Here is a 60948-nt window from a genome sequence, read left to right as displayed (position 1 = left end):
CTACTTGTTCAGATTACTAGATTTTAAACGAAAATTAGTAAAAATTATTTGTTCCTTAACTAGTGAACATATTTTAACATTTGTTCCCTAAAAAAAAAATCTTAACATTTGTTATTCTGTTTTGTTGTAATAATGTTCAATTATGCAATTATAAATGTTCATTTATATATATATTTGTGTTTATGGAATTATAAGTTGTACATGTGACTTTTAATGATTATCAATGTTTTGTAATTTCATAAATAATATTCAGTTATGTAACTATATAGATGATCATTTATATTTTTACATATAGTAATTTAACTGTAAGTGATCAAATGCATTATTGTAATTGACCAAAAATGCTACTATATGTGTTCATCTGTTACATGTTTATTTATTGCAGTGGAAAAGAGGATGCTATTATTTTTCAAGAAGCAAATCAGTTTGATTTTTGGGGGAAACAATTTCCTTCCGAAGATGATGCTTATGAAATGTATAATGAGTATACTTTTATGAAAGGTTTTTGAATTAGAGTTTGGAGGAGTAAGAGGCGAAGGGATGACTCATTTTCTATGAAAAGTTTATTTGTTTTGATGAGGATTATAAAGATAATAAATGTAGAAATATTAGGTCCTATGAGAGACTTGATACAAGAACTGAATGTTTAGCTTTTGTACAGTTTTCTATTGATCGTTCAAGTGTGATTATGAACATGTATATTCTAATATAGTTAGTGAATGATGGTTCAAAGTCAACAATTGTAAATGCTCAACCACAAATGCAAGTTCTTATGAATATTTAGTTTTTTATTTATGAACATGTTGTTTCCCTAATATGAACATTATATAAGTCGTCAAAAAATATGAATATATATATATATGTTGTTTCCCTAATATGAACATTATATAAGTCGTCAAATAGAAATTGTATGTCCCCAAAAATTAAAATATTGAATATATAAATATACAACACAATTCCACACATGCATATTATTATACACAATGAATTCTCGATCCAAAATCGAAAACTTCAAGCTCGTGTTATTGGTCCGTGTAGTGCGAATCCATGCTTTCTTGCTTTCCTTATTTTTGTCGTCTTCCTTTTTTTTCATTGATATTGTGTGGTGTAGCTCACTATATCCACGATTCTTTGTTGAACTAATAGACAAAAATAAATGAATTTTTCGTTAGATTTGAGCAAGAATAAGTGTTGAAATGAACCAATTTTCATATGAATATGAATAGTATAACAATTGAAATGATCAATACGGAAATGAACATATATTAATATATAAATGAACATATATTAGTGTATAAATGATCATCCATTAATATGAAAATGAACAACTATTAATAAATAATGAACATTTTTGCATAATTCAATATGAAAATAAACATCTATTAATATATAAATGAACATGCATTGGTTTAAAAATGCCTATGAAAGATATCAATCAATGAACATGAAATATATACGTGAATAACTCTTGAAGCTATCAATATGTGATTTACCATACATCCATATGAAAAAGACATTTATTGAAACTCAAAATTGAACCGAGCATGAAATATTTGAAGAGGATGACCAAAATATAAATATTTATCAATATTCTAATAATCGTATACTAATATATGTGAAAAATCATATACTTTTATGTGATTGAACATACATCTGTCAAAATACAAATGAACACTCATCAAAATAATTTTCCACTCCAAACTATGAAAAAGAATGAATATTAATACAATGACTACGTAGTAATATGTAAATGAACAATTATATTAATCATTTATTAACATGTGAATGACTGTATACTAATATATAAATGAACATTTATCAAAATGAAAATGAACATTCATTAAAAAAAAAACCCACTACGAACTAATTTAATTAGTGCTTACTTTTCTCCAGATTCTTTGATATTCTTCTCTGAAACTGTTTCCTTTGTACTGCAAAAAAAAAAAAAAAAAAAAAAAAAAAAAAAGACTTCATACCCAAAAATCAAAATGTATTTATTCAGCTTGCTAATATTTAAATGAAAATTAGTAAAAATTATTAAAAAGCAATAGTTAATACTCTTTTTTCCATGTTTTACACTTTGATGTTATTCCTGTAACACTATTGCAACAAAAATTTATTAAAACTAGTGTTTATACTCTTTTTCGAACTAAATATGAACAAAATCAATTGCTCCTTTGAATTTCGACCTTGATTTGGTAGTAATTGAACAATTTTTTTGATAATTTGTCACAAATTCGTAGAAATATTCGGATTTAAAAATGCGAAAAATGGGTGTAGAGAGAGAAAATGCAGAAAATGGGTAAGGAGAGAGAAAGTGAAATGAGAATGATGGTTTGATTTTTTTTTTTTTTTTTTTTTTGTATATATATGGTGGGGAGGGGGACAGTGCGTTTATGTAGTGAAAGTGAGTATTTGAGGAAAGGGGTGTAGGGTAAGATGCCTAGACTAGAGTCTAGCCATAAATAATTACTTTTATAAATTAAACTATTCCTAGTCTCCCCACCAAATTGACTACATTCACCCGCCATATTCCCACTCACTTTTGTTTCTCTCCATCATACTCAACTCACGTCCACACTTATGGCCGTGACCGATCTATTTGCCGGCGAGATCGCCACCGAACTCCTTAAACAACTCCTCGCAATCGCCCGTAAATCCACCCTTTGTAGAGCTAGTGCAGAGGAGCTCCGCAACCACATCAATAGCCTCCTTCCCATCATCCAAGAAATCAAGTACTCTGGCGTCGAGTTGACTCAGCCTCGACAGAGTCAGCTCGATCAATTCTCTGTGTTGCTTCAGCAAGGCTTGGAGCTCTCGAACAAGGTCCTAAATTCGAACCGATGGAATGTGTACAAGAATTTGCAGCTAGCTAGGAAGATGGAGAAGCTTGAGAAGAAGGTGTCAAGGTTTTTGCACGGTCCTATGCAGGCTCATATTCTTGCTGATGTTCATCATCTTAGGTTCGACTCGGCCGAGCGGTTTGATCGGATTGATGGGTCGACTAGACAGATTGAGAGGCAACTTGGGTCGTTGAGGATTGGAGCCGTTGGTGGTGGGTGGGTGGAGGAGGAGATTAAGAGAGTGGAGGGATTAGAAGGGGGGTTTGAGGGTAGTTTGGGGAATTTAGGGGTGAGTTTGGAAGTGGGTGTTAGGAAAGTTAGGGAGATTTTATTGGAAAAAAGTGATGGTGTTTTTGGGATTTGTGGGATTGGTGGGAGTGGTAAAACTACCCTGGTTAAAGAACTTTGTAAGGATGATCAACTTAAATGTAAGTTATTTAATCGCCAAGTGTCGTTGCCTCGTGATCTGTGTACTTTTAATATTCAAGTATATGATATGAATCATTCCAACAAATATGATAGAATGATATTGATTTTTTTCATCCAAAATAGTGCTAGCTGCTATGTATTATGGAGTACTCTTTTTTTTTTTTTTTTTTTTTTGCTTAGGAAATTTCTGGTAAATTTGTTACTAGTATTGAATTCAAAGAAGAGAAAGTGTGTTAGTCAAAATTATGGAGGTTATAACTTTCTAATTTCAGTAAATAAGTAGACTTTGGCTAAATTTAGTTTGTATTTTGGTGTTATTGCCTCTGACTTTGTCTGAATCAACCCTTGCAGCTTACTTTAATGACCGGATATTGAACTTGACAGTATCTCAATCTCCTAATGTGGAGGAAATGAGATTAAGGGTATGGCAATTTTTGTCAGAAACGGAGTATATGGATACCAGTTCTGACGCTTCTCAATGGAACCTCCAATCTGAATCAATATTTGGAGCTCGTGCTCTCGTGGTTTTGGATGATGTTTGGTCACTGTCAGTGCTGGAACAGCTTATTTTTCGAGTGCCTGGGTGCAAAACCCTTGTGGTTTCCAGGTCGAAGTTTCCAACTGTTGCTAACCAGACCTATGAGGTTGAGCTGTTGAACCATACTGAAGCTATGGCTTTGTTTTGTCACTCTGCTTTTGGGAAGAGTTATGTTCCTGTCAGTGCTGATGAACGATTGGTCGAGCAGGTATTGCTTCAGTAGTTGTCTAGAAGCTTTGTGATTTGTTAGTCTTCAATTCTGCTGCTCTTTACATTAGGCTGAATTTGGTTTGTTTATAGCTTGTCAGTGAATGTAAGGGGCTGCCTTTGGCTCTAAAAGTCATTGGAGCTTCATTGCGAGGGCAACCACAAATGTTCTGGATAAGTGCAAAGAACAGGCTTTCGCGAGGTGAGCCAATTGGTGAATCTCATGAGGTTAATTTGCTAAAGCGGATGGAAACAAGTATATCTTACTTGCCAGAAAAGGTTAGGGAATGTTTCTTGGACTTGGCTTGCTTCCCTGAGGACAAGAAGATTCCCCTAGATGTTTTGATTAACATGTGGGTCGAGATTCATGACATTGATGAAGAGGAGGCTTTTGCTATTCTTATTGAGTTGTCGGAGAAGAATCTTCTTACCATAGTGAAAGATGCAAGGTAGTTTTCAAGCCAGGAAATCATTTTGAAAGAGTTATGTAATCTTATGTTCTATACGATCATTTGCATAGAGTTTGACTGGTCACATTCAATGTGTTCAATTGACAGGGCTGGAGATCTGTATAGTAGTTATTATACCATCTTTGTAATGCAACATGATGTATTGAGAGACCTAGCTTTGCATTTAAGCAATACTGGGAAAATAAATCAGCGAAAACGGATGCTTATGCCACGAAGAGAAGCAAGTCTTCCAAAAGAATGGGAGAGGAATGCAGATCAGCCATTCAATGCCCAGATTGTTTCGCTCCATACAGGTATAACCAACAATTCTCGTTGCAGCATTTGCTTGCATAAGTGGCAGATTTCACCATCCTAATATGCTTACAATTGTTTTGATGGTTTACTTTATGCTCTTAACACTTCTGTGATTATCCTATATATTTCAATCTACAGAAGAAATGAAAGAAATGGATTGGTTTGCCATGGATTTCCCTAAAGTTGAAGTGCTTGTACTGAACTTCAACTCAAGCGAGTATTTTCTTCCACCCTTCATAAACAACATGCCAAGGCTAAGGGCATTGATCTTAATCAACAGCAGCACATTACATGCAGTCCTTCTCAACCTATCAGTATTTGCTAATATGCCGAATTTGAGGAGCCTTTGGCTCGAAAAGATTTCAGTTCCTCAGTTGCCCAAGAGTACCATACCATTGGTGAAATTGCGGAAGATGTCACTAGTCTTATCCAAAATTGACAATAGTTTTGACCAATCCGTCATAGATATGCCAAGGTTATTCCCACGTCTCTCAGAACTCACTATAGATCATTGTATAGACCTGGTGAAGCTGCCTGTGAGCATATGCTGGCTTCTCTCACTAGTGACTCTGAGCATCACTAATTGTCACAGCCTAAAAGAGCTACCTTCTGATTTAGGTATGTTGGATTCACTACAAATCCTGAGAGTCTATGCTTGCCCAAATCTGAAAACTCTGCCTCCTGGGATATGCCAGCTTGTTTGGTTAAAGTACCTTGACATCTCTCAATGTGTCAATCTGGTATGTCTCCCAGAAAACTTTGGTAGACTGATGAGTCTGGAGAAGGTTGACATGCGCGAGTGTTCCTATATAAAGAAGCTCCCAAAGTCTGCAGTATCTTTGCAGTCATTGCGGCATGTTATATGTGATGAAGAGATTTCATGGAGGTGGAAGGAGTTGGAAATGGCTCATCCAGGACTCAGGGTTCAAGTTGTCAAGGAATGTTTTGATCTAGATTGGTTAACAGACTGAAACTATTGGTTCAGTCGAGGTATGTTTTGATCTAGATTAGCTAACAGACTGAGTTGTATACAACTATTTTGTGTTCAATCGAGGAATGTTTTGATCTAGATTGGTTAACAAACTAAGTTGTATACAACTATTTGTTCAATCAAGGGATGTTTTGACCTAGATTGGTTAGCAGACTGAGTTGTATACAACTTTTTTTTCAGTCAAGGTATGTTTTGATCTACCTCACACGGGAAAGGATCATATGCTGTGTTCGGCACAACACACTATGGAGAGATGAATGAATGAAGAACAGTTATAGGATGGAAGGGATGGTATGTGATCCCCTCATCATGTTGTGCTCGATAGTGCACAGGGTGGTAGAGGATCCAATCCCGCCTTATGCCGGGCAGTAAAGTGACATTATTTTTGTACATAGTGATTATATCTAATCTTAGTCTAATATGATGTATAAAGTGGTATGATTGGTAGCTATTTAGATTAGGATGTATAAACTTCTACTAAAAATCAATGCAAGTGTAGATTACTCTATGAAAATGTTCTATATTCAAAGACGAGTTACTGCTACTCCCTCTGCTTTGAAAAGAAGGCAGTAGTCTTCTATTAACATTCAGGTAAATAATTTGAAAATCTGAATTGGTTGCGGAAATAGACTACTTTGTATATGATAATGTTGAATACAGAACTAACAATGAACTATGAATTACGTTTATATTGCCATTTTTTTTTTAATTTATTAAACTTTATCTTTTAACACTTGTCAATGTAAAATTCTATCAGTCATATGTAAAGAATTTATGTTTATAAAATCAAAATGTAAATTACTTGAATAAACAAAAGTAATAAGAAGTATGAATTAAACCAACTGCATTACTCCATACTTCGTAACTAAGATGGTTGATTGAGAAGTTGTTATATACACCCGGGTATACGGTACACCCACTACACTCAAAGATATTTGTTTGCTCATTTAATGATAAAATGAGTCATATTCATCGAAATGAGCATATAATATTCTTAGATGCACCGTACACCCGGGTATATATCACTATTTCTATGATTGATTAATACAATTAATGATACAAATACTACTGTACTGTAAGAGATAAGGCAATGTGTCCTAATCAGAACGTAGAGTATGAATTGAATTTGGTCTTCCCAAATACGTATAACGCGTTGAAAATATTAAATGAATAATTAGAGGCTGCTAAAAACTTCCAAAAAGACATTTTAAAGAGTTGGAAGCTTCTTAGAAAATTGTGCACATAAAGAAGCATTAAGTTCACATCAAGTCTCTTTGTCCAAAAAAATAATCACATCAAGTCTTTTCGCATGTCGATTAATAAAGCAAAGTGATTGCACAACGTATCATACGTGGTGCAACTATTTCTAGCCCTCATTCTCAGTGGACTGCGGGCCCAGCCAACATATCATATCATTCATGCTTATTTAAAAAAAAAAAAAAAAAAAAAAAAAAAAAAAAAAAAAATGATTTATCTAAAATATCTCAACTCTGGGCCATATGGAGATGAGTCCTACCTTTGTTTTCAAAATAGCTTCTTGTTTTACTTTGGTACTATTTGCTTATACTTCTTCCGTTCCAATTTTTAGTTTCTGTTTGTGTTTTTTAATGATAATTTAAGAAATTAGAGGAATGGATGAAGTAAATTTTAAAAAGTGAAAAAATCCAATTATAGATAAAAGTTTAAGAGGATAAGTGGAAAAAATATATATATACTTCCTCTGTTTCTTTTTAGTTGACACGTTTTTTTAGTCACGTTTGCTAATGCACAAATCCAAACGTTAATATTTTTGGTTACCGATAAGCAAAAATTATAAAAAGTTGATATTTCAAAAATATATACCGTGACAAATCTAACAAGACCCCACATGACTATATTTTATATTACATATAAATCACAAAATACGGCCAAAAGGGAGTGCGTGAATAGTGTTAAAATCAAAACGTGTCAACTAAAAAAAACGGAGGTAGTATATGACAAGTGAAAATTTCAAGAGTAATTTAAGAAATACAATGAATAAAGTTACAAAAATAATAACATTTTAGGTCTCCAAAATAGAAAAACATAAAGTATAATGTGGGACAAAGGAAATATCTATATTTGACCAAGAATGGTGCTTTAACTATTCATATTAGTTTATTACTACCTCATTTTCATATTATTTGACAAATATTTAAAAAACAAGTATAGATTCACAATCTTTTGCCTCATCCAAATTTAATTAATTTTTATAGTTTAACTTTTTATACAAAGTATGATGTTACTATTAATCTCCAAATCATTTTGGGACTAACGCTGTGTTGTTTATATATGATATTACTATTAGTGGATAATGATATTTTTTTTAAGAATAAATAATGGATAATGATATATACAACCCTTAAACTTACAAAATAAATATTAAGTACTCCCTCTGATTTTTTTGTAAAAGCTAGAGTTCCTATTTTAAAAATAAAAATATATTCTCAATCTTTTTTTCTCATCTAAATTTCATGTTGTCTTTATAAGTTTTACTTTTTATATCAAGTATTATATATTTTTTTTAATCCTCAAATCATTTTAAGACTAAGATTGTGCTGCTGTTGTTGTAAAATATTACTATTAATGAACAATGATTATTTTTTTTAAGTAGAAGAATAAGAAGTTATGGATGACACATATAACCCTTAAAATTAACAAATAAATATTTAGTAATTTCACTTTCTTAATGCAAAATACTACCTAATGATATTTTTTTTAAAAGTATTTTTTTTTAAAAATAGAAGAATAAGAAGTTATGGATGATACATATAATCCTTTAAAATTAACAAATAAATATTTAGTAATTTCACTTTCTTAGTGCAAAATACTACCTCCATTTCTTTATGTACTACTTGCTTACTATATACGGAGTATATGCAAAAATTGTTAAAAGAATGTGAGTGACTGAGCGGGTGTAAGATAAATTATTGTCAAAAAATGTAAAAAGATAGGTTTATGTAAGTAAAAGGTAAATAGTCTTAAAAAAATAAAATAAAAAATAAAAAATAAAATAAAATAAAATAAAGGTGAATAAATAGGAGACCATATGAAAAGGTATAATCATTGTGGGGTTGAAGGAATAAGATGGTACAAGAGGTAATGAGGTATGCCATAATTTAGAATAAAGTAATGCTAAGTTAAACATAAAAGATATAAAGATTGATCTAAAATAAAAAGTGAGTAGAACAAAAAAGAAAAAACGAAAATAGTACTAACCCAAGAATACATGACAAATACACATCCATTGGTATACAAAATGTTTAATTTTATTTATTATTTCCATTTTTAGGTCCTAAGTAATTTTCTAGTTTAATCCATGGACCTCTTCTTCTCAGTGTTCTTTATGCTAAAAGAATTAAATTAGCAAATGTGCCCTATTTGTTCAATTGTCATACAACATATTTACTAATTAAAAAAATTTGAAAAATGAAAACAAAAACCGATAACAAATATGCCTTTCTTCTACATTTCATGCTTAACAAATGTGCCCTAAATTTTTCCCCACAAAAAAAAAAAAAAAAAAAAAAAAAAAAAAAAAAAAAAAAAAAAAACAATTACATTATACTAAAGACGAAACTTAGAAAACACTTGGCAAAATATTATAAAAAGTTTTCCCTCTAAAACCACTTACTAAAAAAAACTTATTGTAATTAAATTATGACTTTTAGTTTGTATAAAATCTAAAATAAATGTCCTTAAATATCAAATTGCCCATTATAACTATTATATGTTTAATTAATTTCTTTCACAATATTTCATACTTTTTACTACTAAGTCTATTTATAATATTTATATCCATTATTTTTGGTAAAATTTATTGTCATTAGAATTATTTAACAACCGTGCATTGCACGGGATTTAATCTAGTTAAGGATAAAATACAACATATTCATATTTAACATATTTACTAATTAAATTGTTGCCCTAAATTTTCATAGCAACATTTTCTCGAATGCCTGCACCATATTGGTATCCTAAGCGCATCATAAGCATCGGAATTAAGGATCATAATACAGTATCAGGATAAAATCACAAGCGTTCATCAAGGAGAGAAAAACTACGCTACATTAAATAAACACGAAGTACATTGCAATCGTTTACAGTTTACACAAACAAAATCACAACTGTTCTTCTAGGAGAGGAAAACTGTGCTAAGCTAATCGAAATTAGCAGTCGTTTACAAGAGAAAGGAATAGGCGCCTGTGGATCAAACATCAATACCTACCAGTAAAAGTTATTTTGATAGATTCTTATATGTTGCAATGAATATCATTACTATATCACATACACAAAGAAGTTAAAAGCTAAAGATACAAAAGATGAAACCCAAACCTTAATTTACAAGGCAAGATTTGATGTTATTACTTGATGAATCTTGTGGGCATGAACTCGTTTATTCTGAGAGGAAGACTATAGAATTCTTCGTTTCTCACCTCACCCTTTCTGTTTTGGAAGGGAATCCACCATGGGACACCTCTATCAAGGGCAGTATCCCTTGGTTCTAGTGTGATATCAAGCAACGTCCCAACAATCATGGCCACCGTTGCAGGTGATGAGAAAATTGCATTCAGTATGTCATTAAACTGCAAACATAAAAAATATTCATCAAAAAAAAAAAAAATCTCCATTTATCAATAACAAGAGTCCACACAATTGCTCTTTTGATCAACCTGCTGTTTTCCATATGATAATCAGATTTTACCAAGTCTTTTAATTTTTATTTAATTTTATTATATCAATAAACATAGCTCATAAATTATACAATCCATATATATAGAGGTAAAACTGTTGCTCCAAAAATTTCACAGAACAGAATTTTTATACAAGTTACTAATCATTGTGGTAATAGCTTCAATTTGCATATTTTCTACTCTCTATCTCCGTCAATCAGCCAATCACATTTTAATAAATACAACGAATCTTTGAGTCATAGAACACAAACATATGCAAACATCACTTGATTTAGATAACTTACCCATGAACCACCAGTGTTAACAGGTCCATGATTTGCCGACATGGTGTAACTCATAAAGTAATAAGGTATCGATATACCAAGGAAAAGGCTCAGCCCCAAAACATACATATTCCTCATGGAATTATTGTTTGTAAATTGAATGAAGGAAATCCCATTGGCAGCTGCAAGGGAGTGATTAAATTAGAATACATTGATAAGAACTAGTAGGTTGTTAAGTACCATAAAGGGCCTTAACCAACAAATGTGCAAAGTTCAAAAATAGGTAAATGAAATAAAAGATACTAACCAACTATTCCATATAAAATGCAATAAATGGCAGCAAAAATTGGTAGAGGGATTGATGCAAAGAAAGCGCCAAACTTTCCTGAAAAAGAAATTTGGGAGAGAAAATTAGATAACAAATATGTGTATTTTATTTCATTAAAGCTTTGATTGTAGCTGGTACGCCACAACTGCTCACCAAATATGGAGAAAAAGATCATGAAAGCTGTGGATACTTGGACAACTCTCCTACTTCCTACATGAGTCAGTCCAAGAAGTCCGACATTTTCCCTGCAATAAAAGTTGAGTTAGATGTAAGACATGTAGCAGCTTGGTGAAGGTGCTGAAAAACCTATAACTACCACAGGTAACAGAAACAACCCTGCATAGATTCATGTACTGTGGGCAGGATTTTGAGAGGTCTAGATATTTGTAACAATAACCTTAACAGCAGAGAAAGACGGGGTAATTTTTACTTCCACTGAAGCTTAAGAGTGTAAAATAATTGTCCTACCATCGACAAAAGTGAAACTTAATAAACTATCTAGCACGGGAAGAAGTTTCTCAGAAAGGAGATTAAATTACACCCGTTCTTTTTCACAGAACACTTTCTGCTATTAGAAGGCCAAAATACTGAGTTTTATACAGAAATCAATTGGGTTATACAATAACACAACGAAACATTTTTAAACTGAGTGCTAGCAGAAAAGTTATACACTATAATAGCACTATAACTTTGCAAACTAGATTCAGCTTGCCAGCAGAAAAATGGCATGTGAATACTGGATATACAGGACACTTACACAGAAGCAGTTGTACCAACGACAGTTCCAAATAGCCCATCAAGTAGCATGCTAATTCCCTGCATACCAAAAGAATAGAAAATCTTAATTAGTACATATTAATCCATACTGAATAGCCAAAATAAAGATATTATCTCAGCCTCAACCTGCCACCCTATACTTCTGCTCAGCACATGAGCCGGAGGAGGAGTAGCACCAGATAAGCGGGCAGCTGCATAAAATGTTCCAGTTGTCTGCACCAGAAAATGAATCATTCATGAAGATGGATCAAATAAATATGCCAGCATCCTTCTGCCGAATGCAGCTCATTACTACATATTTAGATCAGCTTTCAGCTACAGAATCTGATATCATAATACTCACATCGTGAAAACACAAGCAAAGTTATAAAATTTTATGTGGATATGTTCAAACCTCTGCTGACGCAACAAGTGCAGCACCCATCATCCCAAATACACTGCCTGCACTGAATATAGGGGTACCCCACTGGAAAGGGTATGGAATTTTTATCCTAGATATTACCCACGAATATCAGCAGATGATCAATTAAAGGATCTAAATATTTACAAGAACTAATTGTAGTTACCAATGGGAAAATAATTCTAAGAGCAATATATATAGCTGCCTAAACTTCAGTGGACATACCATGGGGCAGACGATACTAGGAAGTTGCGATCTGTGCGGCAACTCATCTTTGTCTGGTCCTTGACTCTATTATAGACACCACCAGCAGTTAAGATGGCCGCAAAAGCCCAAATTATTCCCATGCAAATAAGCAACGCATATCTTTCTAAAATTGAGTGCGCTCTTGAGTGGATACGTTTTGCATACTGAAAAAGCAAAGCACAAAAAGCTTATGTTTTTAGCATAGGTCATTTTGTACCCTTTTAATGATGAAAGAGAGTGATATCAGTCAATCTGAAAATTGCCTGTTGAACGAGAACTAGCAAAATTAGCATTGGTAAGCCCAGCTCCACACAGTTTGCAAGCTGTAACGAAGCATAAGATCTCATCAGCAACGTTTGAAACCTTAAAACTCAAATAAATGTTCCTCTAACCCAAAAAGAGGACAGTACCTGTGGAAAACCCCTTGCAAACAGACCAAGCCCAACCACTGAAACCACAGGCACGATGACTACTGGACTAAAGAGCCTGCCAATGATATATTATGAAAAACAAAGAGATGATTAAAAAATTATTTTGGCTAAAGATCTAATTAAAATTACACATCGGTGACATAAGAGCATCAGACTAGTAAATTGAAATACGGAAGAATTTTCACAGGAAGACAATTTCCAACCTCGTTAAGTTTCCCCATGCTTTGCTAAATCCAAGAATAATGCTGACAAAAGATGATACTATCAATGATCCTTGAACAGTCCTTATATTGTGGATAAACCTCTGCACCAAAAATCAATCTTCAAGGTCTCAGCATGTCTATAAATTTTCTAAAATTTTTTAGACATGTACACAAAATGTAGATTACCAATGGCTCAAGTATAAATAGGCATGATGGCCAACTCAGATCCAAAATAAGTATTGGCAAAATGGCAAATATGCAAAATCATTATTGCATATACTACGTATATGTTATATATTGAGCACATTCATGATATTTAACATTGCATCACTTTGCAGTCTTTTGTCTACTAATAATGGTTATCTTCATTGCAAGCGTAATTTGAAGTTCAGTTTTGCTAAAGCTATGCGCGTAAGTTAATGTCTTTCCCATACTAGTCCAAGTGCTCTATTTTATAGTAACTACCAATATATCCAACATTCCAATCAAATCCAGCAGATATATTCTCAGATATATTTAGCAATTACAACAACAGCAACAAAGCCTTAGTCCCAAAATAATTTGGGGTCGACTAACATGATATGTCATAAGGAACTGTACGATATTAAGAAAGGGGGCATAACAAGATAATCATTTGAAATAGTTTGAAATTAAAGGTGAGTAAAGTGAGCAAAAGAAAGAGCATCCAAGAAAAATTAAGAGAGTTTTAAAAGAGAACCAAGAATAAATTCAAGAAAGTTTAAAGGAAACGTTAAGAGTAAAAAAATAAAATAAAATAACGGTTTGAGAAAACCCTGCATTTTTAATCATTGTATAATTGTATTGTTGACTTATAGAAGCAGGAATTAAAATCTTGAACATTAACTGAAATACAGAGATTAATAACCTCTTACCTGGTGTTCACTAGCAAAATATCCAGAATTATTGCTATGTATGATAGTCATAACGGGTATAAGATACACATACGATGGACCCATCACCACAGGGAGTCTAGACCCGATCAAGGTTTGAATAAGAGTATTGATTCCCGACATAAAGAGCAAAGATTGGATTACACGGGCTTTATCCCCCTAATATAAAGAAAAGACAAGGATTAAAGTTCATGCAACAACTGAAAGTTTAGCACAATACAATACCAACAAATACTTTAAACTAAAACTAGGAAGGTGAACAGAACTTACACGGTTACCGCCCATAGCAGGCACAATGGAGTTGGTGATCAAGATAGTTGTTCCAAGCATGACAATGTAGTGTTGAAAACCCAGTATGCAAGTTTGGTCTGCAAATATTGAGCATGTTTTTAGCAAAAAAGCAAGTAGAAGGAGGGTGGAGTTTGCATGTGAAAGATACTATTTTCATTTCATTCCTCTAAAGCTTTTAATCATAGTCATTCACAAATAATTATCTTACTCATAACAAAGAATTATGAGAGATCACACCGAGTTACATGGATTACTAACATAATAGCCATGTTCATTGTCCACAACTGAACTTTTCACCAGACTCTACTAAGCAAGGTTATACCGAATTTTTTTACTATAACTATGACCAAAAGAGAGCCTATAACCCAGCCACTATGTCCACACTCCAGAAGGAAATTATTCACCTAGGCTCTACCAAGCAAGGTTATATGTAGTATTTATCTTCTACAGCTATATAGGCCAAAAATAGAACCTATATTCCCGGACAATGTAACCAATCTAAAACATAGACCTTCACAAGCATGTCCCACAGTTTCATCCCTGGTAGAGAGTATGCCCAGCCCCCTTGATCCCCTGCCAGACTGCCACAGTAAATGGGCAGCAAAAAACCATTAAGTAACCTGTGAGTTGACCTTGGATTTAACAATGTTAAATCAACAAATAGGAATAATACACGAGTATATCCAATTATTCGTTGAGACAAAGCAATGACAGCATCTCTATCATTTGACATTAATGATAATCCTTCATAGCGCTTGCCAAGGTGGAATTCTCACTTTCGAACCGAAACTCTCTTCCTCTCCTCCTCGCGCTCTCCACCCAAGTTTGTGAGTAATGGTTCTCTATCTTATAGTATTACATTAGGTGGCTGACATATTCTAAATCGAACAAAGTCGGGGAGATAAAATGCGTCACTGTATTTAGCAAAGTATGTCAAAAAAAAGCCTAGTATTAGAAATCATGTCTTCTCCATTTTATTTCTTCAACTTCCTATCTATAGACTATTGACACCTATGAGAGGAACATATTAATTAAAACTTCAAAACTCACTTATTTTCCCAATTTGACCTTTCATTCAATTTCCACCTACATTACTCCAATTCTTTCCCATCTCAGATATAGATACACAACACTTGACATTTTTATTTTGGACCAAAACCTTCATAAAATGGTCATGCCTGACATTAAAGACACATGACACTACTAGTTGAAGTCCAAATAACACGGACTTCAACTCTTGATCAGTGAAATGAAACTTGTATCCGATACGATTACCATGGGCACACTTTCAATCATGTATTCATGTCCCCCTAACTTCAAGTTAAGATATCTCTATATCAGTTCGTCAAGCCGAGTTAAGATATCTCCATATCAGTTTGTCAAGCCTACCACTAGATACATGCTTGGTCTACCAAAAAATCAAATAAGATATTGAAAAAAGGCGATTTATGTCCAACCCTCGTCTAACAAACAGCTTAAATAATAAACATTATGCTATGTTCGGATGGAGAGAAAGGAAGAGAAGAGAAATGGAGGGAAGCATCCTCCCTTGTTTGGATATCTAATGTAAGGAGGAAATTGAAGGGATCCATTTTCCTTTCACTTTTGATAAATCAAATCCCTCCATTAGTGGAGAGATTTGGAAGGAAAATGAAAGGTCTCCTTCTCCCTCCCCCCACCTTCCTTTCCCTTCCCTCTTCTATCTTTCCCTCCCTTTCCCTTCACTATTGTTATCCAAACATAGTGTTAGTCTACAACCATTAAAAGGAAAAAGCTCACAGAAAGAAACTTTATTCATTCCCTTCAAGAAAAATTCTAATTTTTTTTTTTTTTCAAAAACATATAATTAAGTAACAAATCCAATTTCAATATACTCATTAATTAATACAGATACTAAAAAGATCACAAACTTCACTTCCAAAAAGTATCACCTGATCAACTACCCTCAGCATATACTACTATAGAATCCCAGGAAAAAAAAGTTGGAATCGTATCACCAAAAAGCCGAATCAAATTAGATTCAAACCAATACAAATAAATAATAATAAATGAAAATTCAAAACCTTTTCACTTCAATACTAATTCAAAAAGTTAGTCAACTTAGTTTCTCAATACAAACACAATACAACAAACAAAAACAACCCATTAAAATTAATAATAACCGATTAAAATCAGCAATTAACGGCTCGTTGGGTATCACAGTCAGCTTTATAAGCATCAACTTTGATTAACATAAAATCATGAGAAAAAATTACACAAACTTATATTATATAGTCATGTTGATTTGGAAAACTGACAACAAAAAAAGCGGAAACTATTTTTACTGTTGCCAGAGTTTTGTTTCTAGTTTTCAAATTGGAAACAGAAAAACGATAACGAACAATCCCTTAATGAATATGCAATGACGGGAGCGAAAGGGAGAGACTAACGCCAAGAGGGGTTGGAGTGGATGCAATAGTGAAGATTAGTGAGTTGTTCTTGAGGCTGAAAGATGGGACCCCTCGCAGCACCCATCGGAAGATGTGACCCTGGCTGCGGTGGTGGTGGGGCCATCGGCTGCGACGGCGGAGGTGGGTGGTTGTTTTGGCTATGGTTGTGATGGTCATGGTTGTGAGTTTCGCCCATTATTTTGATGATTTTGGTTGAATCACCGACAATGAAAGCCAAGAAAGAGAGAGTAGTTTGCTGAGTATGTAGTTAACTCAGTTTATTCAAATGGAGTTGAGTTTTGTTTTGTTTTGTTTTGTTTTGTTTGTATTAAGGAGTTACTTAAGTATTTAATTAAGGAGTTTAATGTGGGGTTTGAATTGATTAATTAGAGAGAGAAAATGAAGGGAGGATAGAGAGAGAGAGAGGGGGATGATAAATGAAGCATGGGTAGTGTGACAGTGTGAGATAGGGAGAAGAGAGAGGAGAGTTCCCGGCTGTACGAAGTTCGAGAAGTTGGAACTTGGAAGTACTGTTGGAGTTATTATAAAAATATCTTGAATTTAATAAAAAAAAAAAAGGTTTATAATAATAGAGTAATATCTTTTGCCTTTTTCCGTAGCTTAAGACGTCGGTAAATCTTGCTTTTGCCATGATTGTACGACTACTTCATTTCACTATAACTGCTTAAAAAGCATTTCACACAATCACATTATTAGGAGGAGGAAGTCAAGAACAAATTTAATGATCAAGAGTTGGAAAAATAAAGTTTTTAGAATAATTACAAATTTACAATAGTTTTAAGTAATGATTATTACTATATATCTTTGAATGTGGACCAGAACCATGATATTTAGTATGGAATGTAAGATTAGCAAGTTTTATAACAAAAAATTTGTTAAATTGGAAGTGTTTTTTTTTTATAGAATTTTAACAAAATAACATCATTTTTTAAAAATAATAACAAGAAACATTTTTAAAAGCTTGAAAAGAAAATAATTCTGGCTATGCAAAAAAAAATAAAAAAAAATAAATAGTAATCATATCAGCTTAAAACCAAAATTAAGGAAGAGAACACATGCTTTGAAACAAAATTCAACAACTTTCACTCATTATTGAAACTAGGTTAAAATACCGTGCATTGCACACTTGTTAAATATTCTTGACAATAATTTTCATTAATATTTAATTATACAAAAATAAAGTCAAAGTAGTATATTGGCATGTGTACAATGTTGACTGTGTCATGTATTCTAGGACAGAGGAAGTAATAGAGAAACAATAAAATTAATTTCAGTTCATTATAACCAATTTAACTTCAGCAAAAATAATTTTAATTTAGTAAAAATAATTTTAGTTCAGCAAAAATTAGGTGAAGTGAATAAGGCCTAAAAATAAAAGGAAAAATCAAGAATCACATAACAAGAATTTCATTGCACTATCTAGGCTCGAATTTCTTTTAACACAAACTATTGGGTGCGTCCACCCGCACCCAACGGGTCGTACGGCTATGATTGCGGTAGTAGCATGGTAGCGGCAACGACATTTGTTTTCTTCTTCTTCACAGATTTATGATGCTTTGTTTTGGGTTTCTTCAATTTATCATGATTCTTAACAAATAGATCAATCAAAGAAGTTGGAAACCCAATTTCAACAAGGGACCCACCTCGTTTGGAGCCTGTTTGGAGGTCGGCAACAAGCCTAGAAATTCGATTCCCTTTCTGTTTCTTCCATAAAGATGGCGTGATTGATCAATGGGTGGTGGTGCTGCGATTTGGGAGGCTGCGTGGCTGGTGTTTAGGGGTCATGGGTTGGTGGTGGTTGGTTTATGGTGGTGTGAGGATAGGTGTAACACCCCCAAATCTCCCTCTACGGAAATACTAGTATAATACGTATAATTATACCGTAGAGATAGACTTAGGCGTATTACCGCCGCGTGATTACGCAAGGCTACTCAACTTACTAACAAAACAATACTTTGCAGCGGAAACTTCAAAACTCTCCTTTATTAATAATAACTATGCCAATGTTATGAGTACTCAAAAATAGATACAAAAACCATGATTCCTAACTTAGTGAAACCAAATCCCGGGACTCCAATGCATCAATTTATTCACTCCACCTGAAATAACACTGCTTACCATTACGGTAACAGGGCGAACCAAAACAAATAAGAAATACGGGTTAGCAAAATATGCTAATTACGGTAAGTGCAAGATAATTAAACACAATTTATTTGCAAACATGCTTTTGAAATCAATTCCAATAATTAATCCAATAATTCCAAACTCGTGATTCAAAACCAATTCTCAATATTCAAATCCCAATAATCAATAAAACCAATTCTAATTATTTTAAAACCAATTAAACCAATTTAACCAATTCCTCTCCCAAGTGTGCACACCCCGCAAGCTAGTCTCTTTATGTTACAAGGCTATTCTTAAGGAAAGACCCGGTCATACAAAGTCCAAGGCCTTATCAAAATACCAAATCCGCATAGTGGGACTACTAACATGCTTATAAAGCATAAATAATAAAATTAATTCAATGATTAAATAAATCCTCTTTAAGTCCAATAATTCCAACTTTTAATAATAATAATTCAAACTCCCTTTTTTTTTTTTATAAATCCAACATGCTTTCAAAACCAATCCGTTTTAAACATGAATAATAAATTAATCAAAACATGTTATAAAAATCAATACTCCAATCTAATTATTAAAACCAATCTTTTAAACATACTTTTATTTCATAAACCATAATTCAAGTCAATTTAATTCAATCACCATAAAATCATTCAAACATGCTCATTCAAATCAATCTTTTTTTTTTCAAGGTATCTAACCACGTAACGTACCTTAATCCTCGCTTAGCCAAAAACACTTCAAAAGAACTCTCAAGTAGCTTGATCGAACACACCCTACAAATAAATATAACCTTAATTAATATAAGGTTAACAAATAATGAAATTAAAAACCCCCCAACTATATGTACATGAACCTTTTAAATTAATTTTCATAAACATCATTAAAAATCTAATTTTATATAATTAAAACTACTCATAATAATTTTTATAAATCCCCCATAATAATAATAATAATAATAATAATAATAATAATAATAATAATAATAATAATAATAATAATAATAATAATAACTGAATAAGAGAAGAGAAGAAGAAAAGATAAGAAGAAAAGATAAGAAACCAAGGAAAAGAGAAGAATTGGATTTTCGTTGGAAAGAATAGGCAGAACTTGCAGAGGCTATAACTCCTTCGATATAACTCCGAATTGGGTGATTCTTGAGCCTAACCTCAAGGATTTTTTGAGAGGAACAATCTTCTGTGAAACAGCAATACCCCAAAAACTGACCAAAAGTGCCCGAAAATTGGCTTCAAAGATAAACAGCAATACCAAATATTCACCAAATAATTTAACTAATAAAATCATATTTTCTCTTAGGAAAATCCGAAATTTATTAGCCAAATAAATGGGATTTTCGGACTTATTAAAATAATAAAATAATAAAATATAGCTTTTGCCTTAATTAAAATATCCAAAATATATAAATAATCCGGTTTTTAAAATAGGATAAATGGATAATAAAATCTTATCCAAAATAATAATTTGTTTTTAAAATACTTTTGGCGCCAAAATTCAAATATCGTTTTGGCTCCAAGATTTAAATAGTAAGTTAAATTACTAAAATACCCTTTTTAGAAAATAATAATTAATTAATTAATTAGGAAAATACGTATAAAAATACGGGGTATTACAGTCTACCCCCCCCCTAAAATAAGTTTCGACCCGAAACTTAGTCAAAAGAAACGAAAATCATTTTGAAATTATTGGTTCATGCACATCCTAACTTGACTCAAGACTCCAACTAAACTCAAATAAGACTCGAAATCACTCAAAAAATGACTCAAAAAGTAGACCCGCGAAACTCTATCGCCCTCTACCCCCTTTAAAAGGAGTTACGCTCCCGTAACTCGACCACTAACCTTAGGTAAACAACTCTGGGTATCGTTTCCTCATATCAGCCTCAGCTTCCCATGTAGCCTCCTCAGTTTTCTGATTTGACCACAACACTTTCACAATGCTCACATCCTTGTTCCTTGTGCTCCTTACCTTAGAGTCAAGAATCTTTACTGGTCTTTCCTCATAAGTCAAATTTCATCCATCTCAATGGTTTCTGGTTGCAACACATGTGTCACGTCCGGAATATACTTTCGAATTTGGCTCACATGGAACACATTGTGAACCCTTTCTAGCTCGTTAGGCAGATCCAACTTATAAGCCACTTTTCCCACTTTCTGGATGATCTCATAAGGCCCTATGTACTTTGGGCTCAATTTTCCCTTCTTTCCGAACCTCATCACCCCTTTTATGGGTGAAATTTTCAACAAAACCTTCTCTCCAACTTCATATTCTTCCTCCCTCCTTTTTAAATCAGCATAGCTTTTCTGTCGATCCTGGGTTGGTTTAATCTTTTCCTGGATCAACTTGACCTGCTTCACCATATCTTCAATCATTTCTGGCCCAAGAACCATAGTCTCACTTGTATCATTCCAACAAACTGGGCTTCTACACTTCCGACCATACAATGCTTCAACGGTGCCATTCCAATGCTTGCATGGTAACTGTTGTTGTAAGACAACTCTATCAAATCCAGGTGGTCTTTCCAAGACCCTTGATACTCCATCACACAAGCTCTCAACATGTCCTCCAATGTCTGAATCGTTCTTTTCGTTTGACCATCTGTCGCTGGGTGAAACGCTGTGCTCATTAGCAACTTAGTTCCCATCGCCTTTTGCAAACTTTTCTAAAAGTTAGACAAAAATCTTCACTCTATCCGAAATGATATCCGTGGGTACCCCATGGTACTTCACCACAAACTTCACGTATGCTCTTCCCAACTGATCCATAGTCCAAGTACTCTTCATGGGTATGAACGCTGCTGACTTTGTCAACCTGTCCACTATTACCCAAATAGTGTCATTCCCTGCCTTGGTCTTTGGCTAAGCTTCCACAAAATCCATAGAAATTGAATCCCATTTCCACTTGGGTACCTCCAAAGATTGGACCTTTCCTTGAGGCCTGCGATGCTCAATCTTCACCTTCTGACATGTCAAACACTTAGCCACAAATTCAGCCACTTCTCTCTTCATATTGGGCCACCAAAAAGTTTTCTTTATGTCCTTATACAACTTATCCCCTCTAGGATGCATTGAATAAGGAGAATTATGAGCCTCCTCCATCAATCTTTGTTTCAGATCACCACGATTCTGCGGTACACACCATCTCCCCTTAAATCGAATACTCCCCTTATCACAAATGGTGAAATCCAACACTTCTCCTTCATCAATCTTCTTCTTTATTGCTTTTAGCTTCTCATATTCCAATTGACTTTCCCTTATCTCATCATAAATGGATGGTTGAATCACCAAGGCATTCAACATCCTAGCCACTTCACCATGTTCCATCACCTCCAAGTTCAATTTTTGAAATTCCACACACAACTGATCTGGTACTACCATCACATTCACCGTATGTTCTGACTTCCTGCTCAAAGCATCTGCCACCACATTAGCCTTTCCCTCATGATACTGAATATCCAATGTATAATCACTCATATACTCCAACCATCGTCTCTGCCTCCCATTCAAGTGCGTCTGGGTGAAAATGTACTTCAAAATCTTATGATCTGTGAAAATCCTACAAGTCACCCCATACAAGTAATGTCTCCAAATTTTCAAGGCAAACACTATTGCAGCTAACTCCAAATCGTGGGTTGGGTAATTCCATTCGTGAACCTTCAACTGCCTCGAGGCATACGCAATCACCCTTCGATTTTGCATCAACACGCATCCCAATCCCAACTTTGACGCATCACTATACACGTCATACAGATCACTTCCATCCGACAAAGCCAGCACAGGTGCTGTGGTTAACCTTTCTTTCAGGATCTTAAACGCCTCCTCACACTCTGGAGTCCATAAGAATTTATGCTCCTTTTTCATCAAACTTGTCATGGGCTTCGCGATCCTCGAAAAATCCTTCACAAACCTTCTGTAATAGCCTGCTAAACCCAGAAAACTCCTTACATCCGACACATTCTTTGGGGTTGGCCAATCACTCACAACTCGAATCTTGCTTGGGTCCACTGAAACTCCGTCCTTGGAAATCACATGGCCCAAAAATGCTACTTCCTCTAACCAAAACTCACACTTAGACAACTTGGCATACAACTGATGCTCCTTTAAACATAGTAACACTTGTCTCAAATGCTCCTTGTGTTCTTCTTCATCCTTTGAATAGATCAAAATATCATCAATAAACACTACCACAAACTTGTCCAAGTATGGCCTGAAAATCCTATGCATCAAATCCATGAACACTGCAGGTGCATTGGTCAAACCAAATGGCATAACTGTGAACTCATAGTGACCATAACGGGTCTTGAAAGCACTCTTTGCAATATCTTGCTCCGCAATTCTCAACTGGTGATAACCCGATCTCAAATCTATCTTTGAAAATACCCCTACTCCTTTCAGCTGGTCAAACAAATCATCGATCCTTGGTAATGGATACTTATTCTTCACTGTCACCTTGTTAAACTCTCGATAATCTATACACAACCTCATACTCCCATCTTTCTTCTTTACAAACAATACTGGAGCTCCCCAGGGTGATGAACTGGGCTTAATATAACCTTTCTCCAACAAATCATCCAACTAGGTCTTTAACTCTCTCAACTTAGCTGGAGCCATCCTATATGGAGCCTTAAAGATAGGTCCAGTTCCAAACACTAGGTCAATAGTGAACTCAACATCCTTTACTGGCGGCATACTCGGAATCTCGTTTGGAAATACATCTGGAAACTCATCTACCACAGGAATACTCTTCTCACCTTTCTTTTCCTCACTTCCAACCTCTTGAACACTACACAAGAACAAAGGACAACCCTTCTTAACCAGCTTCTGTAATTGCATTGCAGACACAATTATCGACCCTGAGCTTTTCCCTTCCTTTTTGTATACCACTTTGGTCTTATTTGGGCTAGTTAAGGTGACCTTTTCAGCCGCACAATCGATCCTTGCCTCAAACTTTCCCAACCAATCCATACCCAGAATTACATCGAAGTCATTCAAATCGAACTCGATCAAATCAGCTAGAAATTCTACCCCAGAGATGGAAATAGGCACTCTCAAAAACAATCTTGAACAACTCCTCACTTCCCCAGACGGGATAAACACATATAGAGAAACTGACTCAGGACTCTCTAAACCGAGACTCCCAACTACTTTCTTAGAAATAAAAGAATGTGACGCCCCTGAATCAAACAAAACTCTCACAGGAGAAGAACTTATAAAGAAAACACCAATTACCACATCATTAGAAGACTCAGCCTAACGGCTATTCATCATGAACACACGACCTTTTGGGGCACTTCCCGCACCGCTACTGGTTCCAGCCTTGGTTGTAGGTCCACTAGAATGAGGTGGTTTGCTAGGTGTACTAGATTCTTTCACCTTCCCAGACTTAACATCAGCTTCCTTCTTGAAACACTCGTACTCACGGTGTCCCAACTTCTGACAGTAACGACAAGTTACTGGGTTTCCCTCACAGTCCTTCCCTGGGTGGTCTTTCTCACACCGCTTGCAGAAATACCTCCTCTTGGGTTTCTCACCCTTTTGGTTCCCATTCCCTTTATGGTTGGATGACTGGCCTCCATTCCTCTTCCCAAAGTTTCCCTTGATGTCCCTCCTATCACCAGAGTTCCCTTGGTAATTCCCATTGGGCTTGAGCCTCTTTTCACCCCCGTGAAAAGAGTCCGGGTTCTTCCTTTTCTCTCCAACCTGCTCCATCTCTCTCCCCTTAATTCCGTACAGATGGGCTGCACGGCCATAAACTTCATCCAAGGTCTCAAAGGTCACTCCCCCTAGCTTCCCTTGGAGGGTCAAGGTTAAGCCTTGCTCAAATCTCAGAGCTTTGATGGTTTCAGTAGGGACTACTTTTAGGGCAAACCTCATTAGCTCAATGAACTTGTTGTAGTACTCATTGATTGACATGTTCCCCATTCTCAGGTTGGTAAACTCCATGCACTTCTGCTTTCTAAGGTAGGAAGGGTAAAACTTTTCTCTCAAGGCTTCCTTAAACTTATCCCACCCAAAGTTTGGTTTCTTCAACAGCTCATCTTTTCTTTGGGCCCACCATAAATCAGCTTCCTCCCTCAAGTAGTAAACCCCATTGTTCACCCTCAGCTCACTTGGGCAATTGATAGCATCAAACAACTTATCAAACTCCCTAATCCATTTTTCAAGACTGACAAGGTCCTCCTTTCCCAATTAAACAGGTGGCTTAGCTGCAGCTACCCTCTTAAAGACTTCACTATAGGAATCAAGCTCGGGATTTCAGTGTTCCCTTTTCACCACTTTCGTGATGTTCTCAGTAATATGTGCTAACTGCTTAAGGACCTTCCCAACTTTGGAACCAGTGCGCTTACTCCTTAATTGATCCCTAATTGTTGGAGACATACTTCCTGGGTTTAATTATCACACTTTGAAAATTAAAACAAGTTTTATCATATAAGCATTTAATTCACTTAACAACATAGAGAAATTTCAAATAATTCATTTTATTTCATTAATAACTAATGAAAATACAACTTTGTCATTTAGGACAATTATTGAGACATTAAACAAACCATAGGTTTAAGAAATCAATCAATCAAATAACACTATGAGCATAACCATCTTCAATAGGATCATAATCTGGATCATCACTCTTATTATTTGGTTCGGCCATGAGAGTTGGGTTATAACCACTATAGCTTGGAATAAGGCATGATGAACTTGACCCATATTTACTTATATTTCTGTCCGGGCTAGGAGTGTAACTTGGGCTTTTTGTTGGGCTTACATCCCCACGAGGTTGGCTTGAAGAAGCTTTGGGGTTTTGGGCTATTTCTTTTGCAGTTTGAGAACGAGTTCTGGGCCTTTTTGCAAACCGAAGAGGAATTTTCCCAAACCAACCGAAAGAGTAATGTTTGGGTACATTATCAATTACGTAAAGATGGACTTAAAGCCAAGTGCCGGAGTTGTAGGAAAATTTTCTCGGCCGAAACCAAGGGAGGGACATGATACCTTAGTAGACATGCAAAAAGATGTGGTGGACCATCTAGTGACCCAACTCAATCCAAAATTTCTCATTTCCATCCACAAGGCTTCACTTATAGTTATGAGAGAGATAGAGATGAACTTGGGAGAATGATAGTCCGTGCCGAACAACCTTTTCTTTTCGCCAAAAATGATGCCTTTAATAATTACATTAACCGAGCACTCCAACCCTAACACAAAAAAATCTCCCGAAATATTGTTCGTTCTGCTGCCATGAAGAATTTTCAAAAGTACAAATTGAAATTAGAAAATGAATTGAGTAATCTTCCTAATAGAGTTTCTTTAACTGCTGATGCATGGGATAGTGGTTACGGACTTCACTATTTATGTGTTACTTGTCATTGGTTGGATAATGATTGGTTGTTACAAAAACGCATCATTCATTCATTTTAAAATGCTTGAATACCCTCATACCGATCTTAACATTTCTCATCATTTAATGCAAGCTATTGATGCATATAGTCTTAGGGATAAAATCATGTCTATGACTTTTGATAATGCAATTTCTATGACATTTAGTGCAAATTTAGTTAAACCCCAATTGACCGATGTACTATTAGATGGAGATGCACTTCATATTAGATGCATTTGTCATGTTCTTAACTTGTGTGTGAAAGATGGAACACAAGCAATTGGTCCATTTTATCACAATATTAGAAATGCTATTATGTCTATTAATAGCTCTAACTTGAGATATCAGGAATGGAAAGGTTTTTGCAGGCAACAAAGGATAAAGGCTATAAAAATAGCACCGGATTGTCCAACTAGGTGGAACTCCACCTATGAAATGTTGAGTAGAGCAATCGAGTACAAGGTTCATTTAACACTTTTTTATAATAAAAAATTTCCACAATTTGCTTTATTTAGAAGATGATTGGGGTAATTGTGAAAAATATATGCAGTTTTTACAATTATTATATAGTATGACACATTGTTTTTCTTCCGTATATAATCCTTATTCCCATCCTTTTCTTAGCTATGCATGTTTACTTGTACAACTTTTTGCCGAACACCGATCACAACATGATTATAATGGATATCTTCCATCCATGGAGGAAAAATGGCGTAAATATTATACTACTATTCCTATGACTTATATTTGTGCTTCTATTTTAGATCCTAGACAAAAGTATGATGACACTTTTTTATTAATTGATATTTATTATACTAACATGGATTTAGAAGATGATGTTGAAACTTTTAAAACTAAGGTGACTAATGATTTTTTTCTTTATATAGAGTTTATGAATCTAAATATGGAACCGTGTCTCGATTTTCCCCTTCTCAAACATCCAAAACGTAAGTAAAAGGGCCAAAGGTTTATTTGCACAAGCTGTTAATATGATGTCTAAGTTTTCAGGTACGGAATCATCATCTAGGAGAACTCAAAGCGATGTTTCGGAGGTGCAAATGTACTTAAGTTACGACTTCATGAAAGGCATGGACGATGAAGAGAAGTTCGGCCTCGACATCCTTGATTGGTGGAAATCACAAAGCACGAAACATCCAATTTTATCGGCAATGGTTCGTGATATTTTTGCTATCCAAGTCTCCTCCGTTGCCTCCGAAAGAGCTTTTAGTGCGTCGGGACGGGTTTTTGACGATAGAAGAACAAGACTAAAACCTGAAACACTTGAAATGTGTGTTTGCTTCAAGGATTGGTTGGATGACGAAACTCGTTCCCAAGATCGTACTTATGCACAAAACGATGACGATGAAGGAACGTCGGGTTCTACTAGTTCTCAATCAATTCAATTGCCCGATGAACTTGAACATGAAGAAGACGAAGACAAAGAATAATAATTACATATTTACATTACAATTTTTGTATTCCGTATAATAAAATGAAGTTATTAACCATTATTGTATGATTTTCAATTATCATTAATTTTTTGTATTATCGATTTATCGTACCGACTACCGGCATATAATAAAATAAGTTATTCATTAATTTTTTAATTATATGCATTATTGTTTTTTGCTAAATTAATAAAATTATTTATGTAAACTTAAACATAATTTATTTATATAAACTAAATTAAATTAAGGTTGTTCAAAAAAAAAATATATTAACATTAACATAAATTAATAAAATTATTTATATAAACTTAAGTTGTTAAAAAAAATTATTGTTTCGGGGTTTTTTGAGTCCCTTGGGAGAGTTACAACACTAAGACTGGATGCTCGCTTGGATGCCTGTACCTGCAAAACAACGGAGCACCGAATGGTCGGTGGTCCGCCTCCGAAGCTTAAGTTAGTCTAAGTCCGAAGAATAAGGTGCGGAATGTAAAGGTTATCTGCTCGGATTTCGAGCTCGGGTGTACTGTTCTCTTGAGAGTGACAGTTCTGACAATGATTAGTAATCAATGAATATTCCTCGGAAGGAGTGTAAAGGGTTCTTTGTGTACGTATCACGTATTGAATGTCAAGATGTCTCACGTAGCCATAAATGAGGAGGTCATCTCCTATTTATAGGCTTCTCGAAAAACGTGCACTCCCTAGGGTTTCGTGCCCTAGGGAATATTTACGCAGCTTTTGCAGACCTCGGGATTTGGGCCTGAAAGCCGCCAATCCCAGGTCCTTTTATCCGTCTGCCACGTGTCGTTCCCTAAGAGGTCCAAGGTGGCGCCCCTTTCAGTGACACGTGGCGGACTCTGATTGGGCCAACTGGCCTAGGGTATTTTTACCCAAATCATTTGCCCCTCACAGGTGACACGCGCTTGCCACGTGTTGCCTGTGACAGGTGTCAGCATCCGATTGGTCGGATTTTGAATAGTTACTATGGAGGGAAAGTTTTAGGGTTTTTAACCCCTCTATAAATAGAAAGTTTTCACCCCCGGATTTTTTACACCTTTGCGAATCTTTGGAGAATCTTTGACTTTTGACTTTAAGAATCTCAAAATTCCCTAAGTGTTTCTTAGCTTTCAAGCATCCGACACTCGGCCCGCTGTCCGACCGTTCTCAGCCAACCAAGCGTCTCTCACCCTTCTTCTAAAGGTAACGCCTGTTTCTTCTTTTACTTTTCATTTTTTCTTTGTTTTCGAAAAAATGGTATCCCAACCGCATGCGGCACAGCATAGGATAGTGATCAGCCGGTCACCGGGGACGGCTGAATCTAGAACTTGCAGTGCCGACTGCTTGGCCAGCGACTGTGCTTTGCGAACTTCTCCGAATCTGACTGGTTTCGTGTCTGTGCAGGACACAATGGCCAGAACCAAAAGAACAGCAAGAAAAACTAACTCCGATGGATCTTTTTTCCCGTCGGATGGTTCAACTCTTTATTCTGACGGCTCGATGAGGGTGCCTCGAAGTGAGGTGTCGGAACACCCTGATAGCCCTTCTTATCTTCCTCCTACCCCCACCTATTACCATTCGCCCTCTTCAAGTGGTACTCCTAGTGATAGGATACTGGAGGAGGCAGATGAAACCTATGCAGCCGGGCCTTCTGAACAGGCGCCGGAAGAGAGTCTAGGGGAGGACCCTGCTGGCACCAGTCGGCAGTCCCTTAGCTCTGATGACAGTTCTGATGACGAGTCGGCCTCGTCATCTTCTTCAGATAATGCCTCCGCCTCTTCAGGGGAGACAAGGGCCAGAATAGATGCTTCCAGGGAGTCCTTGGCGGTTGAGAGGGGGGAATCCTGGGCCGAGCCGAGCGCTTCCAGGCGCTTGGAGAAAGCCCCCTACTATCATCATGTTCCGCAGAGCAGGCGGAACGCCATGGCAAACGGCCTTACAAGTTTTAAGCGTAAGGTTGTTCTAGGCCATGGCTTCACTTTGTGCATCCCCAATAAGGACGACACCATTACTTGGCCGAGTATGGCCAGCTATGAAGACCGAGCATTCGGTTGTTATGAGGCGGCCTTTCAGGCTGGCTTGCGCTTCCCTCTCCATCCGGCCGTGGAGAGGATTTTGGATGGATACCAACTTGGTATCTGGCAACTCGTACCCAATTCCTGGATCAATATTCTGGGGTACGTTGCCGCCTGCGAGATGCTGGAAGTGGAGGCGAGCTTTGAAGCATTCGCCCACATGCATTATCTTAGCATGGCGCCTGCTAGGGGTGGCGAGGGCTGGTACACCTTGACTACTTGCAAGGGGTACATGATGGCTGTCGGCAAAGAGAACAAGTGGAAAGACTGGAGAACTAAGTTCTACATAGTCAAAACTGCCGACCGCCGCCTGAACCAAAAGTATAACATGTGGAACAAGGATCCACCTCTCCTAGCAGGCAGGAGTGCATTGCCAAGCCTTCCTAGACGAGCAAAGGAGGAGATCATGGACGCGGGTTTGTTCACCGTGTCTGTGAAGACGAATGATGAGGGGGACAAGGAAGTCACCCCTCAATGCTATCTCCCTTTGTACAAATGGTTTGAGGAAGGGACGTTCTTGGCTGCTTGTGGGCTAAGTACTAAGATGCCGAGAGGTAGTCGGCCGTCTGTTTAATATGCCATTTTTATTTTGCTTGTCTTCACTTGTTAAATGTGTCTAACACTTGATTCTTTTTTGCAGACAAAGCAATGGAAAAACTCTCGGCCTCCAGGAAGCCGGCTGTATCTGCTGCCAGATACAGATCAAACGTCCTTAACAGGACGGAAGCCACCACTGCAAGGGTGGGTGAGCAGCAACCAGCCGGTACCCCAGGGGTGAGATTTTTATACTTAGCACCCATCTGATTAATGCTGAGTTTTTGCCGAATGTTTTCTAACTTTTGTTTTGTCTTCAATGATACAGGGTACCTCCTCCAAATCCCCGTCCAAACCATCCGACCTTAAGCTCCAAAAGACTAGGGCGGGTGATGTGAGCGCATCCGGCAAGGGCGGCCGGAAGCACATTGCTCATAAGCCCAAGAGGCCCTCAGACGCCCCTGCTGGTGAGAAGAGGTTTCTGGGGGAAAAGCCCCCCTCTTCTTCCGGTAAGGAGAGGCTTTTGGGGAAAAGGCCCGCTTCTTCTACCGGTCAGAAGAGGGTTCTGGGGGAAGAGGAGGTGGATGAGGACGACGGTAAGGACCATTCGTCCCCCTTTCCTTTCTTCAAGCTATCCGTACTTGAGTACTTTTCTAACTTTTTCCTCTTGCAGTTTCTGTACAGAGGCCGACTATAGTTCAAATGGCCAAGTCCATGCTGAGGGCGATTGATCCGGATGATAAAGCATCCGTCAGAGGAGTCGGCACCCTAGACCTTGATGGTATTCTAGGGAATCTTTGTGAGGTAGACTTAACCTTGAATCACTTTTACATTCGTCTTTTTTTTTATCCGCCTGGTTCCTAACCATCCGGCTTCTTTTTGCAGGCCATGCTGCGCGTCCAAGGGCTCGGGAAACCCCTCAAGGAGAAGTCCAAAGAGGTAAAAGCTGCTAAGGCTCAGGCCGAGTCCGCCTTGGATAGGGCTCAATTTGATATTGCTCAGAATGAATTTCTGACGCTTGATATGATGTATTCGCAGTCGGAGGCCAATCTGCAGGTGAAGAAGGATCTGGACTCGGCCCGCCTTCTGGTCTCCAACCTCAAGAAGGAGATCAAATCCCTTAAGGCGGAGCTCGAGCCCCTTCAGGTCGCCAAGGATGAGGCCGAGAGGGCCCAGAATAGGGTGAGCCGCCTAGAGCAGCATCTCACCAACCAGGAGCACCAGCTGAGGGCCAAGTTTGAGTCCCGTGCCGAGCAAGATAGATCTGAACTGGTCAAACAAATGATCAGGGACAATGAGGCCATCATGCGGGACACTTGGGCGGCTGTTCAGCCAGGCTCGAACTATCAGATTTGGAAGTCCAAGTTTAATGAGCTCAGCAAAGCTCTCGACGATCGCCTCCTTGAGGAGATGGAAGAAGCTTCCAAGGCTGATGCTGAGGCCGAGGCTGCTGAAGGCTCTAGGTCCGACTCTTCTGAGGAGTCGTCCTCTGAGGAGGAGGAAGATCAGGCGGAGGAGCGAGAAAAAGATGATGAAGAGCAGCCGAAGGACAACAGGCCGGCTGCCAATGAAGAGGCTCTCCCCTGATCACTTAAGCTTTTTATTTTCTGTTTCTGCGGCCGAATGGCCATGTACTTGCTTTTTCGGCCTGCGTGCCGAGTATTTATGTATTTTTACCGACCGAGGGGTCGGGTAATTTGACAATTCCTCTGGCTTTGCCAGATAACAATTTCAACCAATCGTATGGTGGCGATTGGTCATTTTAATTTGAATCATTCGGCCATTTGGCTGAAGTTTTTCATATTCTGTCCTTTGAATTGTTTTGAAATTTTTGCATGTTTTTTGGCCAAGTATTATAACCTGTATACCATGCGAATGTTCTTGCCCCTGGACGGATGTCGAGTGGTTTCGGTTTATGAGATTGATTGACTTGGAAATTATTGATACTTAGAAGAGTATTCATGGTTTCTAAGACAATCAATCACTATGGTGATTGCCCCAAACCACGCGGCAGACGTCCATCCAGAATTTGGCAAAAATAAGTGTTCATTCGGCCATTGGCTCGAACAGAACTCAAATTTCCAAATTAGCTGTAATGCTAAGGAAAAATCCCCGCCTGTTCTGCCCCATAGGAAAAAACTGGCGCATCCGGCCATTGGCCTCATTGAGATCAAAGTGTTAAGTTTGGGACTCAACTGATTTTCATTAAAGTAATTCGTCCGCCTGTCTTGCCCCATAGGTAAGGATCAGGCGGCATCCGGCTAATAGCCTCAAATAAGTGCTAAGTAGTTAACTTAACGCATTTTTATAACATTATTCCGCCTGTTTTGCCCCTGAGCTAAAACAGGCGCATCCGGCTTTATGCCTCGGTTAGCCTCTACTTATGAAACAGTGACCATTTCCGAACTGTGCTAGAACAGATAGAAAATTCTGGTATTTTAGATTTCACTTTCGATTAAAACAAACGACTGCGAGTGCTGCCTTAGCATTCGGTTGGGCCGCTTGTATATTCGTAGAGCAATGTGCCACCCAGATGGGAGATGCTTCTCCTCGACGAATTCACCCAAATGGGCGTCGCCGGTTATCTAACTCATGTTGGAGCAGACGGTCATACTCATGTTGGAGCAGACTGTGACCATTCGGTCTCTTTTTATTTTTATCTGGCCTTAGGCCTCGTAATTGATTAAGTAAATGTTGGTATAAACTTAATAAAATTTCGTAGGAACGACTGTTTAGAACAATCGGCTCCTTCAAAGGGTTTGGGGCGTCTGCTGTTGGGACAGACGCCTTTTAAACATATTGGTCGTCTGTAGCTGGTACAGGCGGTGCTGAAATAATAAAAGTTGAAAAAGGGAAGCATATTCTCATTAACAAATCTTTGAGATAACAAGATTGGAGTATTTACATTCGTACTTAGAAGTAGTACTTTTTCAAGTTATCTACATTCCAAGTTCTGGGCAGCTGCCTGCCGTCTGGTTCTTCCAGGCGGTAGGTGCCGTCTCTTACTTCCTCATAGATTCGGTAGGGGCCTTCCCAATTTGGGGTTAGCTTTCCCTGCTCATTCGCCCTACCGACAGCTTCCATTTTTCGTAGCACAAAGTCCCCCACTTTGAGAGGACGCTTGTGTACTCTTTTGTTGTAAGCCCGAGTCATTCTCAGACGGTATATCTCATGGCGCAAGGCAGCATTGCCCCTGCGCTCTGGTAGTGAGTCCAATGCTAGACGCATGGCCTCCCAGTTCGCCTCCTCGTCATACAACATGATTCGAAGAGTCGGCTCATAGTGCTCAATGGGCAAAACAGCTTCTGCACCATACACCATAAGGAATGGGGTCTCTCCAGTTGCCCCTTTAGCAGTCGTCCTGATGGACCAGAGGACGTGTGGTAATTCATCCGCCCAAAGGCCACCAGCCCGTTCAATTTTCTTTTTAATACCGTCTGAGATTAACTTGTTAAAAGCCTCAACCTGGCCGTTTGCTTGAGGCCTGCCGACTGATGCGAAGAAGCTAGAGATCCCTTGGTCCCCCAGCCAAGTCTTGAGTTGAGGCGTTTCAAATTGAGGACCATTGTCAAAAACCATAGACATGGGCACCCCGAAACGAGTGATTATGTTCCTCCAGATGAAGGAAGTGACATCTTTTGTCTTAATGTTTTTGACCGCCTCCGCCTCTACCCACTTAGTAAAGTAGTCCACAGCCACCAATATGTAGCGCTTGCCGCCTGGTGCGGCTGTATAAGGCCCCAGAATGTCCATGCCCCATTTGGCGAAGGGTATTGGGCTGTGGATGGCCGTGAGGTCTGTAGCCGGACGATGAATGAGCTTGCCAAATTTTTGACATTTGTCACATTTTTTCACCAATTCCATTGCATCCGACTCCAGTGTAGGCCAAAAGTAGAGCCGCCTGGCTTTGGCAGCAAGGGATCTGCCTCCTATATGGGAGGCGCAGAATCCCGCATGCAATTCTTCGAGGACTTCCTTACCCTTCTCGGGGGTAACACACTTCAACAGAGGCTTCAGAAAACCAGCCCTGAAGAGTTCTCCTTGTCGCAACTCGAAGTTAGCCGCTCGTTTTTTCAAAACAGCCGCCTCCTGTGGTGAGTCAGGGAGCGTGCCGTCTGTAAGGTAAGCCCGGATGCTGTCCATCCAGGTTGAGCTTCGATCAAGAACTCCAATGGGATCTTCCTCAGAAATACTCCTTTTTTCCATGACCTCCCAGAAGACTGACCGAGGCGTTTCACAAGAGGCGGATGATGCCAGCTTGGACAAGGCATCCGCCTGATTGTTGGAAGACCTGGGCACTTGACTTAGGGTAAATTCTTCAAGTGTCCCAACTTCAGCTTTGACCGCCTGCAAATATTTTATCATGGCCGGATGAGTGGCCTCGTACGTTCCATTGACTTGGAGTACGACCAATTGAGAGTCGGAGCAGGGCTTACATATTCGGCCTCATTATTAGAGACCTGGAACTTGAACCGTAGTGCATATTCAAATTTGTCCCCCTCAGGAGACTGACAGATAATCCCTGCACCACAGCCGTTCGCAGTGGAGCTCCCGTCCACATAAACTTTCCAAACCTGACTAGTATCATCCGGAGCAACCGGCCTTGTCATTTCCACAATAAAATCGACGAATGCTTGCCCCTTTATTGCTTTCCTGGGTTCATAAGTGATTTCCAATCCTTGCATTTCAATCGCCCATTTGAGCATTTGTCCAGAAGACTCCAAGGTTGTCAGAGGCCGCTTGATCGGCTGGTCAGTATAGACCACTACCACATGTGCCAAGAAGTAAGGTTTCAATTTCTTGATGGCCATGTAGAGAGCGAGACCAAACTTTTCAACCATGGGGTACCGAAGCTCAGCGTTCCTGAGAACATGGCTGATGAAATAGACTGGGAGCTGAGTGCCGTCTCTTTCAGCTAAGAGAATAGCGCTGAGGGCATGATCGGAGACGGCCAGATACATGAAGAGCGTCTCTTTGGGCAAAGGGCTAACAAGCCTCGACAAAGAGTGCAAATGAGTTTTTAACTTTTGAAAGGCCGCCTCTGTATCATCACCCCATTCAAAATTGGTCTTCTTCCTGATTGCCTGGAAAAAGTAGAGACACTTATCGCCTGACCGACTGAGGAATCTCCCCAAGGCCGCCAGACAACCTGTAAGTTTTTGAACCTCATCCACAGTACGGGCCGACTGCATGTCGATGACCACCTGTATTTTCTCAGGATTGGCCTCTATTCCCCTTTGATCAATCAGGAATCCGAGAAACTTCCCAGACTCAACACCAAAGACACACTTTTTTGGATTTAGCATGACCTTGTGCCGCCTGAGTGTGGCGAATGTTTCTCGGAGATCAGCAAGGTGATCCGCTTGTAGTTTGGATTTGACTATCATGTCATCAATGTATGCTTCTACATTCCTCCCAATCTGATTAATGAAGACCGTGTTAATCATTCTTTGGAAAGTAGCAGGCGCATTTTTCAAACCAAACGGCATCACAGTATAGCAGAACAGCCCCTGATCAGTGACGAATGCCGTCTTTTCTTGATCTTTTTTCCACAGGGGAATCTGATGAAAGCCTGAATAGGCGTCCATGAAACTCATCAGGGCATGCCCGGCTGTTGAATCAACCAGGCTGTCGATCTTTGGCAATGGATAACTGTCCTTCGGACATGCCTTGTTCAGGTCGGTGTAGTCAACACACATCCGCCAAGTACCATTCGGCTTTTTTACTAACACAATGTTAGCTACCCAATCAGGGAAGTTGCATGGCCGAATGAACTTGGCGTCCAACAGCTTTTTAACTTCAGCTGCTGCCGCCTGACTTCTTTCTTCGCCTTGATTTTTTTTCTTTTGCTGAATGGGCTTCTTTTTGGGATCCACGGCAAGTTTGTGGACAGCGAGATCCGGGCTTATGCCAAGCATCTCTTCCACGTCATAGGCAAAGATGTCTTTGAATTCTTTCAGAAGCTGGTGCAAACTGTCACCTAGCTTAGCAAAAGCAACCGTCCCCACCTTAACAGTCCGCTCTGGCCGAGCGTCGTCCATAGGGCTATCAATGTGTTCACTAGTCGGCTGGGGACGGAGATCATCCGACCGTTCCCCGGTTAGTGATTGCTATTGCTTCTCTTTTTTGACCGCCACCAGTTGACTAACATTTCTCTTTTTCTCAGCTGGTGGGGCCGCTTGGTCTTCCCCGTTATCATCAAGGTCGACTGTTTACCCCGGAAGGTTGCTGCGACCGCGGGCTTGACATCCGTGAGATAGCACTCCCGAGCTGTCTTTTGCTCCCCGTTAAGGGAACCGACTGTGCCATCATCCCTCTCATACTTAACAAGCATGAGGGCAGGAATGATGACGGCCTTGCACTCGTTAAGGGTGGGTCGACCAAAGATGAGGTTGTAGGCAGTAAGCTCTTCAACCACGAGGAAACGGATGGTCATATGCCGACCGTTTCCCTTTTGCCCCAGCCGGATGGACAAATCTATCCGTCCGACTGGGTGCACGAGTCCTCCCACAAACCCTACAAGGGTGTGAGAAACCTCCATCATGCTGTCAGGCTTGTACTTGAGATTGGATAAGCATTTGAGGCTGATGAGGTCAGAGGAGCTGCCTGTGTCGATCAAGATTCGACCAACCAGTTGGTTGGCCACTTTACATTCAATGACCACAGGGTCATCATGCGGCCGACGGACTTTGCCTCTGTCCTTTTCAGTGATGATGACCTCGGGGAAGGCGGATGTGCCTGCCGCCTCTCCCTCTTCAACAGAATGGATCATCTTTTTCAGATGATCCTTGGTGTCCCGAATGGTCGGGCCACCCCCGGCGAATCCGCCTGCTATGGTATATACCGGATCTTCATCGGTGTCGGTACTAACAGTCGACTGGGGTGCCTTCTTTTTGGACTGCCCCTGATTCGCCTTTGAAGTCACTTTGGACTTCACATAGGACTTCAGCTGTCCTTTGTCGGCCAGACGGTCAAGCTCTCGTTTGAGGCTGAAACAGTCGTTGGTGTCATGGCCGATGTCTTCATGGAAATGGCAATGTTTATTTTTGTTCCGATTTTCAACGGAACCTCTCATTGGAGTCCGCTTCTCAAGAGTCAGCCGGTCCTTTATTTCCATCAAGATGGAGCAGCAGTCCTTGTGGAATTCGTACCTTGGGACGTACGGTTTCCACTCTTTCTTCTTCTTCTGGGCCGGCTGATCAGAGTTATCAACGACCCAGACTTGCTTTTTCTTTTTGCTCTCTTCTGACTTGGTAGCCGACTGAGCAGGCCGACTCTCCTTCTGTCGGTCGGACCTCTTAGAGTCCGACTGCCTGTTGGAGGAGCAGAGCTCGGTCGCCTGTATATAGGCTTCCGCCTCTCGCAGCGCTCCCTGCAGAGTGAAGATTTGTTTTCGGACGAGTTCATACTTGAAAGTAGAACCGTCCTTCAGACCCTTGAAAAAGTCTGTGAAGGCGACCTCGTCCGATAGCCCATGGATCTGGATTAGTACCAGATTGAACCGCCTGACGTAGGAACGCAAGCCTTCTCTATCTCCCTGCTGTACATTGCCAAGATCAAGGCTTGTCTTCTTGGCAGGGATGTTCATAGAGAAGTTGGAAGCAAACAAGAACGCAAGCGTCTTGAAGCTATTGATGCAACCAGCCGGCAAGTTGCCGAACCACTGCTGGGCTATGCCCTTCAGAGTGGCTGGAAAGCAGCGACACCATGCGGTATCATCCAGCCCTTGTAAATACATGAGGTGGGTGTATGCTAGCAGGTGGTCTTCGGGGTTGGTGGTCCCATCATAGGCTCCTACCAACACATTTTTAACCTTGGCCATTCGGCGTTGGTTATTTCCTTAGAGAAAGCAGAGGGTTGGTCTCCAAGGTGCTGCAGCCTAAGCTGCCAGTCCATGGGCTGATAGCCGCATGCCGCCTGTCTTCCAAAGAAGGCAGGCTGGGTGTAAGGTTGAGCAGGCGTTTGGTACAATGGCTGAGCCATGTACTGAGCCGGCTGGATTACATGAGGTCCAACTTGAACCCGGGGTCTGTTTATTGGAGTCTCATGCACAGATTGTGAATACCTCAACGAGGTATGCTGGGAGCTGTCGTGGTAAGTCGACGTTGAGGCCGACTCTGAAAGCTCATTCCTCTTCTGTTCGATGTAATGTCGAGCATCAGAGAATGTTTTCTTGTTACCATCCGGCTGAACATGCCGAATGACTTTCCTTGCAACCGTTTCTGGGAAACGGAGTCTTGAGAGGTCAAACTGAGGCCGGGCCTTTTCCTTAGGATGAGGAGTCGGCTGACGGTCCCCGACCGATTTGTGCTTGCTCGTCTGGGCTGACTTCTTGGCCGACTGCTCCTTGGCAGGAGTAGCCGACTTCTTGTTGGTGAGTTGTTTTATCTCTCCACGGAGAGTGCTCACAAGCTTCATGAGCTCGTCTCTGGTTACTGGGTCTAACCCTTCCGCATGGGTAGAATCAGACGGCTTCTTTGAATGTCCGGCTGGTTTGCTCGGAGCATTCTGAAAGTGAGGGCGCTCCCGCTTTTCCTTGCTGCGAATGCGCCTGGAGATGAGGGACCCATCTCTGGCAATATAGGTTTCAATGTCACCGTCGTCACCTGAATCATGGTCCGATTGGACCAATACTTCGTCCAGGGACCGATTGGTCTCTGGTGGCTGTCTGGTCTCCGGTGGCCGATTGGTTTCCGGAGGCCGATTGGTTACAGAAATTGGTACAGTTTCCAAAGAGGCCATCTTCAAGGTACTCTCCCCACAGACGACGCCAAATGTTTCGGGGTTTTTTGAGTCCCTTGGGAGAGTTACAACACTAAGACTGGATGCTCGCTTGGATGCATGTACCTGCAAAACAACGGAGCACCGAATGGTCGGTGGTCCGCCTCCGAAGCTTAAGTTAGTCTAAGTCCGAAGAATAAGGTGCGGAATGTAAAGGTTATCTGCTCGGATTCCGAGCTCGGGTGTACTGTTCTCTTGAGAGTGACAGTTCTGACAATGATTAGTAATCAATGAATATTCCTCGGAAGGAGTGTAAAGGGTTCTTTGTGTACGTATCACGTATTGAATGTCAAGATGTCTCACGTAGCCATAAATGAGGAGGTCATCTCCTATTTATAGGCTTCTCGAAAAACGTGCACTCCCTAGGGTTTCGTGCCCTAGGGAATATTTACGCAGCTTTTGCAGACCTCGGGATTCGGGCCTGAAAGCCGCCAATCCCAGGTCCTTTTATCCGTCTGCCACGTGTCGTTCCCTGAGAGGTCCAAGGTGGCGCCCCTTTCAGTGACACGTGGCGGACTCTGATTGGGCCAACTGGCCTAGGGTATTTTTACCCAAATCAATTATATATCGATTTTTTTAAATATACATATATATTAAAAAAAAAGAGAAAAATCAGGTTGGCTCGCGACCCGACACGGCCCGACCCGCCAGGCACGTGGGCCGTGTCGTGCCGTGGGCTGGGGTGTGCCAAAAGTTGGCACGGCACGGCACGGCACAGCCCGTCGGGAATCCGGCACGGCACGAGCCCCACCCCGACACGCCTAGACACGGCCCGGCACGTCACTATGCCCATCTTTAGATACAGGTGGTGTAAAATAAAATTGCGCCTATTGAAGCGATCATGGGCGTTAAAAATAGATCTTCAAAAATTCCATTCTAGACTTCTAGTGACCTCCAAGCCAAATTACAAATGTTTATCTTCACTTTATTGTGAAGGTTTGATCCTCATACTTAGACCAGCAATAGAGGAATATTCCCATTATATGCCAGTGTGTTTTGTGGAGATTGTAATAGTAGATGACAATAAGAAACACTTGCCATTTTTGTTTTTGTGTACTCTCAAGTAGTCAAGTATAATGGAGGAAATTGAGAAAACTTGTGACGATCAGAAAAAGAATATTTATAATTGCTGTTCTAAAGCAGGAAATCAGCAACTCAAGCCGAGATCCCAACAGGTATCCTTAATGTTCACTTGGAGAATCCTTTGACAAACGAGTAAATACAAATGGAAGGTACTAATCTTTGGCAAAAGTTACAAACAAGGTACTCAAGTTACAAAAGTTGCAAACAAGGTACTGAAACCTTGGCTGGAGGTAAAAAATCCGGTGGTTACCTGTTCCAACCAGTTACCTCAATTTTAAAATTTTATTTTTTTAAAAAAAAAGAAGGAAAAAGCTGAATTGGAGCAATTAAGAACAGAGAAAAAGTCTTTCTCTTTCCTCATCCCCTTCCCTTCAACTTTCTCTCTCCTCCCTTCCATGGCAGCGCAACCATAATTGCTTCCTTCACCACGAAATATAGATAAATTCAACTAAAATCCCATGAGATATTAAAATAGAATCCTGCATGAATAAGAGCTAGCACCTAAATCGACCAATTTCTCAAACTCAACCACAAGTAAATCATAATATCAACAGCCTAAACCCCAAATAAATTCAACACCCAATCAACTTAAAAAATGGCTGCCATAACAAACCTGTCAAGCATTCAAGGTCTTCCACCAATGATCTGGGGCTTTTTGGCTGGAAATCAGAGGGCTAGGGTATCGAATACGAATAGTGTGATTAGCGACAGTGATTGAAGGTTGTTGTTCATTAGTAGGTAGTAGCAGTACCACATTGAATCAATTGCTTCCACTTACAAAAATAGACAAATGCACAAAATTTTCTCAAGTAACTTCTAGATTGAATCAATTGCTTGAAGAAAGTGATATATGAGTATAATTTGTTGTTGCTCACTCTTTTCTTTTCGATTTGTGTTTTCCGTGGGCATTGTTGTGGGTCGACGCCGGCAGAGGAGGGAGGTGAGTCGGCTAGGGAAGAGATTCGGTCGCCGGTGGTGGATGGAGAAGGCTGGTTGGTGCTTTCGTGGTTGCTGGTATGGGTGGTGTTATGCATATGAGGAGTGAGGATTGATTTTTTTCTCTAAATTTTGTAACAGACAAATGTTCACTCTCCAAACATTAGTGCCTTTTTTTTTTTTTTTTTTTTTTAATGGTAACCTGTTGTAGTAGGTTGATTAAGGGTGTGTTCGGCAAAATATAGCTGTGAAGGTAGGTGACTTTTAGCTATAAACAAGCTGTTAGCTGTGAAGATAGATAATTTAGGTATGAATGTTCGGTAAAGTAGCGATTGACTAGCTGTTACATTTAAAAATCAATATTTTATATTTAATACTATAGATTAAATTTTCAACAGTTAACTATAATTTCAAAAACTAATATTTCTAACTTTTCATAAAAGCTACCTTCACCACTAAAAGCTACCATAACCGCAACTTTGCCAAACACTTATATTTTTTGTTAAGTAGTGGTTTGACCAAGTCAAACCACTAAAAACTACTCAAACGCTAGCGCCGAACGCGCCCTAAGGGTTGAATACTCTAACTGCAACTTCAATACCTTTCCTGCAACTTTCTTCAAACATTAGTACTCTCTATTTGTGTTTACTCTTTGACAAACCATACCAGATCGACATTATTCATATTGATGGTGCATGAGGACATACAGATAGAACTGCAGTGACCATTAAGGTTACTTTACGGGACAAGTTAAAACGATACACACAAGGTAAAACAATACATGCCAATTCAGCCTTGCAAACTGAAGCCATGGCTTATAGATCAAAATTTCAACAATATAAAATTCACTGCAAACTCTTGGATTCTGGTACCTATTCTTAGGCATCTGGTAAAGCCTCTTATATGAGATCAAAGAAACTATTCAAAAAACTAAAGAGGAAGCACAAATGCACAATCCATGGCTAGTTGTACTCTATCAGAGTAGCTGTATTATCATCAAACACAGTTACATTATTAGCTGCCAAACACCAAGATCTCATGCACAATACAGACAGTATCTCTACAGTAAATAGAAAAATTATGCAAAACATCACACAATAAAAATACATAGATAACTAGGCACTATTTAATCAAACGAAAGCGTGAAAAAGTTAACTGATGTATGGCTGTGGTGTTATTCTCTGGTATTTTTATCGCATTGCTTCAGAACTCAAACTTTCTAACTCTCAAGAGGATTCTTAATATGCCCACTAAATAGCACAACTCCAGTCATGTCTTCTCTTATGAGGAACATAAATGGATGATCAGCCACAAAGTCCAGCTTAGATTGAATCATTATGCTCCTTAAAGCTACTACAGCAGCAGAAGCAGCTGCCGCTTCAGTACCTTCCTCATTGACTTCGATAAAGGATTTTTGGAAAATGCTCGATACATACAGATTTTTGGCCACGGGTGAGTCTACCATTTCAGTGAGGCCACCCCCTGTAAAGGGCAATTCGACTCCTAAGCCCTTTAAAACTTTGGACGCTTCAAATCCAAATGAAATCTTGAATCTTGGAAGCCTAAAATCCCCCACTTCAACCTTTTCAAATGGAAGGTGTTCATTTAGGAAACCAGACTGAGAGCTTACTTTCTGTATCAAAGCTGGAAGCCCATCTTTAGCATCTGGAAGGAAGATATACATGGAAAACTGTCGCTTGTCTTCTCCTTGTTTGTAAGGCAGACTAAGGACTTTAAATCCATCAAAAGCTCTGATGAACTGTTTCTTCTTGCTGGTCATAAAAGGCACTTTAACTGAGCTACCACTTAGTAGATGGAAGTCGTCTTCCTTTGTTTTCGAAACATCAAACTTCTCATTCCATGCTCCCTTGAAGTAAACCGCATTTGCAAAAATGAGCCTGGTTGTGTTATCAACAGACCCAGGAGGCAGCAACTCTTTGATAAGGCCACTAGTTTGCTTCTCAGCCCACGAATTCACATCAGAGGCCACTTCAACTGCCTACATAAAAAGAACTACGTGTGAGTGGCGTGACCGTGTGAATAGTGTGTTCATTAGGGCAGTGTCAAAAAAAAAAAAAAAAATGGCCATTCAATCATAGTAGGTGTCTGAGTTTATAGAGCAAAATAAAGAATGCCAACTACATACAAGTAATAAATAAATGGTTAATGGAACAAAACATACTTGTAGATGAGGAAAGCAGGTACAATTTTTTAGAAACACGATGTAGTCTAGCCTCTAAATAAGCCACAATACTTGAGAAAACAGAACATTCCAATGTAAATTCTTTTGACATGACAGTCAATTGTCAACATGCAAAATGATTGTCACAGAGTACGTTAGACAACCAAACAGAAAAAAATAATTATAAAGATAGGAGTTAACGCACTGCGAGCACACAACCGATAAATTATATTAACTTGTAAAGTTGCAAGGGGCAGAGGACAACTGGTCTTCCAACACTAGAACATATCCCTGCTAGGTGGAAGCTGTTTTATAAGCCCCCCAAAAAAAAAAAATTATCCCCTGGGTCCAGCAGTTTTGATTCTTAAGGGTTTTTATTTATTTATTTTTTTTTTCATATTATCTCAAATCATAAATAGCATGTCAATGTGAATTTTAAGGTAGTAATAATTGATTCATGTACGCAATAGAATAATGTTTGCTATAAAATATATACTAAAAGATAAAATACTTTCCAGCTCCAATCTTAGTTTAAAAAATCATCAGAATTTGTACCATATCACTCTCCCTCAAACTCACTTATTATAATTCCAAATGGTAAAATAATTTTTTTTGAATACTTATATGACTAAAATGCCATATATTGTGGATAACATACTCCATACTAATTAATAAAATAAAGCATTGTGTATGTGTTCTCTTCATATCACAACTGAACTTGATGATAACAAGCAATAACATGTAGTTATGGACTTGGCTTCAAAAGGAAAAAAAAAGTGATGGTCACAAAAAGGTGTTCTTCTTTGAGAAAAGATAGAAGGGGAAGAGATAACAAAGTTTCCCAAATTCAGTGTAGATAAGAATCGATTTATCACGTCTGAAAAGTTTGATTCGCCCTTCAATTCTTACCAGAATAGAGGAGCATCTTTCAGAAGAGCATCAAAGAAAGGAATAAATGAATGCCAAATGTACCGTCCATGGGCTTTATTCTTGAGTTGTAATTATTCTCAAATTTATAAACAATGCTTTTAGACTTAGGGCCTATTCACATTTACCGAAGTGAGCTGAACTGAACTGATTGGAGCTGAGATGCGCTAAACTGAACTGAACTGAACTAAATTAAGCTGAACTGAATATTTTATGAGAGAGGAAAATTAGAAGCTGAACTGAACTGATTGGAGCTGAACTGAACTGAACTGAAATTAAGTAAATGTGAACAGACCCTTATATTGCTTGAACAAGATCAAGCATAAGCACGTATAATTAACTAATGTCAATAAACCACTTCTATCACATAAACAGCAAAAAGTTTGTATGCTGAACAACAATCCTACCTAAACCTTCTAATCGGAAATGAAAACAACCATAATAGCTGGCGTTCAGCAATTTTAAGTCTTATCAAGGTAGACTAATGCAAAGTACAATTAATTTTTAGTTTTCAGCACTTATAAATCAGATGACATACCAAAACGTAAACTAGGCATAACAACTAAATTTCTCGAATTTTCATTCATAATACAGAGGTATTGATCAAGTTATATGTTTAACATTAATGGAAGGGTTTATCCAATTCCTATTAACCTGCAAAAATTATATCCTTCACTCACACCTCTCACGCCAACTTGCCAAGATCTATCTGCTTAAGGCTTGAGGAAAGAAATGATAACAATTTGAAAACCCCAAAGCCTCTTAACAGCTATAAACAATCAAATAAACACAAACACCCTTTAAAAAAAAACATAAAAAACACATACACACACAAAATCAAAATCAAAATCAAGCATCTAGAAAAACTGCAAAATGAACTGGAGTCAACTTACCTATTTTGTTTCTTTTGGAAAAAAAAAAATACTTATTTTGTTGAACTGAAATCAGGTTTATTCAGCAATAAAAGAATTTCAATCAAGTTTAATCAGAAAGAACAACCGTAAATTAGAGTTAGTACATATAGTAAAGAATCATATATAATTTGCATCAGAATTTCAATGTAACAAACAAAAATTCAAAACTTAAACACAGATATATCTAAAATCCTTGCAGAATCGATAAACAATATCTGCATAATACAGTAATGGGCTTTCTCAAATTAAGTTTATCAAATTCCAAGCAAATAAACAACCGAGTAAAAATGTAATTAATTTCTGCAAAATATAACGAAACACACAAATCAAGCAATGTCCAAAACTTCCCGCAAAATCTAATATTCCCTGTCTCTAAAAGTTGTTCCCATTTAAACGTAATTAAATCACAAATAAAACTCAAAACACGAACAACATTTAATAAACAAAACAAATCAATCAAAACAAACAAACAAAAAGAAGGGAAAACATACTTTGTTTAGAAAATCGACTTGATTAGAAGCAGCTTTATAAACATGATCAACAATCTGCTTAAAAGTGGGTTTAAGAGGAAGAGTTTGATCAACCCAAACCCCATCTGCGAAACTCAATTTGGGGCCACCAGAAGCGCTACCATCAGCGAAAACAAGCGACACAAGTTCAGAAGAAAGCTTGTTGAGATCGTCGGAGGATTTGGACTTAAGGTAGGATAGAACCTGCTCACGGGTTGACCCGGATGACCCGGCTGCGATGAGGCCTAGTACGACATGGAGTGATAATGGTGAGAGAACAAGGTTTGTGTTTGTTGCCTCGATTGATGACACGTGTAATGCGAGGGATAGGGAGACGTCCGTTTGGTCGGTGATTGCTTGTCGAAGGTCCATTTCTGAGGTCGGTTGTTTGGACAAAGGATGGAAGAGAAGGGAGGATGTTTTGGCTATTTGTTTTCAAATGCTGAGATTGCGATGAGTTTTATAGGAAACTGCTTTAATTGTTCGATATCAGAGCTTGTTTAGCTATTTTTTTTTTTTCGATATTTTGAAAACAAAAAAAGGGAAAAGAAAAATAAAAAACGGTAAAAAAATAAAATAAAAGGTGTTATGAAATATTAAAATGTGGATGACTATTATCCCATTTACAATCTAGAACATTCTAGAGTTGGGAAACTGATCTTATCCGATGATGGAATCATAGATAATGTACATGTATATATATCCCGGAGTGCAACTAGGCGCATAACTCCTATATGTTTGCATATAGGAGGGTTAATTGGTAAATTCACTTAGTATTTGAGATTTTTTTTTATTGCTACCGTGGTATTTTTAATGTACCATTATACTTACAATGGAATTTTTAATGTACTAATATAGTATAAGCTATTTTAGTAGTACTATTTATAGCTATTTTAGGTAACAGTGGTACAAATATTGTATCATTGGGGGAAAAAAAAAAATTCACCATTCTTTTGTCATATAGCTGCTATTTACTTGGCATGTAAATAGCAACTATGCGCCAATATTTAACCTATATCCCGTACTAGATGGAACAATGTACAGAACATAAAAATATTTCTCTAATCTCTCTATATTTCTCTTCCATATTTAACACGTTACCAGCACCAGCTCTACCTAAAATCAAGACCAAGGTTTAACCTTATACGACGACGATCATTTGTTAAAGATCTTGAAAGGTACATGTACACTGTTATTCCATCAGATTATTGTAGATAAATAAATGGAAAAATGGAAACTAATAATCCCACCTTTGGGTTTTCTGCTGAAAATAGTCCCACCTTTTCGAAATCCCAAAACAATCCCACCTTTAAACCCCATCTGCTCAAAACAATCCTGATTTTCCGATCGGTGGCCTGGGGTATGGTTGGGAGTACTCTGTGTTAGGCTCCGGCAAGGGGAGGTAGTTGGGTCTAGTGGTCGGCTGGTCCGGCGGGGAGGTAGTTGGGGAAGAGAGAAGAAGACATGTTTTTTTTTTTTTTTTAAATTAATCTTAATTATTTTTTTTTTTAAAAAAAAACTAATCAGATCGTGACAAGTTACCTTTTGAACCAGGTTATCAATTTTACAAATCGGTAAAAGACTTTTTTTGAGCAGATGGGGGTTAAAGGTGGGATTGTTTTGGGATTTGGAAAAGGTGGGATTATTTTGAGCAGAAAATGCAAAGGTGGGATTATTAGTTTCCATTTTTCCTAAATAAATTTACATATTTATGTTATTCCATCAAATTATTATGGGTATATAAGTTTACATATAAGAATAAGAATATGTATATGTATTAGTCAAAAAGAGTAATTCAATCTCAATCATATCTGATACAAATTTTAGAGTAATATACTATTATGTACGTATATGCGCATAATGATTGTTTGATATAAGGCGCCATTTATGATGTAAGATAGAGTAGAATTGTACAAAGTAGATTTAGTTCTTATTCCCCATAAATATAGTGTGTGCCAGTATAGTTTTCCTCTTCCATTATACAAGATCTCTAAGTGATTTGGTAAAATTTGTTAATTTGTGCTGTGTATAAATGATTTAAGTCTATTAATTTTTGGAATTATTATTTTATTCTATATTATCTTTCTTTCATATATCTAATAGCCTAATACTATTGATGTATCCAATATTGATATATATATATATATATATATATATATATATATATATATATATATATATATATATATATATATATATATATATATATATATATATATATATAAGCAATCTTAGTTCCTAATTTATAATGTTGTTTTATATATCAGTGAAACATGTCAAACCTTGCAAACTCGAATTTGTTGCTCTAATATATTACTGGAAACAACTATCTGTCTTGGGTGTTAGATGCTGAAATACATTTAGATACTAAGGGACTTGGTGATACCATTAAAGAAAACAACACTGCAACAAGCCAAGATAAGGCTAAAGCTATGATATTCCTTTGCCATCACCTTCATGAAGGCCTTAAGACTGAGTACTTGACTGTTAAAGACCCACAAGTCCTTTGGAGTAATCTAAAGGAAAGGTATGACCACTAGAAAACTGTGATATTACCAAAAGCTTGTTATGATTGGTTACATTTAAGATTACAAGACTTTTAAGTCTGTGTGTGAATACAACTCAGCCATGTTTAGAATTACATCACAATCGAAATTATGTGGAGAGAAAATCACGGATGTAGAAATGTTAGAAAAACCATACTCTAATTTTCATGCAAACAATGTTGTTCTGCAGACATAATACCATGAAAAGGGTTTTACAAAATATTCTGAATTGATATCTTGTCACCTTGTGGCTGAGCAAAATAATGAACTATTAATGAAAAATCATGAATCACTCCCAATTGGCTCTACTCCATTCCATGAAGCGAATGTGACATCCCATAGTGGGAAAGAGCAAAAGGCTAGAGATCACGTCAGCAATCATGGCCTAGGCCCCGGACGTGGATATGGTCGTGGTCGAGGTGGTCATTTTAGGAACTCATACTCTCACCAGAATTGGGACAATAAAGATGGAAATAAGAATGAGAAGGATAAAAAATGAAAATATATGCTACCGTTGTGGAGGAAAAGGCCATTGGTCACATGTATGTCGCACACCAAAACATCTAGTAGACATTTATCAACAATCAATCAAACAGAAAGGAAAGAAAGTGGAAACAAATTTGGTGTACGAGGATGGCGAAGGTGATTTTGATTACGGTGATACAACTCACCTGGAAGCGGCTGATTTCTTTCCTAATCTTGAAGAAAACAATTGAATAAATTATGATCCATTGGCGTATAAACTCTTTTAATTGGCTTGCATTTATTTGATTATAGAATTTTATTGTAGTACTATGACTTTATGCTTTATGGGACATTTGTTTTTGGACAATTTTATGTTTTTAGACATTTTTTATATTTTCGGATATTTCATTATTATCATTTATTAATTTAAGTCATTTGATTTTGTTTCCTTTAATTCTATTAGAATATGAATTCTTTTGGAGCTCAATCATCAACCAATGGTGAAGATTTATGTCTAGTTGATAGTGCTACCACTCACACCATACTTAAGAATAAGAAATATTTTTCTCAATTGATGATAAAAGAAATTAATGTGAGTACTATATCAGGTAGTACAAAAATTATAGAAGGCTCCGGAAGAGCAAATGTTTTATTGCCAAGGGGAACAAAATTGGAAATTATTGATGCATTATACTCCATTAAGTCTCACATAAATTTACTAAGTTTTAAAGATATTCGACAAAATGGATACCATATTGAGACAATTAGTGAAGGAAATAATGAATTCCTTCAAATCACGAGTGTAACTCAAGGCAATAAACAAATTATGGAGAAATTACCTACATTCTCCACTGGTTTGTACTATACAACAATCAATACAATTGAATCACATGCTATAGTAAACCAGAAGTTCACCGATGACTTCAAAGTTTGGCATGACCGGTTAGGCCATCCCGGTTCAATAATGATGCGAAAAATAATTGAAAATTCATGTAGACACTCATTGAAGAGCCAGCATATTCTTCATAATAATTGTTCATGTGCTGCTTGCTGAATAGGCAAGTCAATACTTCGGCCATCACCAGCTAAAATAAATTCCGAATCAATTACTTTTCTAGAATGTAAACAAGGGGATATATGTGGACCAATTCATCCCCCTTGTGGGCCATTTAGATATTTCATGGTTTTAATAGATGCATCAACTAGATGGTCACATGTATCATTGTTATCGACACGCAACCTGGCATTTGCGAGACTCAGATTACGAGCACATCCCAGGCATTTGATGAATATTGCATGTCAATTGGGATCAGTGTTGAACATCCTGTAGCACATGTTCACACACAAAATGGTCTTGCGGAATCGTTAATTAAACATTTACAATTAATTGCTAGACCATTACTTATGAAATCTAAGCTCCCAATTTCTGCTTGGGGGCATGCTATATTACATGCAGCAGCACTAATTCGCATCAGGCCGACAAGTCATCATAAGTTCTCCCCATCACAATTGGTTTTTGGTCAGGATCCAAATGTATCCCATTTGAGAATATTTGGATGTGTAGTCTATGTTCCAATTTCTCCACCACAACGCACTAAAATGGGCCCTTAAAGAAGATTAGGGGATATATGTTGGATATGAATCTCCATCAATAATTAAGTACTTAGAGCCAACTACAGGAGATTTATTTACGGCTCGTTATGCAGATTCCCATTTTGATAAATCAGTTTTTCCAACATTAGGGAGAGAGAAAAAACAGCTGGAAAAGGAAATAAGTTGGAATGAATTATCATTATCTCACCTAGGTCCTCATACTAAACAATGTGAATTGGAAAATTCATTTACAAAACTTAGCAAATCAATTGCCAGACTCATTTACTAACCCAAAGAAAGTGATAAAGTCACATATACTAGCTGAAAATGTTCCGATTAAAATTGATGTCCCAGAAGGACAAGCCCAAGTTGCAAATGATTCTAAAGCACGCCTGAAGTGTGGTAGACCCATCGGTTCCAAAGATAAAAATCCTCGGAAGAGAAAAGGAGCAACAATTGACAATGGCCAGACCGAGGAAGCTATCAATTTTGAAGGATCTCTAGAAGAGAACTTAGATATGATGGAAAAGGATATTCAGGTACTTGACAATGAAGAAATTTCAACAAATTTTATAATGTCTGGAATTACATGGAACCGAAACCAAATCGACGTCGATGATGTTTTTGCAAGCAATGTAGCATTAGATGTCATGAATGATGATGAGTATCATAAGCCAAAATCCATTAATGAATGTAGACAAAGCAGCGATTGGCCAAAATGGAAAGAAGCAATTGAAACTAAATTGAAATCTCTCGAAAAAAGAAGAGTATTCGATCTTGTAGTCCGTACATCTGAAGGGTGATACTAGTGGGATATAAATGGGTCTTTGTACAAAAGAGAAATGAAAATGGTGATATTATAAGATATAAGGCCCGATTAGTTGCACAAGGATTCTCACAAAGACCCGGTATTGATTATGAGGAGACATACTCTCCTGTGGTGGATGCAACTACTTTTAGATTTCTAATCAGTCTGGCAATAAGAGAAGGACTTGATTTACTCTTGATGGATGTAGTCATAGCTTACTTATATGGCCCACTGGATAATGACATATACATGAAACTCCCAAAAGGATTTAAATTGCCAGAAGCAACAAATTCAAGTTCTCGAGAACAATACTCAATCAAATTGAATAAATCTCTATATGGGTTGAAACAATTAGAGCGCATGTGGTATAATCGTCTCAGCGAGTATTTGTTGAGAGAAGGGTATAAGAATATATGCCCATGTATTTTTATAAAGAGATTTATATCAGGTATGTCATAATTGCAGTGTATGTTGATGATTTGAATATTATTGGAACTCCTAAAGAGATTTCAATAACAGTGGAGTGCTTAAAGAAAGAATTTGAAATGAAAGATCTTGGAAAAACTAAGTTTTGCATAGGGCTACAAATTAAACACCTAAAGAATGGAATCCTTGTGCGACAGTCAACGTACATAGAAAAGGTTCTTAAGAGATTTTCCATGGATACAACACATCCACTGAGTAGCCCTATGGTTGTTAGAGCACTTGATGTAGGAAAAGATCCCTTCCGACCTCGGGAGAATGACGAAGAAATTCTTGGTCCTGAAGTATCATATTTAAGCGCAAAAGGGGCATTAATGTATCTTTCTAGTCATACACGACCCAACATATCATTTTCAGTAAATTTGTTAGCAAGATTTAGCTCATGCCCCACCCGAAGGCATTGGAATAGGGTTAAGAATGTACTTCGTTACCTTCAAGGTACGAAAGATATGGGTTTGTTTTTTTCTAATCTATCCAAAGAAGGTTTGATTGGTTTTGCAGACGCAGGGTACATGTCTGATCCTCATAATGCTAGATCACAAACCAGATATGTGTTTATGTGTGGAGGTACTTCTATTTCTTGGCGTTCTATGAAACAAACAATTGTAGCTACTTCTTCTAACCATGCAGAAATTTTGGCAATCCATGAGCCTAGTCGTGAATGTGTATGGTTAAGGTCTGTAATTCAACATATACAAACAGATTGTGGCATAAACTCGGAGAAAGAAGTTCCAACAATTTTATATGAGGATAATGCAGCATGCATCGCCCAGCTTAAGGAAGGGTATATCAAAGGCGATAAGAACGAAACACATTTTACCAAAATTCTTTTACACTCATGATCTCCAGAAGAATGGTGATGTAAAAGTCCTTGAGATTCGCTCGAGTGAAAACTTGGAAGATTTGTTTACTAAGGCGCTCCTAACAGCCACATTCAAAAAGTTAGCTTACGGCATTGGATTGCGTCGTCTTAAAGATCTCAAGTGATGTAATCATGAGGGGGAGTCAATGCGCGCTGCACTCTTTTTTCCTTAACCATGGTTTTTTCCCACTGGGTTTTCCTGGTAAGGTTTTTAACGAGGCAGCATCTTATGCGCATTATAGTGTATTATTTTGTACGGGTTTTTCTAGTAAATTTTAATTATTGTTTTATTTAATAAAAAGTCATCCAAGGGGGAGTGTTATGAAATATCTAAATGTGGATGACTGTAGGCGTCATTCAAAGCGTGCCTACGTTAAGCATGTTGTGAATATGCTTGGAACTCATAGGAATAGGGAATTAACATACTATTAGGGACAAGGAAAGTAGGGAGCCGCCAACAAGTTTTTTAAGGAACTTGTAAACGTTCACGGATCATTATAAGGCAACCACGAATAAGGGACAACGATAGGCAACAACGATTGACCCGTGAAGGTTATACGCCATTCATAATCCATGAGATTACTAACTCCATATGGTTCGGAACCACGAAAAGAGGATCGGGGATGATGGTACGAAGTGAGTCATGGAGTCACATTCGCCCGTATTAGCCTCTATTCGATTCTTATAGTGAAAAGTGATTCATGTGATCTCAAAGGCATGCAAACAAAGATTCAATTTTCTCCAAACTATAATTATGCTAAATTGGTTGAATATTAATGCAACATATAATTCTAAAATATTCGTGATCACTTGATTTAATAACAAGATTAAAAAGGAACCTAAACCGGTTGTCCAAATTATTTTATTAAGCGTGATTTTCAATTACATACTCCGTTTAAACATGCAATATGGTGATCAATAATAACAAATAGAATCAACATCAATATTGTAAGCAATTGAAGAATAATAACGTTAGTCAAATCAAATTATAATAATAACCCTAATCATTATACTAGCAATATAAAATAAAATAAGTAATTAAATTAATTAAGTACTCACATTCCACGAGTTCCTTTAAATTGCTACATCATGAATAAATTGTTAGTAACTTCAATAAAAATATAAATTCAAATTCAAATTGAAATTAAATTAAATAAAAGTAGAGTTGATTTGGTCCAAACCCTCAGTTAATTATACCTTTCACGCCTTGGTTTAAGGACGGAACCTCGGGTCAAGTATGGACTCCTTGGAGTGCTTAAGGGAAGTATGGTGGAAGAATAGGGAAGGCTAGAGCTTTGGTTTAAGCAATAGGGGGAGAAGAGAGAAGGTTTAGGTGTATAAGAGAGGAAGAGAGAATGATTTGGTGCCCCGAACTACAGAAATGAGGGGGGTATTTATAGAGGAAATGAACAAGGGATTCCACGAAACCCTAGAAGAGATAAGAGCCGCGGAAAAATTCTAATTGGGCACCGTGACATGGTACTAGGCACCGTGACACGGTACTGGGCATCGTGACACGATGCTGTCCACCGTGGCACGGTATAGCACACCGTGTCGCTGTCTACATTTCTGCCAAAAATGCGTCCAAATTCATTTTAGCGCGTGAGATAAAATGTGGAATAGACACGAGAAAGCATCGTGACACGGTGAAGAGTACCTTGTCATGGTACAAGGCATCGTGACACATCAGCTTGTACTGTGACGCGGTGTTGTGCGGTAATTCCAGTTTTTTACGCGTTTTTACAATTATGATAACTTTTGATCTATATCTCGGAATAAGACATATGATAAGTCGTTGGAAAGATTATCAAGTATAATTTCTAAATAAATTAGAATATGGTCAAAATAATTTGTATATTTTAATAATATATGGCCATTTTAGTGAAAGGGTGTCGGTTTTGGGCCGAGTTTAGTGTTTTGCTCATATCTTCTTCGTTTTAAATCGGAATTGGGCTTATGATATATCGTTGGAAATATTATTGAAAGGCCTATCCAACAAAATAATAATTGGATCAAAATTATAGGGCCAAAAAATTAGTTCATCTCGGTTTTGTGTTGTGGACACGAAAAGTGGAAAGTAAGTTATGGTTTAGCAAAATGGGCTAGGAATGGGGATGGTTTATGAAATGTATTGGGATTGAATATGGGTTTAAGAACTCCAACATTAAATACTCAACCCGACCAATGATGGCGGTGAAAGGTTGTGCATCATCGGGTTTGGTTTTGGGGAGACATTTTTAGGTGTCTACAATGACTATTATCCCATGTACAATCTAGAACATTCTAGAGTTGGGTAACTGATCTTATCCGATGATGAAATCATAGATAATATGCATGTATATATCCCGTACTAGATGGAATACTATACAGAACGTAAAAAATATTTCTCTCATCTCTCTATATTTCTCTTCCATATTTAACAAAAGGGTGTTTTTACTATTTTATTATCGTTTTTAAAATTATCATGATTTTAATAGGTTATCCCATCTTTTGATTCATTATATGACATGTATCATACTTGTTTTGTTTATTTTGTAGTTGCAACACTTTTCTAAAACGGGAATGTCATAATAGTTATCACAAATTATAAATGAAGTTTTTCTGGTGAAAATTATTACTATAACCTTTTTTAAAGCTCATGACTCATTTTAAGTGTATTATATCAACATATAGTATCATAAAATATATTGTTAGACAGGTTATAATGAGAACCAAAGTTATATAATAAGAACTAAGAACTAATCTAGGCCCTTAGATCATGTTAATCGGACGATCAACATGCTTCCCGTGAAATTAATGGCATTTTCGTAATATTTCAACTTTACAAAGTGATTTCTAGTTTTATTTCTAAGAAGTAAATGAAAAGTTAGTAAAAGTAAATGAAATCAGTCATAAAGTAAATGAAATTGCCTTAAAAGTTAAAAAACTGGAAAAAAGTTTAAAAATTCACGAAATTACGAAAATGCCATTTATGAATGTGGGTGAGATGTGAGCCGTCGGATGTAGTGTGACTAAAGGCTGAGATTGGTTCCTAGTTCCTATTATTCACCTTGGTTCTCACATGATCTCAATTATATATAAACTAGTTTTGTGTTTGGGCGATGCCCGGAAGATGGATAAATTTTTAAGATGATATTTTTACTTGAATGTTAGATACGGTCAAATAATTCGTTCTAATAATGTAGGATATTTAGATATATGATATCATATGGAGTGTACTTTGTGTGTTCGGGCTATACCCAGGTTGATAAAATTTTAAGATAATATTTTTACTTGAATGTTAAATACAGTCAAATAATTCGTTCTAATAGTGTAAGATATTTAGACAATACAATATCATATGGCTTATATTATATAATAGTGTATTTTTATAGTTTTATTTGTAAATATATATATCTATGTTATTATTAACTTGAAATTATATTTATTGACTTAAATTATTTTCACTAAACTGAAAGTATTAGTTTCACCAAACTAAAATTAATTTTTACTAATTAATACTAATATTTTTTACCGATTCTCCAATGTTTTCTTAAATAAATTAAAAAACAATGCATTTTGTATGCAGCTAGTCACATCATCTGGTCGGACAAAGTAATACCTATAAAACTGACCAAGTAACCCCTTAATACTAATTGAATAACCTCTAACACTTACTAAGTAACCCCTATCTATAACAATGATTGAGTAATCACTATAATATTGACCAAATAACCCCTATAGCACTAACAAAGCAACTTTTGTAATAGTTGGTGATGTGGTTTGGCCAGCTACATATAAAAGTTTGTGATTAAATAGATTATAAATGGATCTTATTTTAAAGAACTTTTTAAAACGAATTTGATGATAGAAATAGAACAAAGTTATAAGATATTTATTAAAAGTTATGATTAATTTTGTATATATGAAATATTAGAATTCTATCGATAATAAAACTCTATACAACAGTTTTATCTTAAAAAATCTATCCAATAATCGCTTACTTAGTATTATATGCGTGATAGGCTAAAGTTGTATGACCTAATAAAAAATATTACCTAAGTCTTCTAACTAATGTAGATAGGGAAGTAGGGTCGAATCCATAGGGAAACAAGTCTTTCTATTCCTAATTAATTGAAATAATTTAAACTATCAAGCAACCAAATTATTGTTTAAGGGAATTAAACCAAGGAGAATAATTAGGGAGAAATCAATATAAAAAGCCTAGGGTCACAGGTTTACCAATAATTAATACTCCGGGATAAAATATAACAATATTGCACATATAACATGATTAACAGGGTCTTGCAATTAATTAATCAACATAGATCTAACAGGCTCTTGCAATTTACTAGATCTAAGTTCCTATAGAAAATAGCCTTTAATATCAAATTAACATCTGCTCGATTCATCAATTCAATATTTCTATAATTTTACAATCAAATCACATATGCTCGATTCATAATCCAATTGTAAAGAATTAAAATAATCCAATAAGAAATTATCATGCAATATCAATAATCAACAATAACAAATTATCCCTTCATTAATAATCATGGATGACCCCCCAAGAACCCTAGAATTAAACTACTCACACATAATTAAATCTAAACAAATTAAAGCATATGAATAAGACATGATTGAAATCAAAACACAAATTAACAAAGCAATTAAATTCAAAGCAAAGAAATAAGCAATAAAAGAGAGAAGAAATAATACCGAAAGAAGGAAATATGAATTGCACTAAAGGGGAAAACTTGAGTTCAACAAAAATCACCAACTAAGAATCTCTCTAAAGTTTTAGTATGAAAAGAGTAATAATGAAAAAAAACGTAGCTAAAGAAGATTGCAAAAAGAGTTTTAATACTAATCCCACAAGTTAGCCAAAACGATTCTTAAACTGCCCAAAAATAGACTCGCCCGATCGGGCCTGCCTTTTTCCTCGTCTTCACAATCTTGGCATCCGCCCAATTAGGCCATAAGCCGCCCGATCGGGCCCAGTCTTTTGTTTCTCGAATCTTTTCTTCTTGTTTTCTTTGGGCTCCAATTGTCAAAGGACCAAACTATTCTCAGTCCGTTGCTCGAACCAATTCCACGAACCAAGCAATCACTGTAGACACTTAAAAATGTCTCCCCAAAACCAAACTCGATGATGAACAACCTTTCACCGTCATTATTGGTCAGATTGAGTATTTAATCTTTGGAGTTCTTAGATTCATATTAAATCCCGATACATTTCATAAACCAATCCAATTCCTAGCCCATTACCATAACTAATTTTCCTCTTTTCGTGCCTTTAAACCCTTAAAATCATTCATTTCTTGTCCTTTTTATAAAAATGTTTAGACCAATTTATTTTGGTCCATAATCTGGGTCTAATGATTGAATAGTTTGATGGGGTTTGAAATAGATTTCAAACGATATATTATAAGTCCAAATCCGAGTTATAACGAATAAGTTATGGCCAAAATACTAAACTGAGCTCAAACCGAACCTAAGCCCACCTTACCTATGACCCAATGATCATGTGGAGGGTCTTAAGGCTTTAATCCCATTCCTAAACCAATTAGGATTAATTAGAAGCTTCTATAAGTTTTTAAAAGATATTAATTATCCTTTTTGAAAAGAAAAGATTAAAGAATTTGAAATGGAATAAAACTCCTCTTTTTGAAAGTCCTAATTCTATTCGAATTGAAAGACGTTCAAAGATAGTCATATATAATTTTTGTGCCTCATAGTTTTTATCCAAACATTATGTGATTGGATAAACCTTGAAATTATCTTTTCAATGATATATTACAATATTAATTCCGAGCTATAACGAAAAAGATATAAAAGAAATACGAAACTCTATCCAAACTGACACCGTCCCACTATTTCGGCCATATATTTTATTCTACAAACTATTTAAATCTGATTTCAACTGGGTTAAAAATTATATTTCAAGAGATTTCCAACGACATATTATTTATTTTATTCCAATTTCTGGATCAAAAGCTATGATAAAAGAAAAAACTGCAAAAACTGCTGCATATCGCAAGAGTTTTATTCCGTTCGAATTCGGATCTTTTCTTGATTCTTCGACGGTTCGACCCTTCTTTTTTCTTTATAAATAGAGGTCATATTACCCATTTTCAATCATCAACAAGCTTGATCACCAAAAATCATTTTTTCTCTCTACACCAAAATCATTCTCTTCTCCCTCTTTAGCCTAAATACTAGCCTTCCCTATTCTTCCACCACATATCCATTAAGCACTCCAAGGAGTCCATACTTGACCCGAGGTTCCATCCTTAAACCAAGGCGTGAAAGGTATAATTAACCGAGGGTTTGGACCAAATCAACTCTACTTTTACTTAATTGTTTCAATTTGATTTATATTTTTTTGAAGTTACTAACAATTTATTCATGATGTAGCAATTTAAAGGAGTGCGCGAAATGTGAGTAATTAATTAGTTTAATTACTTATTTTATTTTAATATTGCTAGTATCATGATTAGGTTTATTATTATTTGATTTGACTAACGATATTATGGTTAAATTGCTTCCAATATTAATGTTGATCACCATATTGCATGTTTAAAGGGAATATGTAATTGATTATTACGCCTAATAAGATAATTTGGACAACCGGTTTAGGTTCCTTTTTATTCTGTTTTTAATCAAGTGATCACAATATTTTTGGCGACTCCGCTGGGGAGGATTCTTGGTTATTTATCGATTTGAGTGATCGGTATTTAATTGAAATGAGTGGATGAGACTTGAAAGATTCTTGAATTGTATTCCTGCGATTTAATTGGCATTGTCACATATGCATATACATTTTAGCTTACCTATTTTTGCCACCATAGTATGTGTTCTACGTATGTGGCTAGCCTCGGGGGATTTAAGCTCTATCAACCCGAAAACGTTCATGACAATAAGGGTTCATCCGAGTTATTAAATCCACCCAAACCATTGAGTCGAGTTCGGTTTAATCACGAACTCGCGGAGCCGCCCATTGGCATACACCCTCAAGGAAGGCTTCCTTGCTAAAGCGTCCAAACTCTTAACCATGGTACCCTTTGACACCCAAAAGCTTGACCATAGAGGAACATAAAATTTGACTTAAGGTTGCGAAATTCATTGCATCATGCGTGACAATGTGCTTATATGTGCATTTTTTTTATTGACTTTTTATTTTTTTTCACTCTTATCAAACCTTTTTTTTTATTAGAGTCGAGTCATAGCTTTTATTTTTTTATTTTTTGAGTCAACCCGGATTTTTATTCCCGTACGTAGCCTGCACAAGCATCAACTTGTTTTGATCATAGCCGGAGTTCTAGAATGAGTTACGTGTCGTGCCACCTATGGATCTATAGCCCCGAGTTGTATATTTTATTTGGCGTTGGTTTCGTCCCAATCAGAGTCACAGATCAAAATTTATAACTAATATACAACAGCTTGTCCAGTTTAGGTGTCTTTTTAGCGTCAATTTTTTTTTAATTTTTTAATTTTTTTAATATCTTTTCGTGTCAAGCTAGTCTTAGCCAAGTCCTTTAATCCGCGTCAACTCGTATAACATAGGATTATAGATTTTTATTTTTATTTATTTATTTTTTTATATCTATGAGTCCTAACTCTTCTAGAATTCCAGTCCTCTCCCTAGTTTCTTGTGATTTTTGTGCTAACCTTAACATGTGTTCTTTGTCTTTGTTAGTTGTTGATCTTATTTATGACTAACGATTGCCAATGGACCGTTTTCACTTAGTAAATAGCATAAACATTAAAATTGGACAAAATTAATCAAGTTAGTTTGTCATTTTATTCTTCCGTTCTATTTTTGGTCCTTATGTCAGTCGTTTTAATAATGTTTACATGTCTAGCCATGCGATCATACCACGAGTCTTATAATCACCGAATCACTCACGAGTCAAGTATAGTCCACACACTTTCTTTATTTTTCGACTCGAGTCGTGCACCATGTCGTTTATGATCGTATACTAGGTTCATGCATCCCCTTTTTCGTCATAATAAAAAATGAGTGGAGTTTTTCTCACCTGTTTTCAAATGTCTATGTTTTCCCCTTCCTATCCTATCTTGAGCAATGAGTCAAACAATTAAGTAAATTGTTTTATTTCACAATACTTGGTCAAGGAGTAGGGGTAGATTAATACAGTTCGAGTCACTACCACAACAACCTCTTAAACCTAAGAGGCGTACAAGGAAACCATCACAATCATCTCCACAGAATCCATCTTCGTCTCCAGTTCATTTTAATTTCATTCTAATGGCTTCTAGAGAAGAAGTTGAGAACATTAACAAATCCATCGAGGCACTGTCTGCCATGATGCAAACCCTTACCACTAGGGTCACTACCATGGAACAAAACAAGGTCACTGTTGCTACCCTTGAAAAATTGAAAGAGCAGATGAGCAAGATTTATGAGGATTCCACCTATGTGGAGTAACCTCCCATTCCTTCAGATATGAAGGACAGGTACCCTGAAAAATTTCTCCACTACTGATATTCCAAAGTTCAAGCCTATTGACAATC

General features: G+C 37.3%; 3 protein-coding genes across 4 annotated transcripts; 1 reads left to right on the top strand and 2 right to left on the bottom strand.

Annotated features, from left to right (window-relative positions):
- Positions 1-2400: 2400 nt before the first annotated feature.
- On the top strand, positions 2401-6303 carry LOC145586286 (putative disease resistance protein At4g33300). Of its 2 annotated transcripts, XM_081643071.1 has the most exons (6): positions 2401-3271; positions 3624-4018; positions 4111-4466; positions 4575-4780; positions 4920-5771; positions 5953-6303. In XM_081643071.1, the coding sequence occupies exons 1-5, from the start codon at positions 2584-2586 to the stop codon at positions 5750-5752; spliced, it is 2478 nt and encodes an 825-aa protein (XP_081499197.1). In that variant the 5' UTR covers positions 2401-2583; the 3' UTR covers positions 5753-5771; positions 5953-6303. The 2 variants fall into 2 exon arrangements, with proteins under 2 accessions (XP_081499197.1, XP_081499196.1); XM_081643070.1 differs by having other exon boundaries at positions 4920-6303.
- A 3537-nt stretch (positions 6304-9840) lies between these two features.
- Positions 9841-17251, bottom strand: LOC145584986 (nucleobase-ascorbate transporter 3-like). The gene is made up of 14 exons (XM_081641758.1): positions 16764-17251; positions 14314-14411; positions 14026-14202; positions 13133-13233; positions 12909-12984; positions 12762-12821; positions 12478-12662; positions 12247-12343; positions 11979-12065; positions 11833-11891; positions 11229-11320; positions 11055-11132; positions 10769-10929; positions 9841-10376 (listed from the first exon to the last, which is right to left on the bottom strand). Exons 1-14 carry the CDS (start codon positions 16957-16959, stop codon positions 10155-10157), a joined length of 1689 nt encoding a protein of 562 aa, XP_081497884.1. The 5' UTR covers positions 16960-17251; the 3' UTR covers positions 9841-10154.
- A 24840-nt stretch (positions 17252-42091) lies between these two features.
- Positions 42092-46157, bottom strand: LOC145584985 (serpin-ZX-like). Its single transcript, XM_081641757.1, has 2 exons — positions 45660-46157; positions 42092-43144 (listed from the first exon to the last, which is right to left on the bottom strand). The coding sequence occupies exons 1-2, from the start codon at positions 46047-46049 to the stop codon at positions 42365-42367; spliced, it is 1170 nt and encodes a 389-aa protein (XP_081497883.1). The 5' UTR covers positions 46050-46157; the 3' UTR covers positions 42092-42364.
- Positions 46158-60948: the final 14791 nt, after the last annotated feature.

This window comes from Chenopodium album, chromosome 16 (assembly GCF_948465745.1).
Source record: "Chenopodium album chromosome 16, dcCheAlbu1.1, whole genome shotgun sequence".
Taxonomy (NCBI): domain Eukaryota; kingdom Viridiplantae; phylum Streptophyta; class Magnoliopsida; order Caryophyllales; family Amaranthaceae; genus Chenopodium; species Chenopodium album.
Note: the sequence above shows the minus strand (reverse complement) of the source record. Positions and strands in the feature narration are given on the sequence as shown.

Excerpts from the sequence above, each read along its gene's own strand:
- LOC145584986 (XM_081641758.1), bottom strand. The coding sequence starts at position 16,959 with ATGGGCGAAACTCACAACCATGACCATCACAACCATAGCCAAAACAAC. Across the intron at positions 12,822-12,908 it reads TTGCAAGGGGTTTTCCACAG|CTTGCAAACTGTGTGGAGCT; the intron begins GTACTGTCCTCT and ends GCTTCGTTACAG. Across the intron at positions 10,377-10,768 it reads TTAACACTGGTGGTTCATGG|TTTAATGACATACTGAATGC; the intron begins GTAAGTTATCTA and ends TTATGTTTGCAG.
- LOC145584985 (XM_081641757.1), bottom strand. The coding sequence starts at position 46,049 with ATGGACCTTCGACAAGCAATCACCGACCAAACGGACGTCTCCCTATCC. Across the intron at positions 43,145-45,659 it reads AAGTCGATTTTCTAAACAAA|GCAGTTGAAGTGGCCTCTGA; the intron begins GTATGTTTTCCC and ends CTTTTTATGTAG.
- LOC145586286 (XM_081643071.1), top strand. The coding sequence starts at position 2,584 with ATGGCCGTGACCGATCTATTTGCCGGCGAGATCGCCACCGAACTCCTT. Across the intron at positions 3,272-3,623 it reads TAAGGATGATCAACTTAAAT|CTTACTTTAATGACCGGATA; the intron begins GTAAGTTATTTA and ends CAACCCTTGCAG. Across the intron at positions 4,781-4,919 it reads GATTGTTTCGCTCCATACAG|AAGAAATGAAAGAAATGGAT; the intron begins GTATAACCAACA and ends TTCAATCTACAG.